Source organism: Camelus dromedarius, chromosome 14 (genome assembly GCF_036321535.1).
Source record: "Camelus dromedarius isolate mCamDro1 chromosome 14, mCamDro1.pat, whole genome shotgun sequence".
NCBI lineage: Eukaryota > Metazoa > Chordata > Mammalia > Artiodactyla > Camelidae > Camelus > Camelus dromedarius.
Genome location: NC_087449.1, coordinates 26,976,801 through 27,030,200, shown reverse-complemented (window position 1 = coordinate 27,030,200; position 53,400 = coordinate 26,976,801). Strand labels below are relative to the sequence as shown.

Here is a 53,400-nt window from a genome sequence, read left to right as displayed (position 1 = left end):
ACCACATCCACTGGGTGCCGTGTTAAGCACCTTCATTTTTTATCTCATTTGACTTCCCAACCACCCTATCGTAGTAATGACTGTCCTCATCTGTCACCAAAGAAAATGAGTCATAGCAAAAGTAACTACCTGCGAAGCTACTGAGTGTTGAAGAGAATTTGACAGGCATTGCATAAGGTTTCAGGCAAAGACATGAACCTGAAATGGTGCTAGGAACTTACAGTTTGGTAGCAGGGAGAGTGTAAAAGTAAGAATGAGAGCGAGGGGGCAGGGAGAGGACGAGAGAGGATGGGAGAATGAGTGGGTGTGTCATGGCTGTACACAAATGTGTAGGTATGTGCAAGTATGGCTTGGATGACAGTCTGTGGTCATTAATCAAAGTCTTCTCTGACCTGTTTACTCAAGAGGCAACTCTGAGTAGATCCTGCCCCTGCCTCCTGTCTGCAGGGCTGGGGTATGTACACAGAGAAAACAGACTGAAAGAAAAGAAGAAAAACTGAGACTCAGGGTCCTATGTTAGAATAACAAAAGATATTACCCTCATGCCATCACTGCCCAAGAGCACCAGAGGGAAAGGAAAAAAGTGTAGATCTGAAAAAAATATTTGACGAAATAATGGCTGAAATACTCTCAACCTTTGCAGGAAAAACCTACAGATCCAAGAAGTTGTGAGTGAACTCAATAAATCCAAAGACTTCAATCCCAAGACTTATCATCATCAAATTTCTGAAAACTAAAAATAATGAATACTTCTTGAAAGCATGCAGAGGGAAATGACTCATTACTTACGGGGAACAACAATTCAAACTATAGCAGATTTTGCATCAGCATCTAGGGAGGTCAGGAAAATAGCAAAGCATTTTAAAGGGTTGAATAAAAGAAACTATCAGCCTAGAATTCTATACCCAGTGAAAATGTACTCCAGAAATGAAGAAGAAATAAACACACTCTTAGATGAAAAAGAGCTAAGAGGATTTTTTGCCAGTAGACCAGTTCTAAAAGAATGGCTAAAGAAAGTTCTTTAGGTAGAAAATATATAACAACAGAAAGGGTAAATAAGTGGGTAAATATAGTAGACTATTCTTCTCCTCTTGAATTGAAACAATTGTGTTTGACAGTTAAAAGCAAAATTATAATATTGTCTCACATGGTTCTCAATGGATGCAGAGATAGTATTTCAGACAATTATATTATAAAGAAGGGAGACTAAAGGGATATAACAATTTTAACGTGTCTATCTGCCACTTGAAGCACTAAAATGTTGATACTGCCGTAAGCTATGTATGCATAGCATGTAATCTTTACAGCAACAACTAAAACACAATTCAAAGAGATATACTCAAAAAACACTATAGATAAGTTAAAACATAATTCTTAAAAAATGTTCAAGTGATCCACAGGAAGACAGGAAAGGAGAAATAGAGGAATAAAAAACAAAGTGAAAAATAGAAAATGAACATTAAGTGTTACTTAAGTGTTATCATATCAATCATTACATTAAATACAAATGATCTAAATCTACCAACTAAAAGACAGAGATTGGCAAAATGGAAGAGAAATGACCCACTTATATGCTATCTAAAAAACTCATTTCAAAAATAACAATATCATTAGGTTAAAAGTGAAAGAATGGAGAAGCATATACAATGCAAATGCTAATCAAAAGAGAGCTGTCCTGGCTATATTCTATCAGATAAAGTTCAGGCATAGAAAATCATCAGAGATAAAAAGGGACATTGTGTAATAATTAAAGAGCCAATTCACCAAGATGACATAACAATTTTGACATATATGAGCATATAAAAGAGCTTCCAAATGCATAAATGAAAAGTATCAGAACTGACTAGACAAGTAGACAAACCTATAATTTTATTTGAAGACTTCAGCATGCCTCTCCTAGTTAGTCACTGAGAATTGGTAGATAAGAAGTCAGCAAGGGTACAGAAGAAATAAAGAACACAGTCACCTAATTTTATCTAAGTGACATATAGTATAGAACACCTGACAACAGCAGAATACACACTTTTTCAAGTATGCATGGTGCTGTATCTTGGGTCATAAAACCAACCTTTTACATATCTTTAAAAAATTGAAATCATAAAATCTGACAATAATGGACTCAAACCGGAAAACGTTAACAGAAAAAATAATAATAAAATAGGAAAATCTCCCAATACTTAGAAATTAAACATTTGTGTCTTTTGAGGGGGTAATTAGCTTTATTTATTTATTATTATTATTTTTCATTTAATTGATGTACTTGGGATCAAATCCATGACCTCCTGCATGAGCTCTACCACTGAGCTATACTCTCCCCACCCACAACACATTTTTTAAGCAAGGGTACAGGTTTAGAAGCATAGCTTTATAATTCTATGACTACTCCTGTCACTTCATGGTGCCAATTGGATGTTTTTCCCCGAAAGTGATAAACCCTTCTCCATCTGAACGTGGGTGTACATTATAGGCTTGTGTTTAAAGTGCTCCAGGTTCTTTCTAGGGAAAGGGGAACTAATAGTTGTTGGCACCTACTATTAGCTGTATTAATATTTACCATTCACTGCTTTATTTAATGTTCATAACTACCTGTCACAGTCTTGTCTCTCAGCAAGGTACCATGGCTGAGAGCCAGGGAAGCAACTGAAGATTCTTGAGAAAGTGTTGGGTGTTGCAGAGAATTTTAGGGAACTCAGAGTGGCCACAGTTAGGAAGCCCTGATGGGAGAGGATTATAAAGAAGTGGAAAGAGGCTATCAGAAGGGCTCCCTAGGGAGTCTGAACTTGGGAGGCAGCTGGGAAGTAGGCAGAAAATCTAAGCAGAGGACTGTCATTTTAAATGATCAGTTTAGTGACAGTGGATTGCAGAGCAAGGAGGCTGAATGTGAGGAACTCAGTCCTTGTGGGGATGGCAGCAATTCAGTTGAAAAGTGGTGAAAATTCAGGTAGTAACATCATTATTTTACACATGGGAAATGCAGACTCCCAGAGGAAAAGTACCGGAATTTCCCCTTCATGGAGGGTACTATTAAAAAGACAAATTGATCATATTGCAAATAGAATGACCCAATAATATGTAACAAGACACAATTAAATGACTTTAAAAAACACATTGAGTCTGGCACACTTAAAGAGTAAACAGTTTACAATATTTCTCCCATTGACAGGGCAAGTGTAATCATGCCAACTGTGGATTAGCCTCAGAGCTCCGAGTCCTCCAGCCCTCGGTACCCGGGCTGGCCCTTGTCCTGCAGGTCAGGGTCAGGACGCGCCCGTGCGCCTTTCCCCGCTCTTACCCACTGAAGCAACAGGTGCCCCTTCTTAAAGTCCAGGTGGAATAAATTGCCCAGGAAGGGCAGGCGCGGGGGCCCAGGCGGGTAGCTCTTTGGGCGCCGCCTTTTGAGGAAATCAGCGAAGAGAAATAGGACGGCACCCAGCAAGAGAGTGCGGGGACGGAGCACCGCCCAGAGGGCCTCGCCAGGGAGCCCACCACCGCGAGCATGGCTGCGATGTCCACTCTTCCTTCCGCGTTCTGAGAGTGACGGTCCCCCCGGGTCCGTGACTCTAAGCCCCCAGCCCCACCCCTTCCCCGTCCCGCCCCTTCTGCCCTGCTCTTTCCCACTCGCTGCTCCCCACCAGGCTGCGCCTCCCCCACCCGGCCCCAGGCCGCTGCTCCTCTCCACCCGGCAACTCGCAGTACTTCCCGCCCACCTTCCCGCCCACTTCACCCCAGAATCCAGCCGCCCCTCCTCTGCAGCGCCTCACTCGCTTGGCATCCGTGTGGTCTAAACCCCTGGGCTCTTCCCCAGGCCCCGCCTCCTGCTGCCCCTCCACCCTCCCCCAGCCGGTTCCCTCCTCTCTGCCCGGATTCAGCGCATTGCTGCCCACCAGATGCCAGAGGCAGGATTCCGGGAAGAACACACTTGGGCTGAAAGGCTGGGCCAGGAGTGTTTTCATTTGCTGTTCAGAGCGTCCCTCATTCCTGAGACTAGGGGGCGGGGGCTGGGGGGAGGGGAGGTACTCGAGTTTATGGTTTCATTGCATCTCAGAAAGCACCACAGACAATTGAGCTTTTGTGTTTTTCAATCACCCACACAATATTGGAAGGGCGCCCGGTAACTTCAGTCAGGACAACAGCAGCACTTGACATGTCTTGGGTGTTTACTGTATGCCAGGCTCAGAACTCGCCTCTTTACATAAATTGCTTCCTTCTGACCAAATGATGCAGACACCCTTTTTCATTCTGTCTAGCAGTTAAGGAAAAGTAAAAATTTTCTCAAGCAAAATTTGAGGGAACTTTTTGCTAGTAGACCTGCCTTACAAGAAATGCTAAAGTAAGTTCTTGCCTATAGGTAAGTGATACGAATGATGCAATGTTGGAAAAGGAGTACATTAAATTAAAGAGCTTTTGGACAGCAAAGGAAACAATCAACAGTGGAAAGGCAACCTATGAAAGGGGAGAGAACTTTGCCAACTATACATACATACATACACACACACACATTCACACACACACACACACACACACACACACACATACATACATAATGGACAAGTAGTTAACAGCCAGAAAAGGATAAGCAGTTAACATCCAGAATATGAAAGGAGTTCATACAACTAACTCAGCAGGAAAAAACAAAAACAAAAACAAAAAAGAATTCAAACAAAAACTGGGAAAAGAACTTGAATAGATTTTTCTCAAAGAAGAAATTACCCATGACCGGCAGGTACACAAATTAGTGCTCAACATGACTTATCATTAGGAAAATGCACATCAAAACCACAATGGTATGTCACCTCGTACCTGTTGGAACGACTATATCAAAAACACAGAAGATATCAAAGGTCAGTGAGTATGTGGATAAAAAGGAAACCCTGTACACTGTTGGTAGGGAAGTAAATTGGTAAAGACATTATGGAAAATAGTAGAGCAAAAACTTAAAATCAAACTACCGTATAATCAAGTAATCCCAATTCTGGGCATATATCCAAAGAAATGAAATTAGTCTATTGAAGAGATTTCTGCACTCCCAGGTTCATTGCAGCATTGTTCACAAAAGCTAAGACATGGAACCATCCTAAGTGTCTATCAATGGGTGAATGAGAACAAATATATATATACACATATGTTTATGTATATATACACACCTACTCTCACACACACACACACACACACTGAAGGTTTTTTTTAGCTTTAAAAAAAGGAAGTTCTTTTCTTGGAGTTAGGTGGTGTTGGGAAAAATGGTGAACCTGGAGGACATTATGCTGAGTAAAATAAGAAAGAGAATAAGAAATACTGCATTATCTCACTTAAACATGGAGTCTTAATAAGTTAAATGCATAAAAGCAGAAAGTAGAATCGTGGTTGCCCATGGCTGGACTAGGGGTGTGTGGGAAGTTATCTGTCATGGGTACCAGCGTTCAGCTTGGGGTGTGAGTTCTGGAGATCTAATGCACAGCCCAGTGATGTGCAAGCAAGCAGGACCCTATTGGCATTGGTGACATCTGATATCTGTAACAGTTAAACTGTGTAATAGTTTAAAAGGTTTTTCTCATGCTCTTGCTGACCAGCATTAGGCTGAGAGGAGAGAGGTTTGGGTGCTTCACCCAACAACCCCCTGGTGCTGCATGTGGGGATCATGCTCAGCGCACTGCTTTTGCACCCAGTGCCCTCCTCTTGACCCCAACAACTCAGAAACACAATTGGGTCTTTTGTGCATCTTGTCCTTTATAACTGGCCCAACTGCTCATGCATGCAGTCGTTTTTGGCCCCTTGTGGTTTACTTGTTTTTCTTGTTGTTCAAGCTGCAGGCTTCAGCCTGCAGTGGGAGATCCCAGGCCTCAGCCTCCTTAAAAGGCTGAAAGCACTTATCAACCTGTCTTTAAACCACCCAAGCCTTTCTCTAGAGCTCTCTTCCACAGAGCGCCATCCTATGCATCCTCTGTTCTCGGTACAGGAATATTAAAAGGGTCCCAAAGCTGAAGGTGAATTTCACACCGAGCAGAGGGAAGGGGACCACTGCATCTGCAAAAACAAGAACAACTTTAAAACAATTGGCTAATCTCTATGTGATCCCTTGAACTCTTGAATTTTAAGATATAACTCCCTGCTTTCTCTCCCCAGCAGGCTTGCAGTCTTTAAGGCATTAATTAGCTCACTGTGACAATTTTGCGTAGCCAAGAAATAAAGCCGCCTTTTCTACTTCATCCGAAACTCTGTCCTCGAGTCTCAATTCTGTGAGCAGAATACAGAGGCCGTGTGTTGGCAACAATGACAATAGTCAGAACTGCACTGAGTGGCTGAGATTTTCTCAGAGGACAGGTCTTGAAGGAAATTCCTACACACACACACACACACGAGTAACTACAGAGCTGATGGATAAGTTCTGCAGCTTGATTGTGGTGATCTTTCACATTGTGAACTTAACATGTGAAACATCAAGTTGTACACCTTAAACATATAGAAAAATGTCTCAATGAAAGTCTTTTAAATGGAAATATAAAGGAAATCTCAATTAAAATTCATTAATAATTACAGTTGTTAAAACTGCTCATTTGAAGTGTTAGTAATTCCAATGTCTGGGCTTTTTCAGGGACAGTTTCTTTTGGTTGCTTTTTACCCCATGTGTTGATGATAGCTTTCTGTTTTTTCCACATGGCTCATAATTTTGTGTTGAGTATCTGACATTGTACATGACAGTGTGGGAAATCTGGACATCACAAACCACCCCGGGTCTGTTATTGTTACTGTTGTTGTTTTTACTGCTATTTGTTTAGTAATTTTCATGGACTAATTCTGTAAAAGTTCCACTCTTCATCAGGTGAGGCCCCTGGATGCTCTGGTGTTAGCAGCGGGTTCAGCTCACGTGTGCACAGAGGTCTCCTCAAAGGCCTTGAACCAGCAGGTCTCTCAGGGCTCTGCGTGTGAGACGGGTGCACCGTCAGCACTCAAGCAGGTGGGCCACACTCCGTCTTAGCCCTAATGTCCTGCTTGTGCAGAGGCTCCAGGTCAGCCAGAGATGTGGGCACCAGTGCTTCTCGGGTCCCTCCTGGGCACACACACAGCCCTTGCCGGTGGGTAGCCTTCTAGGTTCCCGGGGATATGGCAGAGCTTGCTGCAGCCCCAGTGGGCATCTCCTTCCCCAGTTTTTCCTTTTAATCCTCTTGGTAGCAGATCTGGTGTTGCCCCCTGAGGTTCCTGCAAGGCTGTACAATTGTCCCTGGTTTATTTGAACCCAGAATGCCTTGTAGAGTGAGTGGTTCACACAGACCGAACATGGAGGCAGTTCAAGTAAACAGAAGCCTGGAGGGTGAGGCTTTCCAGGGAGCTGCCAGATAGGCCAACAGTGACCTTTTTTCGGGCACCAGGCCTTTGAGGTGCTCCCTCCAGTTCCTGCTTGGTGTGTGGTGTTCTCAGCTACCATAGTTGCCAGACTGTTGCTTTTCAAGAGCTGGGGAGAGAAAAACTGGAGCAGGACAAGTTAAATGCCACAGAGCTCACTGCCCTACTGAGAGTCAGCTCTTTTTGGGTATTGTTTTTCCTTTAGCAAAAGCACACAGTTTGTTCCAAGACTTGTTTGCAACAACTGTGATTATTGCAAGAACTTTCGTTAAAATCTAGAGCCTGGAAATGTTGATTTTAAAAACATTTCCTTTTATGGAGGAGCGGATTTTTTGAAGGTCAAGGTCCTTATTTTGCCATTTCAGTGGTTCTCTCCAGAAGTCAGATTTGTGGAAGTAGGAGGGACTTTAACAAGCAGTCTTTGAAGTCCACATCTTCCAGAGTGTCTGACAAAGGCTCAAAGGGCCACTGCATAGCAGGACAGACTCTCAGACAGGTGGCACGGTGAATCTGTCTGCTCTGCCATAGTCACTCAGCTGCCCACCCTTCCCACCTCTCGCCCCCAGTAGGCTTTTTACTAACCTGGGTTCCTGGACTCTAATCTATAGAAATTGATAAGAGGCCAGATGAGAAATTCAAGCAAGGCTTTATTGGGACTCAGGCTGCAGCACGAGGGGGTGAAAACAGGTAACTCATTTCCTAGCTTGCTCCCTGAGGGGAGGTGAACTAGTCCCTTAAAGGGGGTGAGGGTAGGGGCAGACTGGTGGGTCCACCAGGAAGGGAGGCTTAGGTGGCCTGCCCACCCCCTTGATAGTGCTGTGTGCAGGGACCGTGGGCAGAACAGGGCTTTTGCCCCTGACACCTCAGAAGTGGCAGTCGGGTTTTGGCCTTTTTGTATCTGCTTGTTCATCATTTGCCCCAACTGCGCATGCAGTTATTTTTAGCCCCTTATAGTTTCTCTGTATTCTGTTGTTCGAGGATATGTTTGCCCAGGTGTAAGTACTGCAGTAAAGGGTCCCAGGTCCCAGCATTTATCAAGCATCTACTCTGGTCCAAACCTGTAGGTCCTGAGCCTAGGTGAGCAAGGCACACTCCCTCGTAAAGCTCAGTGTCACTGGCAGATTACATGGAAACAGGAGATGGAAACTTCTGAATAAAATTCTCAGAGAATGGAGGAGGGATCAACTAACTGGCTGAGACAGTCCAGAAAATGTCACTGAAGAGTTGGCATTTAAACAGGGTCTGCTGGGTGTAATTAGACATTTATTACAGAAAGTATATAAAGACAAGAAGATGATAAAGGACCTGGCCTGCTGGGAATGGATAGTTCACCAGTTTGGCAGGAGAAGTGATGTGATTGATGAGGTGAGCAGGTATCAGATCACAAAACCACCACGTGCCCAGCTAACGAGCAGGCCATTCACATGGCTGTACACGGCCCACCTCCAGAGGTTGCTGCTCACCAGGACCACCTGTGATGGTGTCCTGGGGGTTGACAAAGGGGCAGCCCCACTAAAGGATTTATAAGGATCCTGAGGTCAGTAGGGGGAGAGTATATTGTTCTGTGAACCCAGTGAGGAAAGGATCACATACCCTAGAAAAAAAGATACAGAAGTAACTGGAGGCTTCCTCTGAAAAATGATAATAGCATTTCAACTGCAGTTTAATCTATTATATGCCAAGCACACTGTTACTTTGTTTCATATAGATCCATATTACATTTATATTTCTATATTCAATATTTATATATGAATATGTTTATATGCTATGTAATTTAATTTACATATAACACAAATTTATATTATATGTATTTAATATATATTAAACAAAATAACTATATATATACACACACACACATACATATTTGATCATCTTAGCAACTAAAATGCAGGCTTGTCAGACACTTTAGGATAACTTATGCTGCAGTAACTAACAATCCCAAATCCTAGTGGCTCACAGCAAAACAGGTTAATTTTCACATCATATGTCCACCTTGAATCAGCTATGACTCTGCTTTGTCTCCTGGGTGTAGGCTGACAGACACTTATCTGGGACATTGCTGGGTCTCATGGTAGAGAAGAAAAAAAAAAACACTGAACTACAACTGGCTCTTAAAATAAGTCAGAAGTGACTGGAGGAACTTTGCTCTCATTTTATTGGTCAAAGCCAATGACATGGTCATTCCTGCATCTAACAGGGTGGTTAGATACAATGGTCCCATGGGGAGAAGCACCACAAAGGATGGCAACCCAGAGGACAGCAGATCTTTGAACCAGTCTCAGAATTCACAGCAGGTGTTATTCTATTTTACAGATTAGGAAATGGGATCAAGAAAGTAAAATGGCCTGTTTAATTCACAACCAAAAGTTAATAAGTGATAAAACCTGGAATTGAATTCAGGGCAGCCTAATGACACAGCGGTGACCCCCATTTAATCTGAATCCCCATGCTACCCACCTGAGTCTTTTAATGTTGTTTAATGTGCATCAGAGCCCAGTGCTCTCTCCGGACCCTGACGCATTTGGCAAAGGGAAACCTCTCTTTGGACTCTGACTATTGTAGCAGGCATCATCAATGATTTAGTCCCCAAACTGGAAAGTGACACTTTGCATTTGACCCTTTATTCCTGTGTGATTTCTTATCTGTTTCAAAACAAAAGTGAAACATTCTTAGGTTTTCAGAGTAGCACACGTAGCTCATGGGGAATGTACAAAAACACAGTGTGACCAGGATGGTACAAAATACCCATCCCGGGGTATCACTCTGTTCCGTGGAAACAAGCATGGGGAAATGTAATAGGTGGCCCCGTTCCATGTTTGAGAGGAAGAAAACCAAGGCTTGTGGTTTAAATATGTTGCTCAAAGTCACAGAAAGCAGTAGAGGAGAGAGAACCCCAATGTCTCTGGACACTCATTTCCAGTACCCCACCTTCCCTCTTGGTAGCTTAGCAACAAGTGGGCTTGAATGATCTCCAGGGAAGGAGAGCCAGACACTCAGGCAGACCTCTGGAGTTCCTTGTCCTAACAAAGCCCTGATCTAACATGTAAAGTCACACAGGAAGCTGTCATTGTCACTTAGTCACCTAGTCAGCCCCCAACTCCTGTCTATAAACCCACAAGGCACTGAGAGGTGGCCCCTCTCGCCAGTGCACGTATTCCAGCCCTGCCCGACCTGGAAACACCCATACACACTGAGGGAATCCTGAGTGTCCTGCTCCTCTGCTTATAAGTCCTCCAACCTCCAATCTGATTTTAAACTTACACTGCAGTGTGTGTCTGTGTCTCTCCGCAGGACAGGGGTTGTAAAAAATTCACATCCTGGGTGGTTTTTTGACAAAGTTTGTGCCTTATCCATGAATACATATGAAATGTCATGTGCTTGCACACCACGTGTCACTGATAAAAAGCAAGAGGGAAGGGGGCCCTGGAGCTTCCAAAATAGATGAGGAATGAGAGAGCTACAAAGTGCAGAGAACAAAATCTGTGTTGTACTTGGACAGGAAGAGAGTTCGTATTTTAGAGTCTCCCCAATGAGATTTGAGGGGAAAAGGAATCATTTTACATGGCCAGAAAATTCAGTTACTACCCGTCATGGGTCCTCAAGGTTTCTGGCTAAAAGTAGTCACTCTGCCTTTGGCTCTGGGTCCCAGTGTATCCCATAGATCAGGATGTTTGTCCAAGGATTTTCCATTTATTTCATAGGGAGAATTTAAATGCCTGTCCTTCTAGAATCATGGAAAAGCTGGGGTGAGGACTGATCCAGTTTCCACTGAGTCCAAGTCCTAGGACCGTCCTCAGAGGCAGGTCATTCTGTTCCCTCATTTGTCAGCAGGCACCAGGGCCTTGCAGGGACCTGGGAACTCTTCCTGCTTTCCTTCCCCCTCCCTCCCGGACAACCTCACTCCCGGGGAACAGCACAGATGCGGTAGGGAACTGGGGAGATGGTCAGGCCCATTCTGAACTTGAGGCTCAGCTTCTCATTGTCTGGAGGCCTGAAGGTGAATTTTTGCACAAGGGAAGTAAAGAAAATGAACAATTCAGACCTGGCCAGCTGCTCTCCAAGGCACACCCGCTTTCCTGAAAGACAAAAACATAAGACGAGTTACCTTCCCAGGTGGTGTCTGTGCCCAGCAACGACCGAAACCTTCCACCACGTCTTGAAAAACCTGAGCGAAGGGAGGGCCTCCTGGGCCCTGGGGCTTTATAGACTTGGTTTACTTGATCAAAACCACCTGAGTTAAACAAGGCATAGAAAGCATCCATCTACAATCACACACTCCAGTGCCTCCAAGGGTCAGGCAGGTGAGCACAGGTGTGAAGGTTCAGGGTGTGGAAGAAAGAAGTGAGAGGTCTGGCTGGTCTTAATAAGTGGAATATAGTCTAAAGTCTTTCAAAACTTCAGTAGCAAACAACAAAGACAAACAAAACACTGTGTTAATTATTTTTTCAAATCTTAAAAGAAAATTATTGAAAAGGAAAAGCGAGTAAATGTTAGAGCCACGTTTCTCAGGTACAAGGAAGACACCTGTCCCCTCCGTCAGGGTTTCCTTCTTAATGTTTGGGATCTCTCTGCCATGATCCCCCCGTTCAGGGTAGGCCCCACCTGACACCTGCTCCAGGCTTCCGCCGCCCCTCCCCTTTCTAAATGCCCTCCTCACCCCACTTACACTACAGCACCCCACACTGGTCTTAACCACAGTATCCTGTGTGTGTGTTTTAATAACTTACTTCCTCTGCAGGTAATACACATTGACCACAAATAGAAAAAAAAAAAGTGTGAAGGTATAAATACAATAAAGATGTTGATAATTCTATAATCCAGGCAAAACCTTTGTTAACACGTTGACCTATTTCCTCCCTGTCCTTGTAAAGATTCTCCTGCGCACCTGCCCTGGGAGTATTCTCTGTCACTAACTCTACGCGATGCTTTTGCTGCTTGGTATTTCCCCATGTAATGAAACATCCTAGGAAAACCGTTACTGTGTGCATGCCCCCACGTTGTCCTCTGCCTGTAACGAGTTGCTGAGGAAATAAAATTAGAGGATATCTGCAAAAGAGTTTAATACATGTAAGCGTGCTTCAGAATTACGTCATTATTGTTTTATTTTGTGTCTGTGTTTCCCAACAGCATGTCTAACCCTCACTTCCCCTCATCCTCATCTCTTTCCCCATCACAAATACTACAATGAGGAAGTTCGTGAAAATGAGACCAAATCAGCTGAATTGTAAATACCCACGTTTCTCCTAGAAGAATCCAGATATCACAACAAAACTGGACCCAGAGACCAGGAACCAGGCTTAAAGTACTGGTTCCATCAGGAACCACCAGTGCACTATGAAGAAACCCTTTATTCTCATAGAGCTAAACATTTTTCACTTGTCAAACCTGAAATTATCTCTTTCCTAACTATGTTATGTGTCTGGGCAAGGAGAGCAATGAGAAGCAGCTATGATTTTGTTTTAATCAATCTATATTTAACTTTTAAATTACCATAAGAAAGCTATGATAAATTTCAGAGTGTCAGCTCAGTGTAGCATTTAGTTACTTTTCCTAGGAGACACTGATAGGAAGAGCACAGACTTTAGTTGTTGATAAACCTGGTTAACATTGAGTTCTAGCTCTGCCATATGAGCCTATGACTTCAGATGCCACAGCTGTCCCTGGTAAGCTTCAGTTTTCTTATCTCTAAAGTGGTGATAGAAATTTGAACCTTGTAAGATTACACTAGAACACATGCTCATTGAGAGAAGTTTTTTTTCCCCCTATGTCATTCATTTTTATATCCTCAGGGCTGAATGCTTACATAATAGATGCTCATGAAATATTTATGGATTTAAGAAATTGCAAATTAGTTGAAATGATCTCTGCAACATTCCTAATTCAATACCTGGCATACAGTAAGAATTTTTCTTATTTATTTGACAATGTGTAAGTTAAAACATCCTTAGGAACTGGCTGGCTTTGAAATTTGTGAGTTTCACTGTATCCTCTTTTTTCTTGTCGAGTTGCGCCCTATGTTAATGTATTAACTAAACTTTTAAAGGGTCATTAGAATTTAAAAATGGGCAACAGGACCTCTTCAGGGAGCAGTTATAGAGTAGGATCCCATCTAGGTAAGGCTGTGGCACTTAGAGTCACTGGTGATGCCCAGAAGGATAAGGAAGCGGCCCCTTTCTTTGCCCCTCCCCCACCCCCTGCTTAGAAACCGGGTCATGTTCTGTGTGAGTGGGTGGCCCATAAAAAGAATTTGAGACATTTAAAAACTCTATAAAGATGGCAAGACTCCGATCCTCTTTATGGACAACAGGCGGGTTCTGAGCTTCTGTCCCAGTGTCCTTGGGGACAGAACAAAGTGAAGGTGCAGTCTGCACCAGTCAAGCCAGGACTCAGGAAGTAAGGGCATGAGTCCTGGTGATGCTCAGCCCGGGGAACCCGGAGGCGCAGCAACAGCAAGAGGGAGTCCCGCTGGGCAGGCCTGTCTGGTGCGGACAGAAGCTGTTGCCTGCCTTTCTGGTGAACAATGAAAGTTGCCCTCCATCAAGCCATCAGCCACCGCAGCTGTCCCCAGTGGTGCACCCTGAGGGGAATTCAGGATGGAGAAAAACGGGATATCCGCCCTAGAGTGTAAAGCTGCATTTACAGGAATAGTTTCTTGCACTAAAATCATTAACTTGCGATGTATGGGTTTTTTATTTTTTGAGGTTTTCTTTTCTTTTCTTTCTTTCTTTTTTTTTTTTTTTTTTTTTTTTTTTGGTGCTTAGCAGTCATCTTTTGATGTTTGACTAAATGGTTTTATTCAGCAAAAACTCCTACATATCCCAACTCTTTCCTTGCCTCTTGGGAACAGTCCCTAGGAGTTACCTAAGAGGCCGCCTTCCCCACGTAAATCCTCAGTAATACCTCAAATAAAATATAATTCTCAACTTCTAAGTTGTTCATTTTTTGTTAACTTACCAGTGAAGACATTCCAGCAAGAGCAGAGCACTCCAGGGAAAAGAGGAGGGAGGGGCTGAGAGAGGGGCTCTGGGCCCCCACACTCCTATTTATACTGCAGCTCACCTACTGAGAAAGGCAGAAAGTCTTCCCTTTTTTTAAACTGTCCATTCTCCAGAAAGTGCTCCGGATTGAACGTGTCTGGGGTGGCCCACGCTGTGGGGTCCGTGTGCAGTGCGGTCAGGTTGGTCAGGACTGTAGTTCCCTAGAAAAGGCAGCAAAGACTCAGGCAAGGCTTGACCCACACAACACACCTGTGCAGAGGGGCAGGTGTCCCCTGGGCTCCCACACCAAAATCTGACAGCACCCTGAACCCCCTCAACCTCCGTTACTCACCATCCTCTGAGCCCAACCTCTAGGACCCTGCTCTTTGCCAGGGGACAGATTACAATGGTGGATGAAAGTGTCTTGTGGGAATTTTACCAGGGAAGTGTCACCACTCATGACTGCAGAATAGATCCCTCCAGGGACATGTCAGTGTAGAACTTGGGAGGGAACATGTGTGCATCAATGAGATAAAAATGTGACTCTTTCCAGTCAATATTGTACTAAAACGAACCCAGCTGCTCCCTGAAGTGATAAGTATTGTAGCAGCTCTTTCAAGGTAAAAATGCCTCACGTATCTTTGTGTCTCCCATTCCCTTCCTCCACTGTCTAGTACATCCCACAAAAGGTTGAACAAGAGAATCAGGTCATCCAGTGAAGGAATCACTATCCTTCCAGGTACATAGCAAGAAACCCAGGAGTTCCCATTAAAACCTCCCTTTCCCTCATTCTGCCTTCATCCAATTCTTCAGCAAGATTGGTCAAGTTTGCTTTAAATTTCTCTTGATTTTGTCACCTCCATTTTAGGTCCACCACTGCCACCCTGGTCCAGACTACCCTCTTGCTTCTCTAAATAGCTGTCTAACTATACCCCATATCCTCTCTTTCCCCTTTCAATGTGCTCCCCACTCTGAAAGCAAAGTTACCTTTAAACAGGTCTTCATCATGTCACACCCATCCACCCAGCACATCTAGAACTTGACAGACACCCTCAATAGCTCCCTGTCAATCTTAGATGAAGGATGCATCACCTGCCCTTGTCTGAGCCCCTCCCTCTGCCTGCACTCCCACTACAGGGAGCTTTTTGCAGTTTTGCACACTCACCACATGTACCCACTCATGTCCATACCTTTTAAAGGGTGTTCCCCTTGCCTGGAATGTCCTTCCTCCCCTTTTTGTCACTAAATTAACTCTTAATCATCCTTTAATCCTCAGCTCAAACATCACTTCCTTTTGGAAGTCTTTTCTCTCCACCCTGCTCCCACTCCCCATTCCAGCAGCCTGCTTCTTTAGAGAAACCAATTTTTTCCGGTGGTAGTTATCATGGTTTGAAATTAGAAACTTGGATAATTATTTTCCCGAGTTCTTTTCCAATGCCTGAACACTTTAGGTGCTAAATGGACATTTGTTGAATTAATAAAGCATAATAACTGCTATATGGAACACTCTCTATACGAAGCACTAAGCTAAATGTTTTACCTGCATGACGTCCCTTTACCTCCACCTCTGAAGGGAGTGGTCTGTCCAGATCCTAAGTTTGGGGGCAGAGTGAGAGCAGAATTTTCTTTGTGAGGACAGGGAGTCTAACAGGGGCCATCTGAGAACAATTGCAGGGAGACTCCTTTAAATTCAAAGTAAAGCCTCTCCTGTGGAGAGAACCTGGTGCTGTACAAGCAAGATACGCCTGCGAATCACAACAGGCCTGTTCCTGGCACTCACTTTGTAGTTGAGACACCTCAGGCAAGCTTATTCACTCTCTGCTTCGACTTCAAATTTATGAACTAGGACTAACGGAATAATTCTGAGGACTGATGGAGACATTTTGAAAGAACCTATATAATCCATGGTACATAATCATGACTTAAGAAGCACTGATTCCTTTCTCTCCTTTTCTGATGTTTAACAGGGCACACACTTGGATTGGTTTCCCTTGTGAGGTGATAGTCCCATCACAGGGCTGTAGGGCAAAGCTGGAAAAATACTTGTGGGTATATCATGTAGAAACACCATCCTTAATGTGATGTGGATTCAGCTGGTCTCAAATGTCCCTTCATACATCAATATTCTGTATAACCCCAGCAATGGGAAGCAGAATTTTCCATAGGTCTGGGAGGTCCCTAGTCCTATGAGGATCTCTACCAAAGGCAAAGAAAAAAACTCCGTGGTAAAGTCTGACTGGGAACAGCTGCTTGCTGTCTCCCCACAAAGAATGTACATCACATAGTAAAAACACCAAGAAATGTCAAGAATGAAGAAAAACAGGCTTTGCCTAAACACATTTGACCTAGGAGTCCCCTCCCCTCCACAATACCTATTAACGTCTAGCTGAACTGACGTTCTAAAGATCACACACAGAGAACGAGCATGATACCAGGTACAATATCTCTGTCCCCATTTAAGTGACTCCCCAGGATGAGCATCCAAGTCACTGTCCCAGGTGAGAGTCCCACCATTGAAAAATAGGAGCGTGGAGATCTGAGGCTGTGAGTGAGGCCCTCGTTACCTTGGGCAGGTGGTATCCAGCCAGCGTGGTGTCCACTATCACCTCCCTGGGCACGTTCAGGGGGACGATGTTGCCCATTCTCTGCACCTCGTGGATGACAGCGTTGGTGTAGGGCATGGACTCCCGAGCTGCTGTGCTCGGCTGCTGCCATTGGCCAAGTACCCTGTCAATCTCAGCCTGTACTTTTTCTGGAAAAGCAGAGAAAGTCCTATTATTGTAGTATTCATTATCCTCCTTGAGCCTGGTTCAGCTAAGGAATGAAGTAACCAGGATCAAAATGGCCAGAGTTATAGCAGGCTGTGTAGAAGGTAGCTTCTCAGAGAGGTACCTGAGTGCAAAGTGGGCCCTGATTTAACACAAATCTGGTTGCAAATTCTTGCTGCTCAACATTCCTGCTGCAAGTTACTGAAAACCTTGAGCCTCAGTTTCCTTTTCTTATTAATGAGGATAACTATACTTTCATCTTTAGGATGTTTTGAGATTTATATGAAGTGATTTAGGGGCATATACAACAAATGAAAAAAAACTGTTATTGTGACTATTTATCATTTGTGGACTTTTTAACGATGGCCATTCTGATGGTGTGAAGTGATACCTCATTGTAGTTTTGATTTGCATTTCTTTGATAATTAGTGATATTGAACATTTTTTCATGTGCATATTGGCCATTTGTATGTCTTAATTAGAGAATTGCTTGTTTAGGTCTTCTGCCCGTTTTTGGACTGGGTTTTTTTTTTTTTGTTATTAAGTTGTATGACCTGTTTATATATTCTGGAAATGAAGCCCTTGCCAGTTGCATCTTTGCATATAAATGTATTAGTTGAAGAATTGCCTGTTGAGTTCTTATGCCCAGTTTTGGATTGGATTGTTCGGATTTTTGTTGTTATTAAGTTGTATGAGTTGTTTGTATATTCTGGAAGTTAAGCCTTTGTCAGTCACATCATTTGCTAATTTTTCTCTCATTTCATGGGTTGTCTTTTGTTTATGGTTTCCTTTGCTGTGCAAAAGCTTTTAATTTTAATTATGTTCCATTTGTTTATTTGTGCTTTTATTTCTATTGCCTTGGTAGACTGCCTAGAAGAACACTGCTAAGATTTATGTCAGAGAATATTTTGCCAATGGTTTTCTTATAGGAGGTACATACTGCCTTGTTTTATGGTTAATTCTTTAAGCCATTTTGAGTTTATTTAGATGTATGATGTGTGGACTGTCCTACCTTCATTGATTTATATGCTGTTGTCCAGCCTTCTCAACACTACTTGCCTAAGAGAATGTTTTTTCTCCATTATATGTTCTTGCCTTCTTTGTCAAAGGTTAGTTGATCATATGTCTGTGGATTTATTTCTGGGCTCTCTATACTGTTCCATTGATCCTTATAGCTATTTTTGTGCCAACACCACACTGTTTTGATTATTGTAGCTCTGTAGTATTATCTGAGGTCTGGGAGGGTTATGTCTCTCTTTGCTCTTTTTCTTCAGTATTGCTTTGGAATTCTGGAAGATTTGGAAGTCTTTTGTGATTGCATATAAATTTTAGGTTTGTTCTCATTCTGTGAAAAATATTCTGGGTAATTTGATAGGGATTGCATTAAATCTGTAGATTGCTTTGGGTAGTATGGCCATTTTAACAATATTAATTCTTCCAATCCAAGAGCATGGGCTATCTTTTCATTTCCTTAAATCATTTTTAATTTCCTTAATCAATGTTTCATTTTCCAAATATAAGTCTTTCACCTCCTTTGTCAGGTTTATTCCTAAGTATTTTTTTCATTATATTTTAAAATTGATTGTTTCTTTACTTTATTTTTCTGATATTTCATTGTTAGTGTAATGAAATTTAACTAATTTCTATATATTAATCTTGTAGCCTGCTACTTTGATGAATTCTTTTATTAGCACTAGTAGTTTTTGTGCGGAGTCTTTAGGGTTTTCTATATACAGTATCATATCATCTGCATATGGTGACAATTTTACCTCTTCTTTTCCAATTTGGATCCCTTTTATTTCTTTTTTTGTCTGATTGCTATGGTGAGGACTTTCAATATTATGTTGAACAGAAGTGGTAAGAGTGGGCATCTTTGTCTTGTTCCCAATATTAGCATGATATTCCATGGAAATGGAAACCAAAAGAAAGCTGGAGGAGCAATACTTAGACAAATAGATTCTAGAATGAAGACAATTGCAAGAGACAAAGAAGGACACTACTTAATGCTCAAGGGATCAATCCAGGAAAAAGATGCAACAGTTGTAAATATATATGCACCCAACATAGGAGCACCTCAATATATAAGGCAATTGTAATAGACATAAAAGGAGAATTTGACAATAACATAATAATACTTGGGGACCTCAACACCTCACTTACATCGATGGAAAGATCATCTAGACAGAAAATCAGTGAGGAAATATAGGCCTTAAATGACACATTAGACCACATGTACTTAATTGATATTTACAGAGTATTTGATCTGAAAGCAAGAGAATACACATTCTTCTCAAGTGGGCATGGAGCATTCTCCAGAATACATTACATGCTGGCCTACAAAGCAAGCCTTGATAAATTTAAGAAGACTGAAATCATATCAAACATCTTTACCAAACATAATGTTATGACATTAGAAATCGACTACAAGCTAAAACTGCAAAAAACCCCACAAACATGTGGAGGCTAAACAATATGCTACTAAAAAACCAATGGATCACTGAAGAAATCAAGAGGAAACAAACAACAACAACAACAAAAAATACTCAGAGATAAATGAAAACAAAAACACAATGATCCAAAACCTCTGGGACACAGCAAAAGCAGTTCTCAAAGGGAAGTTTATAGCGATACAAGCCTACCTCAGGAAACAAGAAAAATCTCAAATAAACAACCTACTTGACACCTAAAGCAATTAAAGAAAGAACAAACAAAACCCAAAGTTAGATGAAGGAAAGAAATCATAAAGATCAGAGCAGAAATAAATGAAATAGAGACTAAAAAAATCTATGAAACTAAAAGCTAGTTCTTTGAAAAAATAAACAAAATTGATAAACCTTTAGCCAGACACATCAAGAAAAAAAGGGAGAAAGCAGAAATTACTAAAATCAGGAATGAAAAAGAAGTTATAACCAACATCACAGTGATACAAGGGATTATAAGAAGCTACTATGAGCAACTATATGCCAACAAAAAGGACAACCTAGAGGAAATGGCAATTTCTTAGACAGTTACAATTTGCCAAGACTGAATAGACCAATTACCGGTACTGAAATCGAATCAGTAATTAAAAAACTCTCAACAAACAATGTTCAGGACCAGAAGGCTTTACAGGCAAATTCTACCAAATATTTAGAGCAGAGTTAACACCTATCCTTCAGAAAGTATTCCACAAAATTGCAGAAGGGACACTTCCAAACTCATTCTATAAGGCCAACATCACCCAGAAAGCAAAACCAGACAAATATATCACACAAAAAAGACCATTACAGGCCAATATCATTTATGAATATAGATGCAAAAATCCTTAACAAAATACTAGCAAATTGACTCCAACAATGCATCAAAAGCATAATACACTATGAGCATGTGGGATTTAACCCAGGGATGAAAGGATTTTCCAATATCCACAAATCAATCAATGTGACTAACTACATTATAAAATTGAAGAATAAAAACCATGTGATCATCTCAATAGATGCAGAAAAGGTTTTGATAAAATTCAAGATCCATTTATGATAAAAACTCTCCAGAAAGAGGGCATAGAGGGAACATACCTCAACATAATAAAGGGCATATAAGACAAACCCACAGTTAACATCATACTTAATGGTGAAAAGCTGAAAGCATTCCCTCTAAGATCAAGAATAAGACAAGGATGCCCACTCTCACCACTTTTATTCAACATAGTTTTGGAAGTCCTAGCCACAGAAATCAGAGAAGAAAAAGAAATAAGAGAAATCCAAATTGGAAAAGAAGAAATAAAAAACTGTCACTGCTTTCAGAAGACATGATACTATACAGAAAATCCTAAAGACACTACCAGAAAACTACTAGAACACATCAATTAATTCAGTAATGTTGCAGGATATGAAATTATTATACAGAAGTCAGTTTTATTTCTATATGCTAACAACAAAATATCAGAAAAAGAAATTAAGGAAATAATCTCATTTACCATCACATCAAAAAGAATAAATTACTTAGGAATGAACCTACCTAAGGAAGTAAAGAAACTGTACTCCAAAAACTATCAGACATTAATGAAAGAAATTGAAGATGACACAAAGAGAAGGAAAGATATACCACATTCTTGTATGGGAAGAATCAATATTGTTAAAATGGCCACATTAACCAAGGCAATCCTTATCAAATTATCAATGTCATGTTTTACAGAACTGGAACAAAAATTTTTAATTTTGTATGTAAACACAAATGACCCCAAATAGCCAAAACATTCTTGAGAAAGAAGAATGGAGCTGGAATAATCACACTCCCTGACTTCAGAGCATATTACAAAGCTACAGTTATCAAACAGTACAGTATGGGCAAAAAAAAGACACATCAGTCAATGGAACAGGATAGAAAGTCTAGTAATAAATCCAAATATTTATGGTCAATCCATGACAAAAGTGGCAAGAATATACAATGGAGAAAAAAGAGTCTCTTCAATAAGTAGTGCTAGGAAAACTAGACAGCTACATGTAAAAGAATTAAATTTGAGCATTCTCTAACACCAAATATAAAAATAAACTCCAAATGGATTAAAGACCCAAATGTAGGACCATATACTCTAAAACTCCTAGAAGGAAACATAGTCAGAACACTCTTTGACATAAATTGCAGCAATTTGTTTTTTTCAAACCAGCTACCAGAGTAATAGAAATAAAAGAAAACCTAAATGGGCCTGGTTAACTTAAAAGCTTTTCACATAGCTAAGGATACCATCAACAAAAAGAAAAGACACCCTACAAAAGGGGAGAAAATATTTGCAAATAATGCAACCAGCAAGGGATTGATTTCTAAAATATACAAACATTTCATAAAGCTTAATATTGAAAAAACAAGCAACCCAATCCAAAAATGGGCAGAACACCTAAATAGACATTTCTCCAAGGAAGATATCCAGATGGCTAACAGGCACATGAAAAGATGCTCAACATCACTAATTACTATTCCAGCAAATCAAAACTATAATGAGATATCAACTCTCACACCAGTCAGAATGGCCATCATTAAAAAGCCTACAAACTATAAATGCTGGAGAATGTGGAGAAAAGGGAACCCTCCTACGCTGTTGGTGGGAATGACTTTGAATATATCTTGCCACTCTTTTCTGGCCAGCAATGTTTCTGTAGAGAAATCAGCTGACAGCCTTAGGGGGTTCCCTTGTAAGTAACTCTTTGTTTTTCTCTTGCTGCCTTTAGAATCATTTACCTTTAAATTTGGCCATCTTAATTAGAATATGCCTTGGTGTAGGTCTGTTTGGGTTCATCTTATTTGGGACCCTCTGTACTTTCTGTACTTGGATATGTTTTCTTCTTTATGTTTGTGAAGTTTTCAGTCATGATTTCTTCAAATACATTTTCCATACCCTTTTCTTTTTCTTCTTCTTCTGGGACCCCTATTATGCATAGGTTGGCACACTTTATATTATTCCAAAGGTCTCTTATATTTCTTTCATTTGTTTTCATTTGTTTTTCTGTCTGCTGTTCTGATTGGGTGATTTCTGTTACTGTCTCTTCTAAATCACTTATTCTTTCTTCTGCATTATTTAGTTTGCTTTTGACTGCCTTTAGCTCAGCTTTAAACTCAGCGATTACATTTTCTGATTTTAATTGGTTCCTCTTTATAGTTTCTATTTCCCTTTTATAGCATTCTGCATTTCTATCGATCACTTCTCTTATTTCCTTCAGTGCTTTTATCACCTCCTTTTTAACTCAGGATCTAGTAGACTGTTGAGGTCCATTTCATTGTTCATTCTTTCAGGGGATTTCTCTCATTCTTTGAACTAGAAATGGTTTGTATGCTTCTTCATCTTACTTATATTTCTGTGACTCTATGAATTTAGGAGTAACAGTTACCTACTGTCATCTTAAAGGGCTGTTTTCTTTTTTAATGTGGGAGCATCCCTGTGTAGAATGTGTGAATTCAATATTTTTGTCTTGAGGGCTGTTTTTAGTATGGATGGTTGCCACATCTTTCCTCCATGTGAGCTGGCTGTTATCCCCTTAATTGGGGGTGTGGTTGGTGTGGTGACAAGAGCCTGCACTGGTTGTTGAGCAGGGCCTCCTCTTCACTCTGTGGTTGTCAGAGGCCTGACAGGGGCCGGGTCTGCTGTCCTGTTGTTGGAATAGAAGCCCCCAGTCCCATTTCTGAGCTATGGTGTATGATAAGTAGGACTGGAGTACTTCCATTGGAAGAGGAGCCATTTAGTATTCCTCCACAGGAGATGCCCACCATAGAGGGCACTATGTTGTTTGTCACTCATTATGCAGGCTTCCAAAGTTCACTTCATTGTTGCTGACATTGTCCCCACATCAGCCATGGCAATGTTGGCAACCTGCCCTAGTATCCCCCAGGTTCTGTGCCCACAAAACCACCAGTGCACAGTCCAGCCCCCTGAAGCTACCTCTGTGCAGTCAACCCCATTCCTATCTTCAGGTTTGTCTCTGGAAGCCTGAGCTCCAGTCCCAATCCCTGCCTGTCCCCACCAGCTTGCATCTTAGGCTACCAATCTCAGGGACCCTCTATGCTAGTTTCTCTTAGTTCTATCTGCCAAGTGGCTGTTGATTTTTCCTTCAAGGCTCTGAAGCTCTCTTTTTGTCTCAGCTGACCTCCCCACTGGAGAGAAAACTATCCAGGGTGAGGGTATTTTTCCTTCTTTGATGCTCCCTCCCCAGGGGACAGGTCCCATACTGATTTCCCCCCCTTTTTTTTTTTTACCCTACTTGGTTTTGTGAGAATTTTCCTTGTGTTTCCAATGTGAGAGAGATTCTGCCCACATTCAGTAGGTATTTTGTGAGATTGTTCCATAAGTAGACAGAGTTTTTGATGTGTTCATGGGAGAGGGTGAACTCTGCATCCGTCTGCTCTGCCATCTTGGCAATCTCCCCCAGATTTTTTCTCTTGAGAGATAAATAAACTTCAATTTTTTTTTTTTTTACTAACCATTGAATTTTTTCAATTTTGATAAAAATTAGAAAATTTAACATTGTAACCATTTTTAAGTGTACAGTTTAACAATATTAAGTATATACATATTTCTGTGCAATCAATCTCCAGAATATTTTTATCTTGAACAACTGAGACTCTATATCCATTCAACCAAGATTCCCCATTTTCCCCTACCCACAGTCTCTGACAACCACCATTTTACTTCCTGTTTCTATGAGTTCAACCACTCTAGGTACCTCACATAAGTAGAATCATATAGTATATGCCCTTTTTTGACTGGATTATTTAATTTAGTGTAATGTCCTCAAGGTTTATCCCAGTAGTATCATATGTCACAATTTTAACATTGTAAGGTGGAGTAACATTCCATTGCACTTTACAGTTTGTTCATCCATTCAACCATTGATAGACACTTGGGTTGATCCCCTTCTTATGTCGTTTTAAGCCATCATTATTTTGGAGCCTCTATTATAGAAACCAAATCTATACTAACCAGGTGGCTTTTAAACTAAAAAAAAAAATACTGCAAGTTGCAGTTACAAATGCATTTTACATCATGACTCAGGACACATAAACATAAATATACACACATAAAACATAACTATGTATAATATACATACATATATTTAATTATATGAAAGAAATAAAGTTTCATGAAAAAAGAAACTTATCCTTAGTACAGAGGAAACATTGATCTTTTCTAATCTATTTTTATTTCAGAAAAAATTGTTGGTCTTGATCCACAAAATTAACTTCATGTCCTGATAATAAACTGTTACCTACAGTTTCAAAGACAGTATCCTAAAAGATCTCATCCCTCATGTGCTCAACCTGTTCTGGGGTCTAGAGAAAAAAAAAAATGATTGCAAGAGTCACTGTCCTCGAATAGACTGCAGCCTGTGGGAAAGATACATAAATCATGTGTCATAAGCAAAGTGATGGAGGTGCATTCGGTCATCTCTGAAGGAGGGAAATGGTAGTTTCCTAGAAAGTGGGGAAAACATCTGAAGGGAGGTTATACTGGAGTAGATTCCTCATGCAGAGGTAGTGGTTTACTGTGTAGAGAAACTAGGAAAATACCTTCTTGTGTTATTCTTCTAGGGAGGAGCAGGTGTGATGGCACAGAGGCATAAATAAGGATAGTGCAATGAAAAACACATGTTTTTAGTGAGGCCACTATGTTGGGTGGGTAGGGTTGAGGTTGAACAGGCAGGAGGGGCTACGTCACAGGGAAGGATACACCAGACCCAGGAGTCTGAACATCATCCACAGGGCAGTGGAAGACATGACTTAACAGAAGGAAAGGTGAGGACCAGATTTCATTGGTGAACGGAATGTAACCCTTTCTGGGAATCAACCACAATGTCAATGGACTTCACTGTTTTTCCCACTAGACTGGGAGTTTCCTGAGAGCAGGGATATTCTGCTATATTTGTATTACACGGACCCATCACAATCCTGACAGAAAAACTGAAGAATGTGCCCGTTCTCCAGTCCACCAGGTGCTGTGACTGCCCTACCATCTCTCCATCCTACCATTTGTCTTCTGGCCTGAATTTTGGGAAGTGTTGGGAAGGCACCATCCTGACCTGGCCCAGGCACACCCACTGACGCACTCACCTTGGATTTCTGGGTAGAAGGCCATGTAGAGCAGACCCCAGCGCAGCGTCGTCGAAGTTGTCTCCGTTCCAGCGAAGAAGAGGTCCAGGGTGCTGGAGATGAGGTTTTCTTCATTGAAACTTGAGGTAGCATTGCCTCTATGCTGGAAAGCACAAAATGTATTGGTTTATTCAGATGGTTCTTGGTTGTCACAATACATAGGGGCTTCATCCTAGAGAGAACATGGAGGGAGAGACCTCCAGGGGAAATGACTTTCCCTTTGGCCTTCTCAGGAGGTTGGAATGTCATTAGCATCCTCCTGCCCTTGTGTTGGTTATTTTGTTTTGGTGGATGACCATCAAGACAACTAATTATTTTACATCCATGATTTGGGAAATTTTATTAGTATACTAGAAAAGCAACCTGGGTTTCCGATATTAGCCACATCATTCACTATCTGTGTCACTTAAGCAAGTTTCTATACCTTTTACCAGAAAGAATAAACTGAATTTCTCTGAAGTGCAACAATTCTCATTTCTCCCCATTAGTCTTTTCCTTGCTAGGTTAAACTTCTCTGATTCCAACAACCTTTCCTCATGGTTCTCCAGCATCTTTACCACCTTCCTCCAGAAGCTTCACTGTGTCAACATTCCTCTGTGTGTGGTCTCACACCCGCACACCTTATAGCAAATAAAGTCTCCACTTTGAGGAAAAGTCAATGTTTTTATTAATGTTATGCCAATAAGGAGAATAATAAAGGATATGGAAAGAAATCCATCATTCTGTCAACTCCAGGTGAAGGAACAAATAATGTGATGTGTTAAAGATGATGACAGGAATGCAGTGATGTGTACTAAGCAGAGGGGTTACCACATGAAAATCTATACATCCAACTTGCCTGCTTTCCTGCTTCTTTCCTATAATGTTGGAAAGTGAATGACATGTGGACAAGCAAGGACAGAAAAGTCCCTCCCACTTGAGTCTGATCTGTGGCGTCAGACTCAGTTTTACTTGTGCTGGGTAGCTGAGGAGGGAAGGGGTAGGGAACTGGAAACCAGCTCAACTAAAAATGAAACAACGTTTATCCTTCTGTGTATATTTCCTTCAGATATGGTTAGAGGGCAGAGAAAAGACTATGAAAAGGCAATTTTTCAGATTTCAAAGGCTTCAATCCAAATATCATTGAACTTCTATCGTTATTTCTGTTTTTTATTATTTTAAAAGTTTAAATTAACATTTTTCAGGTGTCATCCTGAAGTAGGGTTCCTTCTGGATATATGCCCAGGAGCGGGATTCCTGGGTCATACGGTAAGTCTATTCCTAGTATTTTGAGGAATCTCCATACTGTTATCCACAGTGGCTGCACCAAACTGTATTCCCACCAGCAGTGTAGGAGGGTTCCCCTTTCTCCACAGCCTCTCCAGCATTTGTCATTTGTGGATTTTTTAATGATGGCCATTCTGACTGGTGTGAGGTGATACCTCATTGTAGTTTTGATTTGCATTTCTCTGATAATTAGTGATATTGAGCATTTTTTCATGTGCCTATTGATCATTTGTATGTCTTCCTTGGAGAATTGCTTGTTTAGGTCTTTTGCCCATTTTTGGATTGGGTTGTTTGGTTGTTTCTTATTAAGTTGTATGAGCTGCTTATATATTCTGGAGATCAAGCCTTTGTTGGTTTCATTTGCAATAATTTTTTCCCGTTCTGTAGGTTGTCATTTTGTTTTACTTCTGGTTTCCTTTGCTGTGCAGAAGCTTGTAAGTTTCATTAGGTCCCATTTGTTTATTCTTGCTTTTATTTCTATTACTTGAGTAGACTCTTCTAGAAGGACATTTTTGAGATGTATGTCAGATAATGTCTTGCCTGTATTTTCCTCTAGGAGGTTTATTGTATCTTGTCTTATGTTTAAGTCTTTGATCCATTTTGAGTAGATTTTTGTGTATGGTGTAAGGGAGAGTTCTAACCTCATTGCTTCACATGCTGCTGTCCAGTTTTCCCAATACCATTTGCTGAAGAGACTGTCTTTATTTAATTGTATATTCTTGCCTCCTTTGTCGAAGATGAGTTGACCAAAAGTTTGTGGGTTCATTTCTGGGCTCTCTATTCTGTTCCATTGGTCAATGTTCATAGCAGCACTATTTATAATAGCCAAGACATGGAAAAAGCCTAAATGTCCATTAATGGATGACTGGATAAAGAAGATGTGGTATATTTATACAATGGAACTCAGCCATAAAAACCGACAATATAACGCGATTTGCAGCAACATGGATGCACCTGGAGAATGTCATTCTAAGTGAAGTAAGCCAGAAAGAGAAAGAAAAATACCATATGAGATCGCTCATATGTGGAATCTAAAAAACAAAAAACAAAAACAACAAAAACAAAGCATAAATACAAAATAGAAATAGACTCATAGACATAGAATACAAACTTATGGTTGCCAAGGGGGTGGAGGGTAGGAAGGGATAGACGGGATTTCAAAACTGTAGAATAGATAAACAAGATTATACTGTACAGCACAGGGAAATATACACAAGATCTTATGGTAGCTCACAGAGAAAAAAATGTCTCAATGAATATATATATGTTTATGTATGACTGAAAAATTGTGCTGTACACTGGAATTTGACACAACATTATAAAATTATTATAAATCAATAAAAATTAATTAATTAATTAATTAACATTTTGCAAATGCATTTCTTTTTGTATTGAAGTATAGTCAATTTACAATGTTGTGTTAATTTCTGGTATACAGTATAGTGATATATATATACCTTTTTGAGTCCTGTTCATTATAGGCTATTACGTGACATCAAACAGTGCCACATGCTATACAGTAGGACATTGCTGTTTATCTGTTTTACACTTAATATTACAAATCTCAAACTCCCAATTTATCCATCCCCACCTTATTTCCCCCCTGGTGGTCATAAGTTTTCTTTTCTAGGTCTGTGAGTCTGTCTCTGTGTTATAAATAAGTTCATTTGTGTCTTTTTTATTTCTAAGATTCCACATATAAGTAATGTCACATGGTATTTTTCTTTCTCTTTCTGGCTTACTTCACTTAGTGTGATGATGTCCAGGTACATCTACGTTGCTTTGGATGACATTATTTTATTCTTTTTTTACAGTTAAGTAGTATTCCATTGTGTATATGTATATGTACATATACACTATATATATATATATATATATACACACACACATACATACACACCATATATATAATATATACACCACAACTACTTTATCCAGTCATCTGTTGATGGACATGTTGCTTCCATATGTTGGCTATGAACATTAGGGTGCATGTATCTTTTCAAATTAGTTTCCTTCAGATATATGCCCAGGAGTGGGATTGCTGAATCAAACGTTAGGTCTATTTTTAGTTTTTTACGGAATCACCATACTAGTTTCCATAATGGATGTACCAAACTACATTCCCACCAACAGTGCAGGATGGTTGCCTTTTCTCCATCCCCTCTTCAGCATTTATGGTTTGTGGACTTTTTGTTGATGGCCATTCTGACGAGTGTGAATTGATACCTCATTGTAGTTTTGATTTGCATATCTCTAATAATTAGTGACATTGAGCATTTTTTCATATGCCTATAGGTAATTTTTATGTCTTCACTGGAAAAATGTTTGTTTAGGTCTTTGGCTCATTATTTGTGTTATTTGTTTTTTTGTTATGGGGTTATATGAGCTGTTTCTATATTCTGGAAATTAAACCCTAGTCAGTCACATCATTGGCAAATATTTTCTCTGATTCCTTAGGTTGTCTTTTCATTTTTTTACAGTGCCCCTTACTGTGCAAAAGCTTGTAAGTTTAAGTTGGTCCCAGTTAATACTTAACCAGTTAATACTAACACACAGAATCACAAAAGACCCAGAATTGCCAAAGCAATATTGAAGAAAAAGAACAAAGCTGGAGAAATTACCCTCCCAGACTTCAGACAATACTACAGAACTACAGTAATAAAAACAGCAGGGTATTGGTACAAAAACAGACATATAGATCAACAGAAAAGAATAGAGAGCCCAGAAATAAACCAACACACCTATTGTCCATTAATCTTCAACAAAGGAGGTAGGAACATTCAATGGAGAAAAGACAGTCTTTTCAATAAGTGGGGTTGGAAAAGCTGGACAGCCACATGTAAATAAGTAAAGTTAGAACACTCTCCCACACCATAAAAAATAAACTCAAAATGGCTTAAAGACTCAAGCATAAGATAAGACACCTTGAAGAGAACATAGGCAAAACATTTTCTGATGTAAATCATAGCAATGCTCTCATAGGGCAGTCTACTAATGCAGTAGAAATAAAAGCAAAAATAAACAAACAGAACCTAACTAACCTGAATTATATCTTTATTTCTAACTGTCTCATCAGTTCTGAGTTAATGGCATTCCACTACTCTATGAAATATTGCCTCTATTTTTACTCCTCTGGGCTAGGCAGAATATTGACCCACAGAGATGACCACATTCTGATTTCTGGAACCCAGGATGGTAGGTTATATGGCTGAAAGGACTTTGAATGTCCTTTAAATTAAAGATCTTGATATGAGAAGATTATTCTGGATCATCCCAGGACGCCCAATATATTCACAAGAGTCTTTATAAGAGAGAGGCAAGAACGTCGAAAAGAGAAGATGTAATGGTAGCAGACAAAGTGTGACACTGATGACTCTGAAGATGGAGGAAAGAGCTGTGAGTCAAGGAGTACAGGCAGCTTTAGAAGCTGGAAAAGTCAAGAAAATGAATTCTCCTCTATAACTTCTAGAAGAAGCCGGCCCTGCAACACATTGACTTCTGCCCAGTAAAACTGCTTTCAGACTTCTGACCTCTGGAACCAAAAGAGAATAAATTTGTGTTGTTTTAAGCCCCCATGTTTGTGGTAATTTGTTACAGCAGCAATTAGACACTCGAATCCCCTCAACTGCTCTTTAAGAATAAAACTCAGGAAATAACTCTGAATTCCTCACCTTCTCTATTTCCTGGAGGTAAGCATCAATGAAGTCTCTTGCTTCGGCAGGATTCCAGTCTCTCTTGTGGTTTTCAATCACTCTGGCAACGAACATTTTCAGTTTCTCCCAGTTACGAAAGAGCCTTTGGTGGGGTCCAGGGAGGAAATTCATTATCAGCCGAAAAACATTGTAAAGCTGATTGAGAAAAACAAAACTGTCATGGAGACAACATGGTGCCAGTTTTCCACCTTTTAAGACAATGAAACCATCTTCTCTTTCTATTTCTTTCCTTTGCTTATATTTAATCCTTGGAGTCACCCTTGACTTTTCTTATCTCTCAATCCTCTTCTTACCCCTCTGGCCAAGTATTTCAGCCCTCCATCCACAATATAACTGGTTTCAGATCACTTCTTACCACTCCGATTGCTTTGTGATCCTAGTATAATCCACTAGCATTTCCTGCCTGGATGCTGTGATAGCCTCCAACAGGTTTCCTGATTCCATCCTTCACCCCATTCCCAGTCTATTTTCCACTGAGCTCCCTGGATGACTGTTTACAGTTTAATTGATCATTTCACTTTCTGGCTCTCAATTCTCCAGTGACTTACCATGACATTTAGATGAAATTCTATCTCATTCTCCTGGCCTGAAGCTCTACATGAGCTGCCCGTCACACTCCTGTCTCCTTCTCTGCTATCATCCCCACCGTCTTCCTCTCTCTTACTCTTTCCAGTGCAGCCCCACTGGCCTCTGTGGTAACACCCAGGATGTCCTTGTTTAGGTCTTTGCATTTGCTGTTCCTTCCACCTGGAATGGTCTTCCTCTGAAATCTGCACAACTCCAGCCCCTTCCTTCATTAAGGTGCTGCTCAAAGGCCACCTACTTGGACCTGTCTTACCTGATGATCCTATAATTAGCAGAACTTCTGCAGCCTCCTTCCATTCCTTTATTTTGTTTTAATTTACTTCTTGGCAGTTATCACTAGTGTGTGTGTGTGTATATATATATTTGTGTGTGTATAAAATATGTCTGTCTGTCTATGTATCTATGTTACACATACATATGTCTGCCTCAACTATGATGTAAACTCCATGTGGGTAAGACATTTTATACTGAAATAAAGTGATTTTGAATATATTTTTCTAATAATATTTGCTAGAAAGTAGATAGCATAACATAATGGAAAATTGCCTAGATTTAGATGAAACAGGCATGGGTTTGCTCTGTTGCTTTCTAGCTATAATACGTTGGTGATAATAGTACTAATAAAAATAGTAATAATGTGATTTGTCCCTTCTTAAACTAGCTACCCGAGGGTTTTTTCCAAAACCAAATGACATGAGATCCACCCCCCACTTAACACAGCCAGTGGACACTATGTGGATTTCCTTACTCATTCCCATGTCTGCTTGCACACATCAGGATGCTTCATCTCATCTTTAAAGAACTGTTGTAAAAAGTCAACTGAGGTAAAGTGTGGTTGTCCATCAAAGTGCCTGGTCTCTTTTGCATCTCTAAGAAATGCTTCTATCCCCACCCCAAGGCCCCATCCTAGTGTCCCAGGAATTTCTCTTTCCTGGGAACAGTCTGCTGGGTACCCACAGAACTTTCATGACATCCTAGGTTCTATCTTAATAGGAGGGAAGAAAATGGAATTACTGAATAGGGGATTACCCTAATTAGTAGTGAGAACAGGGAACATTATTCAAAAATAACGTTGACAATAATCATAACAGCTCACGTTCATTAGGCCCCTTCAATGTGCCAGGAATCAGGGGGACTACTTTATCAGTTTTGGTGTGTGGGGTCCAGAAAGCTCCAGGCAAAGATGTTTGTCAGGAACAAATAAAAGTAAACCTTCTTCTAGATACCAGAGAGGTGACCTCAACACTTGTGGCTGATTTTCCCTAGAAGTGTCTTTCAAATCCAGAAAGGAGACAGAGGAGGAGGGCAGGGCCCACCAAGGAAGGGGTGAGGTTTTAACCCCCTACATCTATACCTGACAGAATTAGAAGATTGACCATGTCAAGTGTGGATGGGCATGTAAGCAGGGCAGCCATGTGGGAAACTTGAGTACGTTTTACATCCAGGTGTATATGCAAGAGAAACAGGAAGCTGTGACCACATGAACAACTGAACAAGAATGCTCACTGCAGCTTTACTCACAATGTCCCCACACTGGAAATCACCCAAGTGTCCATCAGCAGAGAAAAGGCTAACAAACAGTGTCATATTCATACAATGGAAAAGTAAACAGAATTTAAAAACAAAAGCAACTAACACATGAATCTCCAGGGAGAGTCAGGCACAAGAGAGAACTGAGGGAGGATGGATGTGGTGGTTAGGGAGGAACATGGAGAGGAGGGACTCGAAGGTGATAGCAATATTGTGCTTTTTGAAGAAAACAACATATGTGCACAGGTGCATTCATGTGAAGTTTTGAACTTTACACGAATGTTAATACCATTATTTGTCTATAGTATATATGTAACAATATTCAAAACACTAAATTCAATAGAATGACTTCAAATAAGTTTGTGTTAAAGGGAAATTAAAAAGGTTATGTATTCTTTTTTTTTTTCTTTTAAAGGAAGAACCCCTCTGTGTCTGACATCAGCCTACTATCCGTATCCGAGGTAGGAAGTGAGAATGTCTCACCTGGCACCACATTGATGTCTCCAGATACGTGGCCTCATCCAACAGCCTCAGCAGCTCCTGGAACTGATCATCCTTGTAGTCAAAGCGCTCCCCAAATGTGATGGAGCAAATAATATTGGAAACTGCATTGTTGATTTTGAAGTGAGGGTTGAAAGGCTGTCCTGGAGGGAGAGAAGGATTTTTTTTTTCCATTTCCTCTGAGGGTGTACCCTACATGACACAGGACACACTGAGAACAGAACCACCTCTGAGACTGTGGCCCCAGCACCCTCCACAGGGTCTGACCTACAGCAAGTACTCAGTCAGTGCCTGGAAGTCAAACTGACGACCAGGATTTAAAATCAATAAATCAATACGGTGTTCTGTACCCGTCTTCTTGTGTCTAATTCTCCAGCTCCCCTCGGTGCCCTACACAGTACTGGGCACAGGGCAGGCATGTGGCCACTTATTAAGCATCTGGTCAATGAAGGAATGAGCCGCAGTCTCCTGCACCTGTCCTATGACACACGCACCGTCCTCCTCTCCTATTGCCTGGGTGAGGTAGCGGGCCTCTTCCTGAATGTGTTCCTCTAAGCTCTTCTTTCCTAAACCAAAGTTCCTCAGTGTCATCAGGGTGAATCTTCTTTGTTCCTTCCACACCTGGCCATTGGACATGATCAATCCTGGGAAAAAGAGAGCCAACATTACGTAAAGACAGCCAACAAATGCCATGGGGATGTGTGTCAGATGTAAGGAAGGAAAAGAGCATTAAGGCACTTGAAAACTATGCAGAGAAATGATCCCAAAGCAGTGAATATGATGGTTAGCATTTACTGATTACTTGCAATGCTGGACATATTTGTATTTTTAATGCATTATGTAATTTAGCACTCACAGAACCTCTCTGAGCAGATACTCTCATGGCTACCAACACTGACCTCCAATTTTGTTGATAAGAAAACTGAGATAAAATTAAACTCTGCAAGGTCACAGAGTTAGTAAGCGGCTGAACAGGATTTCAAATTCAAATCTCCCATATTCCAGAGTCCATACTTTGATTACTTGTCACCTAAGTATATTTAAGTAATTTTTATTCTACATACTAAGAATGCACTTACGGATTAGACACAATCCATACTCATAAGGAGGAAAGGAGAGGTCCTTGCCAAGTTGGACCTAAAGGTTAATGAATCACTCAAGAAAACAAGGAAGTGTGAACAGTCTATTCCCAAAGAACAACACAGGCAAAGGAAAAAATTATCACTTCGGGTGTGCAATAGACCATTTATTTCACAACATGGATCCAGCCACATTCCTTTTAGTCTTCACATCCAGAGCACTCTTCAGCCCCTTTTAATAGCTGGCTTTGGCCTTCGCCCTCTCAATGAAATGCCTCTGCCTGCTGTCAAATCCAGGATGCTTTTCAAACTTACCTTGATACATCAGCAGACTGAGAATTTCTTTCTTGAAACACTTACATACAATGGTGCTCAGGACACCTCACTCTCCAGATTTTCCTCCTAATTCTCTGACAACAGAGAACTTAGCATATTTTTGTTAATTCATCTACTTGTTTCAAATTTTGAAATGATGCAGTTCTTCAGGATTCATCTTTTTCAAGATTCTTCTCTTCCTATCCTATCCTCCATTTCTAGGAATCTCACTAATTCCTAAAATTTAAATGGCATGTACTGATATTGAGCATCTATTTCTGTCTCTCAGCTCCAGGCTTGCATACAAGTGTCTGCTTCACTCTGCTGACTTAAAGGATTTCAAACTCAGCATATCCATGACTGAATTCCTGATTTCCTCCACGCCACTCCCACCCCCCACCCCAAGGCTAGCCCACACCTTGTCCTCCCCAGGTGTTCCTTCTTCCTTTATCTGCCCACTTGGGCGTCCACCTCAATACCTCATTCTCCCTATATTTAGGTCATCATGTCTTACTGGATTTCCTTCCCGAATATCTTAAATCCATCCCTCTTCACAGCTACTCTCCTGGTCTAATCTACTGTACTTTCAATTCTTGCCACCTCCCTATTGCAAGCTACCACCTTCTCTAACCAAAAATGCTACAATAGTCTCTTTATCCCTTTATTGAATCCTTGACATTGCAGCCTAGATAATCTTTAAAATGCACAATGTGAATATGAGTCCTTCCTCTACTTAAACCATTCAAGAATTTCCACTGTTGTTTGGATTAAAACAACATTCTTAACAAGACCGTGCATGAAGGATCCTGGCCAAACGCAGCAGCTTCATCTCCACTGAATCCCTGCGCTGCCACACTGGCCCCCTTTTGTTCCCCAAGTTCACTGTCCTCCTGCCCTCCTCAGAGACTTTTCATATTCTGTTCCCTCTGCCTGGCTGTTTCCTCGCTGTATTAAATTGTCATGTATTTACATTAGTTTTTTTCTGATTATCAGGATTAGATTAGATATCTCTGATAAGTGAACCTTGCCCTTATCTTTATAACTAAATATTAGAGTAATTGATACTGTCTTTCTGAATAGAAGTAAGTTACATAAAGACAAGGATTTTGTCTTTTCTACTCACTGTTACATCACTCATGCCTGGCACCAGGCATCACATGGCAGATAACAAATCACGTGAGGGATGTAGAGGTAATGGGTAGAATAGTTAAAAGAGGAATTGAGAATCACCTAGAAAAATGGTGCTTTTGTAGAATATATTTGAATTTTTGTTTAGATTTTTAAATGTGTAAGTTTATTTAATTATCATTTTATGTGTTCATTGCAACTATTCTAACATAGACCAGAAGGCTGGAGATACCTTGTGGGGCACAGTCTTAACACTAAAGCATGAGGAACTAGAGGCGCGGAGGGATCACATACTCAGCAGAAGGACACAGATCCACATCCATTTTCTAGGGGAAAAGATTTCGATGGGGAAGTGGAAAGTGGGACTGAGAACACGTTGCCTCTTTCTCTGTTTACAAAATACTTCATTGAGTGAGGAGGACACTGATGGATCAGAGCACTCAGAGTTTATGCGGGTGACACAGCTTCTCCCAAATCCGTGACTTTGAGGCTGACCCTGCCAGGGTCCCTGAGGACGTGCCTTCAGCAGGGAAATGCAGGCACTCAGCTTCCTTCGGGGGCAGGAACTTTATGATGGGCCTGGTCCCTGGGAGTGTTGGAGCATTAAGTCACAGAGGCACCTGTCACAGACCACAGGAGTGTCCAACAAGGTATCTTACAAGAGTCCAGACACTTACCATTTTCCTTAAAGACATGTTCTCGAAGAGGGGTTATGGGGCGGTTCACAAAGTTTTGGCCCTGGTGGACAAGGGCTTCTTTGATTAAGGGCAATCCAGTTATAACAACTGAAACCAAGTCACCGACGTCCAGGCGAAAAAGTTCCCCGTATTTCTTCACAAACTGAAAAATAGTAAAATAGTCACAATTGAATATGCACACGGCTGTGTGTTCAGGAATGAAGGGTGTGTGTGTAGCTTGTATTGAGGGGAGGTTGTGTGTGCATGTGTGTGTGTGCGCACACCTTGATCTGATGGGAATGTTTCTATCTGTTTCCATTTATCTTCCTCTCAACTAGGTTTGGGTTCAATTCACTACAGGACATAAACTTTCCTTATAATCATTCATTCATATGTTGAACCTACTTGAACTGAGTGAGCACGTACCATGTGTCCTAAGAGCCAGGCATAAAGATACAACGATAATAAAATAAACAATGTCTCTAACCTCAAGCATCATAGAGTCTAGTGAAGGGAGAGAATTCAGCACATGTGACTCACCAGAGAAGGCTGAGATATTTTAGTGAATGTCTGTTATAGCAAGCCTGAACTTTTTAGCAAATCATTTCTGTTTAATCAGAAGAGAATGTCCCCTCCAACAACACATTCCAGTTAATAGAAAATTCATTATAGGGCTGGGGTCAGGTGTGGAGAAGAGCACACCCTGGTTTTGGAGCCACGTGTAAATCTCAGCTCTGTCGTTGACGAGCTGTGAGCATTTAGGAATGTTGTTTCACTTTCTTGAGCCTCAGCTCCCCAGTTATAAAGGGGAAAGTTATTCCTCCTTCAAAGGGTTCTGTGAGGAAGAATGAGCGCAGCAATGTGAAGAATGCTTTGTTTTCTGGTACCAGACAGCCACTGCAGACTGTAAGGAATGAATGGGTTCTGTGTGCAAAGGGATGTGCATGGACATGCCCATGGTGACAGGAAGGACGAGAGCACAGGGATGATGCCCTGAAGAAAGGCACTCATGTCACAGACAACCACGTTAAGCACCTTCACCTTTTATCTCATTTAACTTCACAACCACCCTACAGTAGTAATGATTTTCATTGTCTTTCAGAAAAGGAAAATGAGTTACAGTCAAAGTAACTTAGCCAAGGTGAGAAAGCTATTGGATACTGGAGGGAATTTGGCAGGCATCGTGTAAGTTATAAGGATAAACACATGAACCTGAGATGGTGCGAGGACCTTAGAGTTTAGTGGGATGAGAGTCTGAAAGTGAGAATGACGGTGAGGGGGGCAGGGAGAGGAGGAGAGAGAGGGAATGGCAGAGTGTGCAGGCATGGCATGAGTGTACACAGGTGAGCAGGTATGTGCTAGTACGGCCTGGATGGCAGTCAATGGTCAATAGTCAAAGGCTTACCTGACCTGCTTCCTCAAAAGACAATTCTACGTAGACCCTGTCCGTGCTTCCTGCATGTGGGGCTGTGTCCAGCTGCAGCGATGCTATCAAACAGAAGGCCTCATGTCCTCCAGGTGTCCATGGCTCCTCCTCCCTAACTGCCATCCACTTATGCTCCCTCAAGTCACCCCAAGCACCTTGGAGCCCACCACCCCATCAGAGCAAATACCATGGATTTAGTCTCATTCCACCACCCTGCTCCCATATTATAGATCATGCTTGAATTCAACCCTTTCATTGTCCTTTTGGCCCAGAGTTTCCACCAATGTTTGTTTATCACTAGCACAGTAAGCCCTGTCTTGTTAGAAAGCCTGTTTCTTCACTGCCTTCTCACTGTGTTTTAGCTCATGTCACTTTCCCCCATTTAAAAATCTCCTGTCCCTTTTACTCCTTGACTAACATTCCTTTCAAGTTCACCCAAATTTATTACCACATTCCATTGAGGTTATCCCCAGGGCTTCCCATTCAGTGATCCCATCTAATGTCATCTCATTTAGTTACAAAAAGTTTACACCACACATTTCATCATAAACTGTCTTGTACTGTGCCTGTCATATGGTGAGAAGTTCATAGTCTGTTTGAATAAATGAACCCCCAAATAAATCAATTATCCTCTAACCATATCATGGAAAATCAGGTAGCGTAAGTGGAGACTAAGTGTAGCAGTCAAAGAGTCCTGGGTTCAAGTCCTTGTTTGGCCATTATCGATTTTGAATACCTTAGGCAAATAACTTGACTGTTTTCAGTCAGTTTCCTCAGTGGTAAAATGGAAACAGCACCAGAAGTTTCCTAACTTGTGTGTCTTTTGTGAAGATTTAGTGAAAATAACATGTAAATCCTTATACAAGACCCAGCAGAGTGTTCATACTTAATGTTTCCAAACTGTTAGAATGTAATTGTAATTAAAACTAAATCACACCATTTAACTCTATTTGTTTAACTCAATTTTCCTTTAAAGCCAAAAATATTAACAATTTAATCCTATATAAAATAAAATTTGACAGTTCTGGTGAAAAATCTTTGGGCCAGAAATAAGACCCTAGCCTCAGTTTCATGCCTGGCCAGTTTTATGACCTTAGGCAGATAATTTATCCCCTCTAGTCACATCTATCTTAGTGGTAAAACAAGGGTACAAATCAAGTTTCTGATTCCAGACAAGAGTGAGTAAAAGCCTCCCATTTTACTCCTGCTACTCATCACTGATTGGCACAGACCAAAAATAATTCTAATAAAATCCTGTTTTTTTGTAGCAGAGGTGCAGGAAAAGGGTGGCACACCAGGACTAAACCTTGCAACCTTTCTACCTTCCTGTTCAGGAGTCAAATACCATGAAAAAGATGAGACGCTCCCCGCCTGAGTCAGGGGGCTACAGCAGTGGAGAATATAGGTAGAAACTTGTCTTTACCTGACCTCAGCAACAACAAGGTGACCAATTCCACTGTTAAGTCTGTAAGCTGAATTGTGACTGTCACCTCCAAACTGCAGCAAGGAGACTCTTGGAGAACTCATGGGACAAAATTCTGATTCCTACCACTCTAAAGAAATAAGGAGGTACCTTTCCCCATGGAGCAGATATGGGGAGATCTCTGACTTTGGTCCCCCTCTCAAGTAAGGAACAGGCTTTCCTACTCAGAAAAGCTCCAGTCTTTCGCTCCACCCTCATTCTCTCCAGCCTGCACTGATGATAACGTGGGTTGGAATCTTGAGGGGGTGGGCAACACAAAGTGGGGTATACCAGAATAGCACTGCAGAGGCTTAGAACCTAAACTGACAGTTGAACCACAATCCACAAGAGTGAGCATTCTGAACAAAAGCAAGTTGTTTACTTGCTAAAATGAAAGATTTATATAGAGTCCAGAGTCATCCTACAAAATACACCAAATGTCCAGCGTATAGTTTAAAATACTCGTGTTACCAAGAACCAAGGGAAGCTCAACTTGGATAAGTTGAAACCAATACTGAGATGATAGAGATGTTGGAATTATAGGATAAATACTTTAAAGCAGCTATTATAAATATGTTTCAATAAGCAATTACACTCTCAAATTTTTTTAAAAGGAAATCTTAACAAAGAAATAGAAAATATACATAAGAACCAAAGAGACATTTTGGAAATGAAAAATAAAATAACCTAAAGAAAAACTCAATAGAGCAACTTGATGCAGAGTAGTAAGGACAGAAGAATCAGTGAAATTGAACACAATAGAAAGTATCCAATTTTAATAACACAGAGAAAATAGACTGAAAAAAGAACAAACACTGAGCTTCAGGGACTGATGTTAGAATGACAAAAGATCTATTATTTGTACAATCAGTGCCTAAGAGTATCAAAAAGAAAGGGAAAAAACAAAACGTGGACTTGAAAAAGTATTTGAAGAAATAATAGCTGAGAAATTCTCAAATTCGTTATCAGAAAAACCTACAGATCCAAGAAGCTGTGAGTGAACACAATAATCCCAAATAATTCAACACCAAGACATATCATAATCAAACCTCTGAAAACTAAAAACAATGAAAACTTCCTTGAAAGCATGCAGAGGAAACCAACTCATTACTTACAAAGAACAACAATTCAAATTACAGCAGATTTCTCATCAGAAACTAGGGAGGCCAGAAAATAGTAGCACAGTATTTTTGAGAGTAAAAGAAACTGTCAATCTAGAATTCTATATCTGGTGATAAAGTAATTCAGAAATGAAAGTGAAAGAAATACATACTTAGATGAAGGAAAGCTAAGAGAATTTTTACCAGCAGAACAGTTCTAAAGGGGGCTAAAGAAAGTTCTTCAGTTAGGGAAGAAAAAGCAACAGAAAGGGTAAGTAAATGGGTAAATACAGTAGACTGTTCTTTTCATCTTTAATTTTAAAAATTGTATTTCACAGTTAAAAGCAAAATTAATAATACTGTCTGATGTGGTTCTTAATGTATGTAGAGAGAATATTTAAGATAGTTTATGTATTATAAAGTGGGGAAGGTAAAGTGACCTAAAGTTTTAAGGTGTCTAAATTCCACCTGAAGTGGTAATGTGTTGATTCTTTTTTCAATAAGCTGTGTATGCATAGCATTATAATCTTTATAGCAAGCAGTTAAATTACAGTACAAAGAGATACTCAAAAACAGTATAGGTAAAATAGAATTCTTTAAAAATGTTGACTCACAGAAAGACAGCAAAAAGAGGAATAAAATTAAAATTTTAAAAATAGAAAATAAAAAGTAAAGTGGCAGACATGTGTTAACAAAAATGATTACATTAGCTATAAATGACCTAAATTAACCAATTCAAAGACAGAGATTGGTATACTTTTTAAAAAAAAAACACCTAGGTGTTATCAACAAGAAACTCATTTCAAATATAACCATTTAAGTAGGTTAAAAGTGAAAGAATGGAGATGCATATACAAATCCTAATCAAAACAGATGTGCTGTGGCTACATAACATCAGACAAAGGAAAGTTCAGGCAAAGAAAATTACCAGAGATAAAGAGGGACATTATAATAATTAAATAATTATTAAATAATTAAAGAGCCAGTTCACCAAGATGACATAACAATTTTCATGTGTATGCACCATTTGAAAGAGCTGCCAAATACATAAATGAAAGCTACCAGAACTGACTGAGACCTGACAAGCCTGTAATTATTTTTGGAGACTTCAACATGCCTCTCCTAGTCACTGAGAAAATCAGTAGGTAAGAAATCAACAAGGGTACAGAAGAACTAAAGAACACAGTCATCTAATTATATCTAAGTGACATATGGTCTAGAACACTCCACCTGACAACAGCAGAATACACATTTTTTTCAAGCATGCATGGTGATGTATCTTGGGTCATAAAACCAACTTTAACATATTTTAAAAAATTGAAATCACACAAAATATGTCCTTTGACAATAATTCAAACTAGATGTTATTAACAGAAAGAAAACAGGAAAATGTCTCAATACTTGGAAATTAAATAGCACATTTCTTAAACAAGGGGACAGGTTTAGAACCATAGCTTTATAACTCAGTGACTAATCCTGTCACTTCATGATGCCAATTGGGTATTTCTCCCAGAAAGTGATAAACCCTTCTCCATCTGAACTTGAGTGTACATCACAGGCTTGTGTTTAAAGTGCTCCAGGTAATTTCTAGGAAAAGGGGAAATAATATTTGCTGGGCACCTACTATTAGCTGCATTAATATTGACCATTCACTGTTTTATTTAATGTTCACAACTACCTATCACAGTGTTGTCTCTCAGTAAGTTACCAGAGCTGAGAGGCAGGGAACCAGCTGAAGATTCTTGGGAAAGTACTGGATGTTGGAGAGAATTTTAAGGAACTCAGAGTGGCCACAGTTTCGAAGCCCTGACGGGAGATGATTACAAATAAGTGGACAGAAGCTACAAGAAGTGTTCCAAGTGGCTCCCTAGGGAGTCTGAAATTGAGGTGCAGCTGGGATGTAGGGAAAATCTAAGCAGAGGAATGACATTTTAAATGACTACTTTAGTGACAGTGGATTGCAGGGCTAGGAGGCTGAAGGTGAGGGGCTCAATCCTTGTGGGGACAGGAGCAATTCACTTAAAAGTGGTGAGGATTTAGGTAGTAATATCACCATTATACACATGGGAAATGGAGCCTCAAAGAAGGAAAGTACAGCATCTTTTGCTCCAACGATAACAGTATTAAAAAAACAAGGTGATCATACTATAAGTAGTGTGTTGCAATAATATGTAACACAACAGGCAACAACATGACTTAAAGAACGTATCGTGTCTGGCACACTTAAATAGTAAACAATTTAGAATATTTCACCCCTAGAAAGGGCAGGTGGAATCATGCCAGTTGACAGTGAGGAAAACAAGGCTTTAAAGCCCCAAGTACCCGGGTACATTTTTCAGGGTGAGGGTCCCCCCTGCCCCAATCTTCCCGCCCTCGGTACCCGCACTGGTCCTGCAGGTCTGGGTCAGGACGCGCCCAGGCACCTTCGCCCTCTCCTACCCGCTGAACCGACAGGTGCCCCTTCTGTAAGTCCAGATGAAAGAGGTGTCCCACGAAGGGCAGGCTCGGGGGCCCAGGCGGGTAGTTCTTTGGGCGCCGCCTTTTGAGGAAATCAGCAAAGAAGAGAAATACGACGGCACCCAGCAGGAGAGTGCGGAGACGGAGCAGCCCCCAGAGGGCCTCCGCCAGGGAGCCCACCACCGCGAGCATGGCTGAGAGTCTGCTTCTCTTCCGCGTTCTGAGCGGTGACGGTCCCAGCGGGTCCCTGACTGTGAGCACCCAGCCCCGCCCCTCAGCCCGCCCCCAGGCCTCGCCCCGCCCCTGATCCAGTTCCCGGGCCCCGCCCTCATCCCGCTCCCGGCGGCGCCTTTCCCTTGCCGCCCCCAGGGCCCGGGCTCTCAGGACCCAGCCCGCTCTTCCCGCCCCAGGCGCCGCAGCGCCCCCCTCCTGCCGCCCCTGGCTCGCAGTGGCACGGGTTCTGCCTGACCCGTCTGGTCTCTTTCCCAGGCCCCGCCCCCAACCCGCCCCCAACCCGCCCCCACCGGTCCCCTTTTGCCTCCGCCCCGACGCAGCCCGCCTGCCCACTACCAGATGCCAGGGGCAGGGTTCCTGGGAGAACACCCCCGGGTCTTGGGAGAGGCCAAGTTAGGAGCTTTTTAATTTGCTGCTGAGACAGCCTGTCTCTCTGTGAGACCGTCGGGGCTCTAGGGTTTCTTGTTTCATTGCATCTCTGAGAGCGCTGCAGACGTTAAGAGCTCCGTGGTTTTCAGTCCTCTCACCTAATGTTTGGAACCGCGCCTGGTGAACCTTAATCAGGACGACAGCAGCACCTGACATTTCTTGCGTTTTTACTATATACCAGGCATTGCTTCCACCTCTTTACATAAATTGCTTAATTCTGACTAAATTGTTCAGATCTCCTTATTTCCATCTTGAAGTTGCAGCAACTGAGACAGGGGATAAGTGCCAAATAAATGGTGTGTAAATGATCCCACTGATCTGCAACACATCTAAAGGATCTGTATTTGCAACTGTTTTGAAGATTAAGAAGCATTACATCCAGGCTCCTAGCACAGAGGCTAGTTCTTAATAGGTGCCTAATGAACACTGAAGGCGGGTGTCTTGGTCGTTGAACTTCTTGGTTTGCCTACTGAGATCCCTCATTTGAAGCCCCATGAAGGTGTAGGACCCCAGGCCCCAACCTCCCATGCCACCTTTGTGTGCCTACCTGTGTCTCACCATATGTGAGGTGCTCAAAACATGAAACATAGTTCTGGGATAGTATAGCACACACTCAGGTGCTCAGTATATACAGACAGCCTGCCGGAAAAAAAAAAATAATTTTTTTAAAGAAATAAAACAAAACAGTATTGATGGCTTTTTTCTATTTTCCAAAGTTCAGAGGGAGATACTAGTCGGAGCTTAGTTTTTATCCTTCCAGTCCACATTTTCACTGCAGTTGCTATGCATTAATTCAAAAGTTTCTAATATTTATATAAATACTATTTTAAAAAGAATTATCCTACTACTGATTTGTCTTTTCAGTATTATGTGTTTGAGATCCATCTGGGTTGACACATGAGGGTTTAGTTCATTCACTTTAATAGCTATGTAGTATTATATCACTACCCCACAATTTTTTTTTCATTTGGTATAAAGTTGTATAACTTTATATTAGTTTCGGACTTACAACACAATGATTCATCTGAGCAAAATGATCACACAAAACATCTAGTTAACAACTAATACTATGCATAGTTACAATTTTTTTTTCCTTTGATGGGCAATTTTAAGATCTACTTTGTTAGCAACTTTCAATTATGTGATATGGTATTATTAACCACAGTCATCATGCTGTACATTACATTCCCGTGACTTAATTATTTTATAACTGGAAGTTTTCACCTTGACCACCTTTCCCATTTGGCCCAACCCCCTAGTCTCTGCCTTTCGGAGGTAGGGGTTGGGCCAATCTGTTCTCTGTATCTATGAGCTCCATTTTTGTTTTTGATTTTTTTTTAGATTGCACATATAAGTGAGATCATTAAATATTTGCCTTTCTCTGTCTGACTTATGTCACTTAGCATAATGCCCTTGAGGTCCATTCACGAGATATATATATCTCGTGAAGGAAATCTTGCCATTTGCAACAGGTATATATATATATCTCACATTTTCTTTACTCATTCATCCATTGATGGGCATTAGATTGTTTCCATATCTTGGTTACTGTAAATAATACTGCAAACAATATGGGGGGGCAGACATCTTTTGTGTTTTCATTTTATTCAGATAAATATCCAGAAGTGGAATGGCTGGATGAAATGATGGCTGTATTTTTACACCACGACTTATTTACCCGTTTTCATATCAGTGACACTTAGGTTTGTTATATCCTTTCTTCCCTTTTTCCTTTCCTTTCTATTTGTTTGTTTGTTTGTTTTGTTTATTTTGTTTTGCATTTAAACAATGCTGCAAGTGAAATGTTGTGCTGTGGACTTGAATGGATGATGTCACATTTAAGATCAGAAGGTCTCTTCTGACTCCTTTTCATAGACTTTGTATAAATCGAGTGCTGAACTTTACCTAAAAGGTAATGATTTAGATATATTTATAATAAACTGATTTAAACTTCTTCTACAAGAGGAAAAATTAAGACCACTTATTTGAAAACAAAATGAAGCTTCATCTTTCAATTGCCTTCTCATCAGTTCATTCTGAAGTAAGGTCTTAAAGCTGTGATTGATATTTTTTTTCATATAATGAATGCCCTCAGGACACTGTGTAGCCTGTGATAAGTACAAAGGGAAAAAAAAAGACATTTTGAATCCTAAGAGCTTATTATGATGAGCATTATCTTCTCTAGTTGACTGTTTTTCTCTTCTTGTTCCATTAAGTTAAAATACAAATCAGAACAAGTATTTGGTTCCTAATATTTTAAAATGCAATATGATTTTACAAAGTGTTTTGTTTAAGGTCATGTATGTGTTGTGTCTATACCTCAAGTTCAAGTTATTGGCTATGACTTATGTTCTAAAGAAAAGTGAACAACACAAAATTAACAGCATCCTTAGTTACAACCACATACGATGAGTACTGGCATTGGTGCTCAGTGTCAGTCTGTTCTTTATACTTTCCCCTTTATGTTCTCTGTCTTGTACTAATTAATCTCCTCAAATCACTGAATTGCTTCAAAAAAAAAAGAAAGAAAGAAGAGAAAAAGGAAGGAAGAAAGAAGGAAAAAGCTTGATATTGTGTACATAATTTTGTTGAACAAATTACACACAGGCAAACATGTAAAGCAGCTATGTAGAATATTAATTGCCTAGTGAGAAGGTATCAGACTAGTCCCTTCATTGGTCTTTATGCCACACAAATTCCTGAATAAATTGCTAATGAGTTAATAAATGATTTGCTTATTGTGATTACATCAAGTGATTTTTTTTTTCAGCATTGATTGAAAACTGTTGTATGAAACCTGTCTATCCAGAGACCTTACACTCTATACACATTAAGAAATATTTCAGCTAGAGTATTCTTTGGTACTACATTATATGCCAAGTACTTGAAGTGAATTTTAGATTAAAATAAGGCATAATTACCTAAGCAACAATGATGATTTCTTAATTTGAAAATTTCTTATTTTGAAATTTTAAATTTCTATTTGTTGTCTTATATGTTCTTCCACCACATGACTACATTGCTTAACAATTATAAGACATAAATATTTTCTGAACATTTTTAAGGATTTATTTTAAAGATTGATGTAATGTATTCTTCTTACCAAGAAATAACTTGGTCCGTCGTATCTCTTCTGTTTGCTTAGGATTTTTTTCCTCTCATTATTTAAAAGTTGAAGAGATTCCTGGAATAACTGTAAACAAACTTAACCTAAATATGTTAACAAATAGCCCTTGGTATGCTATTTGTATAGCTTTAATGCCCTGAAAATCTGAAGGGTAATCTAAGCTGCTGTGTTTTAGAGTATTCAAGAAGGGGGGAAAAATCCCTGCTTTTCATACCAGCATTTTAGACTTTATAAATATTTTGGTGAGAAATAACAGTACATGCTATAAGTATTGACAAAACTCTAAAAATTTCTTTTTATAGAAGATAAAACCCACAATATTTATATAGAGTCAGTCATGGAGGATCAGTGTTTAGCACTGGATATTTTGTGTTTTGTGTTTACACTGTAAGATTTAGATTGCAAGCACAGTTGACCCTTGAACAACAACATGAGTTTGAATCGTAAGGGTCCGTTATACACAGATTTTTTTTCCCATACTAAACACTACAGCACTACATGATCCTCAGCTGGTTGAATCCATGGGCGGTTGAATCCACGGCTGCAGAACTGTGTAACATCTTAATATTGGCCAAAACGGTTTTATAAAAGGAATCCTAAGCTTCTACATCTTGTTTAAGGTAAGGAGAAGTAAAGATTTCCTCAAGCAAAACTTGAAAGAATCTGTTGCTAGTAGCCCTGTTTTACAAGAAATGTTAAAAAGAAGTTCTTCGGAAGGAAGGAAAAAGATACAGGTCAGAAACTCATATCTACATAAGGAAAGGAAAATCATTAGATAAAAAAACAAATTAAAGGGAGTATTTTATTTTATTTTCCTAATTGATCTGATAGGTAAAAGTTGGTTCAAAATAAAAATAGGAACAATATATTCAGAGATTATAGCTTATGAATAAGTGATATGAATAATTCAGTGTTGTAAGGGGCAGAAGGAAGAAATTAGGAAAACTCTGTTTTAAGGTGCTTGCACTACTGAATTTGTTCGGCATTGTTCCAAAGTGGATTTGGATCAACTGAAATGTAAATTGTGCACGCTGGGGCAACCACTTGACAAGTACAGAAGAAGAGATGTAGTCAATATGCCAAGACAGACCACAAAATGAAATTGTACAGAAGACTCCATTAAAGCTAGAGAAGACAGAAAAGAGTTAAAGGCAAAAAGGATACACGGATCAAGAGCAATGTGTAGAAAATAATTTCAGTATGGTAGCTATTAATCTGTATCAATAACCACTTTAAACACTAATGTTTAAATGCACTAATTAAAAGACTGTATCTGTCAGAGTGGATACAAAACTGAGTCCTCCTTCATATGGCTTGTTATCAGTGAATTGAAACACAACTGAATTTCATATGTTGATTTTATATCCTGCAACTTTGCTGAATTCATGTATTAGTTTTAAAAGGTTTTTTTTTTTAATGTGTGGAATCTTGAGTGCTTTCTACATATAAGAAAATGTCACCTGCAAACAAAGATAGTTTTAGTTCAGCACTGAAAAGAATAAAATACTTAAGAATAAATTATCCAAGGAGGCGACAGACTTATCCTTGAAAACTCTAAAATATTGTTGAAAGAAATTAAAGAAGACACAAATAAATGGTAAGATAGCTCACATTCATGAACTGGAAGAGTTAATATGGTTAAAATGTTCATGTTACTCAAGGCAATTCTTATCAAAATCCCAATGGTTATTTTTTTTACAGAAATAGAAAATATAATCCTAACATTCATGTGGAGCCATAAAGGATTCTGAATGGCCAAATATATAGAAATATATATATAGAAATACTTTGAAATCTGTGAGCACACAGTTGTTCATAATATTCCTTTATTATACTTTCAGTGTTCATGAGATCAATAATGATAGCCCCTTGTTCATTTATAAGAGTAATTTCTGTTTTCTTTCTTTTTTTTTTCCCCCTTAGTTAACTTGGCTAGTAAAAAGATCAGCGGTTACAAGGATTGGGTTGGAGGGTTGATGGGGGAGGGGAATGAACAGGTGAAGCCCAGGGAAATTTTTAGGGCAGTGAAGTTATTCTGTGTAATATTGTCATGGTAGATACATGGCACTATGCAGCTGTCAAAACCTATAGACATGTACAACACAGAGTAAACCCTAATACAAACTTTGGACTTCACTTAAAGTAATGTTTTGATACTTGTTCATCAGTTGTAACAAATGTACCACACTAATGCAAGATGTTAAGATGTTACGAGTTAGAGAAACTGTGAGTGAGGGAGAAAAGGGAAATATGAGAATTCTTTGTAGTATCCACTCAATTTTCTGTAAACTTAAAACTGCTCCAAGAAAATTAAGTCTAGGAGGCACTCTTTATTGTATCAGTGCGAAATTTCCTAAACATGATCATTTATTATGACTACGTAGACATATCCTTCTTTTTAGCATATGTATGCTGAAGTATTTAGGGTTAGGTATTATGATGCTCTCAAATGTAATATAATGTAATTAACTCTCAAAGTTTCAGGTAAACAAATTTGAAGAGAGGCAGGCAGTGGAGGTGTGCAGGTGTTGGGAAGGTGAAGGTGGGGAGACGTAGATGGGGCAAAAGAGAGAACAAGAACACAAATGCTGTGAAATGTAAAAAGTAACTTGTGAATCTCGGGGAAGATTCTAGACGGCTACTGTGAACAATTCTGTAAGACTGAAATTTGAGGGAAAAAAGATAAAAGGAAACTGTAATGTAAACCAAAGAGAACTAGGTGATAGGTTAACAACTTACATTCTATTCCTGGTTTTGCTTCTAATCGCTCTAGGACTTTCAGGAAACCACTTAGCCTTTCTGAACTTCACTGTGTTAGCACTAAAATGGAGACCAACAATTCACATTTCTCTTCCTCAAAATTGTAGGGAAATTCCTGTGCGATAACGAGTGTCAGAATGATTTGTGAAGTATTCTCATCATTATATCTTACATCCTTTAAGAAGTTTCTCCTTCTCTCTTCAGCCTTTACTCCCTGTATCACTTGGTTGGCATTCTCTACACACTAAAATCACTCTCTTTGAAAACATTTAACTTAATAACTTTCATAAATTCACATAATGCAGTGCTCCAGAACTACTGTTTCAACTCATTCCGTCACACCTACACATGCAGAAGTATACACGTACAGACACATAATGGCGTTATTGACTGTACACACTTGTAAGTTCTCACCTAATTTTGTTTTATTATTTTATACTTCTTTTGCTCTGTACGTATCAAAAAAGTGCAGAAAAAAGTAATGAGAGTGATAGGATTGCTAGTAAGATATAGGTATGTGTAGATCAACATGTTTTTTTAAAAAGACTGTATATAATGTGTTTATAATGAACACTGATGCTGTTTCTAGCCATTTAAGACTGCAAACAATGTTTCAGGGAAGGTGTTTGTAGTTGTGTTTTTAAAAATTCTCACATGATTATGTCTGTAAGATACATTTGGGAAAAGGAGAATGGTTGGGTCAAAGGGAATGTTCATTTAAATACTGATAAATATGATGTAATTTTCTGCAGCCTCTGTCACCCACATACAAGGATGTCTGTGACCCCACGTGGCTGCCAACTTAGAGCTAATGATATTTGCCAATTGAATAAATGAGAAATGATTGCATTCTGTTTCAATTTTATAATTTATTATTTTAAATTACATTGATTTTAAGCTGAGAAAGGGATGCTGTGCACATTTTTGTAAAAAACATGTGCATTCATTTTTCTCTGAAATCATGACCACCCAGTTTTTTTCTGTTGGTTAGCCTTTTCTTACTCATTTATGCTTATCATAATATGTTAAGGGAACTAGGCTTTTATCTATTTTTTGTCATTAATAAGTTCTTCATATTTTTCCTGATCTTTAGAGTTTATTTACAGTCTTTTTTTTTTTTTTTACCATATAGAAATGTTTGTTTTTAAATGTAATCAGGATTAGCAATCTTTTTTGCAGGGTTTCACAGCTTTGTGCCATGCTTAGAAAAAAACCATCCCAACTGCAATAACATAATATAATTTTCCCACATTTTCTTTGAATTCTTTTATGTTTTAATTTTGACTTTAATATTTTTGATTCATCTCTACACATTTTGCTATGAGAAGGAAATAAAAGTTTAATCTCATTTCCCCCCTACCCATGGCTATCCAATTCGTTAGTCTTTCTTGCTACTGATTTGAAATGCTATCTTTGTCTTTCTAAAGAAAGTAAAATCCTCTTTCTCTCTTTTGTCTATCAATCTCTCTCTCTCTCTCCATTTATCTAAGATTAATTGAGACCCTCCTGTTGGTTCTACTCATCTTTATATCTGTCCACATGCTAATAGAAGTCTTTTAGAGATTACAGAAGCTTAATTATTTGCTTCAATAAATTCTTAGTCTTAGTTCTCCTCCTCCACAACTTTCCTTTGTTCCCTATTTTTTGGCTATTCTTTTGGTTTTGATTTTCAAGATAAACTTGGGAATCAGCTGGACTAGCCAAAGACAAGGAAACTCTTCGTGGTAACTTGATGAGAGCTGTGCCAACCCCACTCCTCTGGCAGTCTTCCAGATCGCAGAAATGAGAAGTCTACCTTTCTAGTTTCTCTGGCTAAGGACTTTTAAATCATACTCATTTCCTCTGTTTCTTATACTTCAAATGTAAATTGGCAAATCTAGCTGCCCATCTTCAAAATATATCCAGAATATATATACCCTCACTGCCTCCACTGCTGACATCCTTTCTCAACTAGGTGATTGCAAAAGCCTGTTTTTCCTGCTTTCACGGTTGCCTTCTCAACATGCATGCGTATGCATGCAAGGGCAGTTCTTTTAAAAAAAAAAAACACAACCAGATTTTGTCATTCAACTGCTCAAATAGCTATCCAACAGTGGCTTCAATCCTCCCAACGTCCGGACAGCCCCTACCATCTGGCTTTTGTGACCTCTCTGACTTTGTTACCCTCCCTCTGCTCTAGTCCACTGCAGTCATATTGCCTTCTTGGAACCTGCCAGGCACACCCCTGACTCAGGGCCTTTGCCCTGCTCTTTTCTACACCTGCAAAGCTCTTCTTCAATGTCTGCACGGCTCTCTCCCTACCCCTTTCTGGTCTTTGCTCAGAAATTGTAATCTCAAGAGGGATTTTTCTGACCACCCTGTGTAAAGCTGCAACTTCTTCACTTCCTGTTTCATTTTTCTTTAAAGCACGAATCCCTATTTGGCATACTACAGGCCCTAATTTTTGTTTATTCTTTCTCCCTCTGCTCCCCCATGGAATGTAAGCTCCATGAACACAGAGTTTTAAAAAATCTGTTTTGTCCTTTGTGATATCGCCAATGACTAGCACATAAATAGATGTTCAAAAAAAAAAAAAAAAACAAACCTGTTGACTGTGTCAGCAGATGTAAAAAAAAAAAGAGAAAAATTCACATTCTAAGAAGAACAGAGAATAAAGCAATCTGAAGGAGACATTAAGGTAAGTAGGTCAAATATTCAAAAAGATAATGAAAAGATTAGATTTCATAAAGTAAAAATGGGCTATTTTATACATAACAAAATAACATATTTACATTAGCATCAGTAGAATTTCTCAATATGACAATGCAATCTTCGAAATTATCATGAAAACGTTTAAAGTATGTGGTACTTTTTAAGTACTGGAAACATGTAAAACATTTAAAAAAACATTTTTAGAGATGAATTTAATCTGAGGAAGATGTGAAGGGGAAACTGAGGCACACAGGGGGAGACTCTTGCCAGACGTTCCCCATCCATTCACTAAGTGATTAAAACAGGACTCAGATCCAGGCAATCTGTACCCCTAACCACTCCTGTTGTTTTTACGTTTCTAGATACTTAAATTTCCCAGTGGTATTGTTTCTCTGGCCACGAGCCTCCTTGGGACTTATTTTTCTCATCTATAAAATGGACGGTCCAGGTTAGGCTGCTTGGTGTGCTGACATTTGTAAAGCACGAGGTGTTTGCAAGACCTGTCAGGTGCTGCACTGCCAGGTGCTGTGCCGTGCCACCTGCGCAGTCTGAAAACTAAATAACAGATTCGAATTTGACCTGGGAAATCCATAAAACCCACAAAACACCATTCATTTCTGAAAAGTGCATCCTCCCAAAGACAGGCAACATAAAAGCACCTGAGAATACGATTATTTGGAAAGTTCCAGTGAGATCTGAACTTCTGAGCAGAGCCAACGCACTCCTGGGATGAGATGGGTTGAGACCGCCCCCATGTGGTCACAAGGTGAAATTACAAAAGCAAGCCAGCACTCAGTTCCTGGGAGAATTCTACTGTATCTTTGTTTCCTTCCAGTCTCTATGTCCCTTGCTCTAAGGCCATTGGGGAGACTCTAGCCATGCCAGTATTTTTCTTGAGAAAAATCACAGGATAAAATTCATTTGGGAGCATGGCATTCCTAGCCCTGTGAAATCTGGGGCCAGCTAACCTTTCCATCCTTGGTTCCATCAAAGGGTTTCTCTCTGTTGCCTGCACATGCCAGGCACAGTCTTCACTCTGGACTCCACATACATAATTCCATCACGTAGAATGCCCTTTGCCTCCATTTTTACTGGAAGAAACCCCCATAACCTTTGAAAACCCAGCTAAAACTATGTGGCCTCTGTCTCCCTGCCACCAAGAACCTGAGTTATTTTGGGAGGGATGAAGTGCCTTTTTGACTTTACCTCCCCCAGACTCTA

At 40.0% G+C, this 53,400-nt stretch overlaps 1 protein-coding gene across 4 annotated transcripts; it reads right to left on the bottom strand.

Moving 5' to 3' along the window:
- Positions 1 to 7,965: 7,965 nt before the first annotated feature.
- On the bottom strand, positions 7,966 to 43,164 carry LOC105096288 (cytochrome P450 2J2). 4 transcript variants are annotated; one of them, XR_004140808.2, is made up of 10 exons: positions 42,921 to 43,164; positions 36,494 to 36,656; positions 33,789 to 33,938; positions 33,277 to 33,437; positions 30,637 to 30,813; positions 25,658 to 25,799; positions 16,880 to 17,067; positions 14,398 to 14,536; positions 9,796 to 11,414; positions 7,966 to 8,932 (listed from the first exon to the last, which is right to left on the bottom strand). XR_004140808.2 is itself a non-coding variant. In XM_031465245.2 (10 exons), the coding sequence occupies exons 1-10, from the start codon at positions 43,128 to 43,130 to the stop codon at positions 9,977 to 9,979; spliced, it is 1,368 nt and encodes a 455-aa protein (XP_031321105.1). In that variant the 5' UTR covers positions 43,131 to 43,164; the 3' UTR covers positions 9,476 to 9,976. The 4 variants fall into 4 exon arrangements, 3 of the variants coding, with proteins under 3 accessions (XP_031321105.1, XP_064349599.1, XP_031321102.1); XM_031465245.2 differs by lacking the exon at positions 7,966 to 8,932 and having other exon boundaries at positions 9,476 to 9,980; positions 11,381 to 11,414; XM_064493529.1 differs by lacking the exon at positions 7,966 to 8,932 and adding an exon at positions 37,899 to 37,981 and having other exon boundaries at positions 9,476 to 11,414; positions 42,921 to 43,006.
- Between the last annotated feature and the right edge of the window lie 10,236 nt (positions 43,165 to 53,400).

What these genes read in the sequence shown, in the direction of transcription:
- LOC105096288 (XM_031465242.2), bottom strand. Translation starts at nt 43,130, where the DNA reads ATGCTCGCGGTGGTGGGCTCCCTGGCGGAGGCCCTCTGGGGGCTGCTC. An exon ending in ACATGTCTTTAAGGAAAATG is followed by an intron (nt 33,939 to 36,493) that starts GTAAGTGTCTGG and finishes TCTTTTTCCCAG; the next exon opens with GATTGATCATGTCCAATGGC. An exon ending in CTTCTACCCAGAAATCCAAG is followed by an intron (nt 17,068 to 25,657) that starts GTGAGTGCGTCA and finishes CTGCTTTTCCAG; the next exon opens with AAAAAGTACAGGCTGAGATT.